The sequence below is a fragment of a genome, unplaced genomic scaffold (genome assembly GCF_019419815.1).
Source record: "Pyrus x bretschneideri cultivar Hongxiangsu unplaced genomic scaffold, Pyrus_bretschneideri_v1 Contig1, whole genome shotgun sequence".
Taxonomy (NCBI): Eukaryota; Viridiplantae; Streptophyta; class Magnoliopsida; order Rosales; family Rosaceae; genus Pyrus; species Pyrus x bretschneideri.
Genome location: NW_025999390.1, coordinates 11970583 through 12039694, shown reverse-complemented (window position 1 = coordinate 12039694; position 69112 = coordinate 11970583). Strand labels below are relative to the sequence as shown.

At 36.9% G+C, this 69112-nt stretch overlaps 8 protein-coding genes and 2 pseudogenes across 13 annotated transcripts; 6 read left to right on the top strand and 4 right to left on the bottom strand.

The window, feature by feature from the left end:
* Window positions 1–13135: 13135 nt before the first annotated feature.
* LOC103943882 (ninja-family protein mc410) lies at window positions 13136–16387 on the top strand. Its single transcript, XM_009354247.2, has 3 exons — window positions 13136–13296; window positions 14344–15418; window positions 15664–16387. The coding sequence occupies exons 2-3, from the start codon at window positions 14410–14412 to the stop codon at window positions 16161–16163; spliced, it is 1509 nt and encodes a 502-aa protein (XP_009352522.1). The 5' UTR covers window positions 13136–13296; window positions 14344–14409; the 3' UTR covers window positions 16164–16387.
* A 1984-nt stretch (window positions 16388–18371) lies between these two features.
* On the top strand, window positions 18372–20066 carry LOC125469948 (E3 ubiquitin-protein ligase ATL42-like). Its single transcript, XM_048568238.1, has one exon. It carries the CDS (start codon window positions 18531–18533, stop codon window positions 19842–19844), a length of 1314 nt encoding a protein of 437 aa, XP_048424195.1. The 5' UTR covers window positions 18372–18530; the 3' UTR covers window positions 19845–20066.
* A 308-nt stretch (window positions 20067–20374) lies between these two features.
* On the top strand, window positions 20375–21942 carry LOC125469927 (annotated as a pseudogene).
* A 1019-nt stretch (window positions 21943–22961) lies between these two features.
* Window positions 22962–30327, bottom strand: LOC103943878 (protein phosphatase 2C and cyclic nucleotide-binding/kinase domain-containing protein). 4 transcript variants are annotated; one of them, XM_048586400.1, is made up of 16 exons: window positions 29735–30320; window positions 28561–29636; window positions 28215–28346; window positions 27864–28094; window positions 27617–27742; window positions 26996–27058; window positions 26818–26900; window positions 26262–26493; window positions 25873–26189; window positions 25596–25683; window positions 25421–25487; window positions 24883–25160; window positions 24712–24777; window positions 24455–24576; window positions 23804–23960; window positions 22962–23712 (listed from the first exon to the last, which is right to left on the bottom strand). In XM_048586400.1, the coding sequence occupies exons 2-16, from the start codon at window positions 29590–29592 to the stop codon at window positions 23467–23469; spliced, it is 3240 nt and encodes a 1079-aa protein (XP_048442357.1). In that variant the 5' UTR covers window positions 29593–29636; window positions 29735–30320; the 3' UTR covers window positions 22962–23466. The 4 variants fall into 4 exon arrangements, 3 of the variants coding, with proteins under 3 accessions (XP_048442357.1, XP_009352519.2, XP_009352518.2); XM_009354244.3 differs by having other exon boundaries at window positions 29831–30320; XM_009354243.3 differs by having other exon boundaries at window positions 28561–30320.
* Window positions 30328–33094: 2767 nt separating this feature from the next.
* Window positions 33095–36120, top strand: LOC103943877 (probable lactoylglutathione lyase, chloroplastic). Of its 2 annotated transcripts, none has more exons than XM_009354241.3 (9): window positions 33095–33362; window positions 33666–33918; window positions 34038–34162; window positions 34296–34360; window positions 34514–34726; window positions 34849–34896; window positions 35282–35389; window positions 35593–35733; window positions 35850–36120. In XM_009354241.3, the coding sequence occupies exons 1-9, from the start codon at window positions 33224–33226 to the stop codon at window positions 35889–35891; spliced, it is 1134 nt and encodes a 377-aa protein (XP_009352516.1). In that variant the 5' UTR covers window positions 33095–33223; the 3' UTR covers window positions 35892–36120. The 2 variants fall into 2 exon arrangements, with proteins under 2 accessions (XP_009352516.1, XP_009352517.1); XM_009354242.3 differs by having other exon boundaries at window positions 33099–33362; window positions 33714–33918.
* A 1117-nt stretch (window positions 36121–37237) lies between these two features.
* LOC103943876 (probable RNA methyltransferase At5g51130) lies at window positions 37238–40923 on the top strand. Its single transcript, XM_009354240.3, has 8 exons — window positions 37238–37455; window positions 38006–38120; window positions 38399–38446; window positions 39078–39279; window positions 39854–39941; window positions 40112–40177; window positions 40337–40405; window positions 40500–40923. Exons 1-8 carry the CDS (start codon window positions 37330–37332, stop codon window positions 40587–40589), a joined length of 804 nt encoding a protein of 267 aa, XP_009352515.1. The 5' UTR covers window positions 37238–37329; the 3' UTR covers window positions 40590–40923.
* A 591-nt stretch (window positions 40924–41514) lies between these two features.
* Window positions 41515–45219, bottom strand: LOC103943874 (casein kinase 1-like protein 3). 2 transcript variants are annotated; one of them, XM_009354235.3, is made up of 15 exons: window positions 44961–45219; window positions 44838–44878; window positions 44557–44626; window positions 44298–44446; window positions 43949–44044; window positions 43786–43856; window positions 43582–43643; window positions 43444–43507; window positions 43205–43289; window positions 43005–43131; window positions 42696–42763; window positions 42535–42592; window positions 42255–42400; window positions 41953–42137; window positions 41515–41831 (listed from the first exon to the last, which is right to left on the bottom strand). In XM_009354235.3, exons 1-14 carry the CDS (start codon window positions 45034–45036, stop codon window positions 41961–41963), a joined length of 1290 nt encoding a protein of 429 aa, XP_009352510.2. In that variant the 5' UTR covers window positions 45037–45219; the 3' UTR covers window positions 41515–41831; window positions 41953–41960. The 2 variants fall into 2 exon arrangements, with proteins under 2 accessions (XP_009352510.2, XP_009352511.2); XM_009354236.3 differs by having other exon boundaries at window positions 41515–41825.
* Window positions 45220–47403: 2184 nt separating this feature from the next.
* LOC103943873 (transmembrane protein 234 homolog) lies at window positions 47404–48122 on the top strand. Its single transcript, XM_018646643.2, has one exon. The coding sequence runs from the start codon at window positions 47473–47475 to the stop codon at window positions 47878–47880; it is 408 nt and encodes a 135-aa protein (XP_018502159.2). The 5' UTR covers window positions 47404–47472; the 3' UTR covers window positions 47881–48122.
* Window positions 48033–50295, bottom strand: LOC103944023 (probable xyloglucan endotransglucosylase/hydrolase protein 26). The gene is made up of 4 exons (XM_009354415.3): window positions 50046–50295; window positions 49718–49818; window positions 49423–49616; window positions 48033–49312 (listed from the first exon to the last, which is right to left on the bottom strand). The coding sequence occupies exons 1-4, from the start codon at window positions 50206–50208 to the stop codon at window positions 48904–48906; spliced, it is 867 nt and encodes a 288-aa protein (XP_009352690.2). The 5' UTR covers window positions 50209–50295; the 3' UTR covers window positions 48033–48903.
* A 2297-nt stretch (window positions 50296–52592) lies between these two features.
* On the bottom strand, window positions 52593–56074 carry LOC103943872 (annotated as a pseudogene).
* Window positions 56075–69112: the final 13038 nt, after the last annotated feature.

Below are 69112 nucleotides of genomic sequence, written 5' to 3'. Positions count from 1 at the left end.
AAAACAAAACTGGATAGAAAATTGGAAAAGGACCTTCATCTGCATGGACCAGTTGTTTATATATCTTCCCCCATTTACATAAAACTTTAACGAAAAATTTACAGTACTATTTGCTTTAATGAAAGTCATATTTTTACATTAAAAAGTCAATCTTGATATCATTTACTCTACTATTTATTTTATCTTTATCGTTAAAACTCACAGTTTTCAAATTATTTTCATTAGTTTTCCTTAATTTATAATCTCACTAATTTTTTATAATTTTTTTGACGTGCAATCTTGAATTTAAGCATCCAAGAATTCAACTCTAGTGGCTGGCTTTTTCCTCCATGCCGGAAACCCAACCAGATCACGTACTCATCATGCTTTTTGTCAAGTTGACCCAAACTTAAGCTTAAATTAGGGTCTCACTCCCCAGATGATTAAATTAAGAAATGTGATATCTACATACCTCATTTTACTTCTCACATATTTTTTTAATTTTCGATCGTCAGATCGGATGAATTAAAGAATACCAACGGACATAAATTATCAAAAGATGTGTGAGAAGTAAATTGAGATGTGTGGATATCTTACCTCTTAAATTAATTGTCAATTTTATTTTAATTGGATACAAATAAAAAATAAATAAAATTGTAAAATATATGATGGGAAAGTTGATAAAAATAGTAAACAGCGGTAGAATATTTGTTATGGAAGACAATATCATATATGGAAGATTTCCATAACTGAATGTTTCTGTGTGAAGCCCCGCATGACAGGGAGGAGTGAGTTTCGGATATTATCCAGGTTTGGATGAAACTTGAAAGCAGGAGTAACATGCACAATTAGTGTTGCTATCGTTCACAAGTCCAACCATTCGGATAAGGGATAAGGAAGAAGATGAAGCAGTACGACAAAAAGTCTGAGTGTATACTTTTCATTGACTGGCACAAGCCATTTTATCCAATCTGGTAATACATGCACTTAGAAAGGAATATTACTATAATTTTCTCCGTAAGAAATTACATTGAATTTTGATTCTTTGAGAGAAACAGGCAGTGTACTCGTCTCCTTACACTTGAGAGTGACGATGAAGAACAAATAACATCATAATTTAACAAAATAATACGCAATATCAAAATTAAAATTAAAAACTACAAACTGATATAGACCTTGATTGAATCAAATAGAAAAAAAAAAGCCTTGCTCCTCTCTTGACTACAAATTCAATGAGCAGATATAATAATTTTTAAGAGTTCAGTCTCAAACTACGCAAATCATAACCAAGAAACCAAAAGTTGGCAATTGTCACAAGATGATGGTGAGAGATGACGTCTCATGTTACTTTTATTCCTTATGCGGTTGGCAACTTCTGATTTGTGCTCTCAAAACATCAAAACCCAACTGTAAACACGAAAAATTCCTGAAACAAGAAACAAGAATACGTGTACAAAATAATATTTTTTGTGTTTAATGATTTTGGGGTTACGATCTCTCAAATTTGGTCCTCTGATTCGATCTCTGTAAGATGTAGATTTGTTGATCCAAGAGCCGTCGAGGCTTGATCTTGGATGAACAGTTGTAAGTTTCTTCAAGGGCCTTCGTGGCTTTGATCTTGAAGGTTGATGGAAGTTTCTTCAAGGGCCTTCGGGGCTTGATCTTGAAGGTTGATGGATGAGCGGATCTTCAAGGGCTTTTGGGCTTGATCTTGAAGAACGGTTGGTTTTCTTCAAGGCAGTCGAGGCTTGATCTTGAATGAACAGTTGGTTTTCTTCAAGGGCTTTTGGGCTTGATCTTGAAGAATAGATGTGTGGATTTGTTTGTTGATCCAAGGGCCGTCGGGGCTTGATCTTGGATGAACGGATCTTCAAGGGGGGGTTGGGCTTGTTCTTGAAGAATGGGTGTATAGGTTTGTTGAGGTCGTTGATCCAAAGGGCCGTTGGGGCTTGATCTTAGGATGAACGGATGATGAATGAATCTTCAAAGGGCGTTGGGCTTGATCTTGAAGAATGGGTGTATGGGTTTGTTGAGGTTGTTGATCCAAAGGGCCGTTGGGGCTTGATCTTAGGATGAACGGATGATGAATGATGAACACTTTCTTCAAGGGGCCGTCGGGGCTTGATATTGAGTTGGTGGGAGTTCTTCAAGGGTCGTTGGGGCTTGATCTTGAAGGAGGATTTGATGAAGAACGAAGAGTGCTTTCTTGATCATTCGGGATTTTCTTGAGAGCTTTAGAACTTTAAGGCTTCAAGGTTTTGGTGTGTGTGTGAGGAGTATTCTCTTCCATTTTGGGAGTAGAACTTTAAGGCTTCAAGGTTTTGGTGTGTGGGTTTGTTGAGGTTGTTGATCCAAAGGGCCGTTGAGGCTTGATCTTAGATGAACGGATGATGAATGATGAACACTTTCTTCAAGGGCCGTCGGGGCTTGATCTTGAATAATGGTTGTGTGGATTTCTTCAAGGGCTTTTGGGCTTGATCTTGAAGGTTGATGGATGAGCGGATCTTCAAGGGCTTTTGGGCTTAATCTTGAAGAACGATTGGATGTGTGGATTTGTTTGTGCTGTTGATCCAAAGGGCCGTTGGGGCTTGATCTTGGGATGAACGATGAACACTTTCTTCAAGGGTCGTCGGGGCTTGATCTTGAGTTGGTGGAAGTTCTTCAAGGGCCGTCGGGGCTTGATCTTGAAGGAGGATTTGACGAAGAATGAAGAGTGCTTTCTCCATTCTTCGGGATTCTTAGGAATTTGGGGGTTGGATGCTTGAGAGCTTTAGAGTTTCAAAGCTTCAAGGATTTTGGATGTGTGGGGAGTATTCTCTTCCATTTTGGGAGTAGAGAAATGTATTTGTGAATTGGTGTCCCTTCCTCTTGATGGAGAAGCCTATTTATAGGCTTTGAGAGTGAATCACCGCCATTCATTTTTTTGGTGAAGTGAGTGGATGATGTAGGTGAAGTAAGTGGATGTTTGTAGGTGAAGTAAGTGGATGTTGTAGGTGAAGTAAGTGGATGATGTAGGTGAAATGAGTGGAGGTTGTAGGTAAAGTAAATGGATGATGTAGGTGAAATGAGTGGAGGTTGTTGGTGAAGTGAGGGAATGATATAGGTGAAATAAGTGTTGTAATTTTAATACATTGGTTAACATTTACTTCACTGAAATTTCGATGTCTACACCAACCTTTGAGTTTTGTCAATTGGTGAACGATAGCAACACCAAGTATACATCAAAGCCCCATAAAATCTTAGATGAAAAATTGTTGAACGATGTCAAGTACTATCCCATGATGTAGCCGACTTACGTATCATAATATGGATGAACAACGGATTTATATTTTACGGTAACTAGTAACCAATTCGTATGTTATAACATTTGTAGATTGGTTGTATCACATTACTTACACAATAACTTTCTTAATAAAGTTCAATTTTACAAAAATTTAGAGAGTTTGTAGAGCTTTATTGTTTGGGCTTCGGCCTTTAATCGGTTCCTCTTTGGGCCTGGTAGCTTTTCAACTACATGGTCCTACAAAATGAGAAGTCACACTCCATATGAGGAATAAGAAAGGGATTCGAATCCCTAAACATATCTAAAACAGTAGCATGACTTTTGTAAGATAACACCTTCTGATTCACTCCCAACTATATAGTGATACGTGATGTACTACTGGTCACATCGAAAAATCTGTCTAAGATAACAGCATAAATACTCTAATTCCTTTTTAACTCTCTCTGTCTTTTCCTTCCCTCTTCCAAACATTAACAACTTGGGAGAGTCTTCACAAAATCAGCCAATAGAATTTTCCTTTCGCTCTCATGAATCCCAAGAGAAATATGCGATTGGGAGAGAGCTCTAGGCAAGACATGGCTGATAGAGACCATGAAGAAGATCCAGATTATAAAGACAAAGTGATGACGACGAAGGAAGGCGCTTTAATTCTTATGCATATGAAGCATAAGGTTTTGGATGTCGATACTGCGAGAGAATTGGAGGATATGAAATGCAGATTTCTTGGTTCAAAATATTGGAAGAAGAAATACTCACATGCAACCAAGAGAAAACGTATAATCCAAGAAACCGAAGCCCCAAAAACCCTAGAAGCCATTAACAATGTTGCTGCTGCACAAGGACAACAATCCTTGCATGGCGAATTACCAAAACCAAAAGAAGAGGAAGTAGAAGCAGAGGAAGGTTTGTTCTATGGGAACTATGCCCCTCCTGATGTGCCACATGTTCCTAGAATACAGCACTTAATTCAAGTGTGCAGCAAGCCCTTTGAAAAACAACTCACAAGAAGTGATGTGACAGATGACCAGTCCAGGCTCGCCATGAACAAAGAAGACGTCAAAAACCACATCTTTCCGTTGTTGAAGAAAGATGAAGACGCTAGCAAGGGCCATCCATGTCATAACTTATGATGTGGACGGTAACGAGTACCCGATGATGTTCAAAACCTGGGTGAACAAGATTCATGTCCTCATCGGAGGCTGGAAAGATTTCTATCATGACCATGGACTCATTGAGAAGCAAGATTTTGTGACGTTGTGGGTCTTCGGTAATGCCAAAAATGGAAGTCTTTGCTTTGTGATTAGTTCAAGAAGATTGCCGGTGTACGAAGCCATCAAGAAAAGAAGATTGAGGAAGAATTGAGATTGTGGACATTATTAAGTGTCCACACAGTTCTAATAAGGTTAGATTTAGGGTTTTTTTTTCTTCTCATATTTCTGATTTCTGGGCATAATGTCCATTTACGATTATCATGATTTTTAGGCATAATGTCCAGGACTTGATAATAGAAGAGTGGTATTATATATTGGAATATTTTGAGTTTTGAGAGATATAGTCCTTCCTGCAATTTTCTGCTTTTCCTTCATTAGTGTCTTTCTTTTTTTTTTTTTTTTTTTTTTATCAATATTGTTGTATTGGAAGGGGATGAAATTTGAGATAAACCGTTTACATAAAAGTTGTTTTTTATTTCATTAGTTTTGTCGAGTGACTGGTTACCAAGCGAATCCATAAATGTATACCAACATCTCAAAATTCAGGAAAATCTACAACATTTGAAAATATTTTATTAGTTGTCATATATCTTCTCAACTTTGACTGTAAAGACAAAGTGTTGAAATGCGATGGAGTCACAGGTTCTGTAAGTCGATCTGCTTGTTCTTCAATCAGTGAGTCAGTCTCATTTTCAATACAAATACAAACATGTGCATGATCAACAAATTTGACATTTTCAATCATGTTTGGTAGTTTAAATCAACTGCGAACACTTAATTATATATTTATAAAAGTCTTATTTGTAACTTACACAAACAAGCTAGCTTGAGAGTTTTAATTACTTCCCTTGTCACATCTCAGACTGACTTCGTCGTAACACGATATTGTCTATTTTGGGCTTACCATTCCCTCATGGTTGTCTCGCTTAACTTCGGAGTTCCGATTCGTCCTATCTCGCTTAACTTCGGAGTTCCGATGGAATCTGAAGCCAGTAAGTTCCTAAAAGGACCTCGTGCTATAGGAAGGGGAGCATGTACGTACAAGGCACATCATCCCCCTCTCCGTTGGGCGATGTGAGATCTTACATCTCTACCATCTCAATTCGAACAAGCATATTACAATTTTATTTTACTGCACCATCTCATGCAAAATAACAAATCGTTCTTTTATCAAGGTATAAAACACATGACTTGCATATAGTCCTTTTTTTTTAGTGTACATTATGTGTTTTTAAGACTAATTGAATAACATAAATTGAATGTAAAATAGGAGGTGAAATAATTAAGATGAAAAGAAAGTCATGTAAGATAACATGTTAAATTGTATCACAAAAAATTGTATATCTTGTATTCAACTCTAATGCTGGCTTTTACTCCATACCAAAAAGTCCAACCAGGTCATGGACTCATCATACTTTGTGTCCAGATGACCCAAACTTTTAAATTTTGATCACAATTTTATGGACTTGAGATTATCTGATTGCGATATTAATTCAATTTTATATTAAACTAAGATTCATTTAGCACCAAATGAAAATAGTAAATAGGTAGAATATATATACATATATATATATATATATATATTTTTTTTTAATGCCTACTTGAAGGGAGGAGTAACAGCTACTCCTGTTAATTAAATTTCAACCGAACCAAAAATTGGATATTACATATTAGGGAGGGATAAGGACCAAAAAAGGTCTGAGTATACTTTTAGCAGGCATGAATTAGAAGCACAATATGATCGGTTTTTTTCTTAATACAACTTAGTACTATTTATGATTTATCGCTCTTTCTTAATACCACGTAATACTATTTATGATTGATCGGTTTTTATTTTTACTTGTAAGTGAAAAGTTTTAAATTGAAATTTCTTAGATAACGAATTCGATACCAATTAAGTTACAATCTATCATTACGTAAAAAAATAAAAATAAAATAAATAAATAAAACAAACTTGTTGATACAATAGGAACAAACAAATGTGAAGCCAATGGTGTGATGCACCGACTTGTTCACTTGGCATCTTTTGTCTGGATAGAGTTGAATGGTTTGAGGAGCCTTGATATCATTCAGAAGGCTCTTTTGGAGCCTCTTTTGTGGGTGCCTATGCAAAAAAAATAATATGTAGGTTTATGTTTCATCTAGTCGTCCTACTAGTTATGCAAACTATCCATAACTAGGTAGCAACCAAATGTAGTTGGATTCTACAAAGTTGGTTTGTCGATCATTAGTTGTCGATGAACAATGCCAAACATGAAATAATAAGGGTAGCAGGGTTCAGTGACGGATCTAAAGAGAGATCTAGGAGGTCCTAGGACTCTTCGGAGAACCTAAATCGTGCTTTGAAATTTTCTGAGGACCCCTCGTACCCAAAGATGACAGCCAGTGCAGCTTCAGCGGCGGCGTCTTCTTGAGAAGACGATCGCTGCGAAGAAAAAATATATTTTTTTTCTTTTAAGACTTGGCCCATAAAGCTCGTTTAGGCCAATTGTATGGTTTTGTTCGATTTTTGTTGTTTCTTTGTGGGCCTAATATTTTGCTTAGGCTTTTAGTGAGATGGTTGGGGTGTTGCTTGTTTTCTTGTTTTCAAGGCCCACTTTTTCTTTGTGTTTGTTGGATCTTTATTTTGCAAAGTTTCTTAGTAACTAATGAATTTTACCTTTGTATCATTAAAAAAAAATTAAAAAATAAAAAAACAAATAAAAACCCCAAACCCCAATCATGTCCCCCGCAGTCCCACCCCTTCCCTTCCTCAACTTGATATTATATTCTCCCTTAAAAAAACTTGATATTTATATTTATTTTATGCATTCTGATAATGATGTTTCTCAATTAAGAGGGATTAGCAACCTTGCTAAAAAAATAGTGGAAGAAAGGGTTGTAGCAAATATTTGCATATGTATATTTGCTTTTTCAGTGGGTTTTGGTTTTATCGGTTGCAACTGCTTCAATGGAGATGACATGTTTCGCTATGAATATGATTGAGGGTCTACTTCGCAACAAAATGAGAGATCAATAGTTGTGTGGAGAGGACACTTTTCAACATAAATTTTTTTTATCTTTATTATTGGGACCCCTGAGTCTAAAATCCTGGATCCATCACTGAGCGCGTTCATATATGCCCCTTCTAGAATATATTAATAAAATAAATAAATTTACATGTCATAATTTGAATAAAATTAGAACGCTATGTTATGTGGTAGTGTTCTAGGTACATAAAAAAATTACTCCAATCCAACACAAACCCTTTTACAAGTTATAGAATCATATGCAAAACTCAAACGTCCATAAAAAACAATCCCTCTACAACGTATCCAATCCGTACACCCACAGTAGCATAGTTGTTGTGCGACTACAACACCTACTCTGCTCATCAAAAATTGCCAAAAAAATATTATAATTCCTATCCAATTGTTACTTTACAAATAAGAAAACAGCACATATTCTTCATTAAATCTTCCAATAAGATTTTCCTTTTGCTCTCGAGTATCATAAGAAAAGAATATGAAAGTGCGAGAGAGCTCTAGGCCAGACATGGCTAATCAAGACCATGATGAAGGCCCTGATTATAAACAAAAAACCAACGGCGCTTTAAATCTTAGACATATGAGGCATAAGAGGTTCTTGATTCCGAGACTGCGAGTGAATTGGAGGCCATAAACGCAATATTCTTGGCTCAAATGGGAAGAAAGACTCGTATTTAGGAACCCAGAGAAAACGAATAACGAAGAAGAAGGTTTACGCGCAGAATGAATAACCACACCTACAGGCTACAACAACAAACAAAAACCAGAAGAAGAAGGTTTGTTCTACGGAAACTATGCCCCTCCTGATGTGCCTCATGTCCCACATATTCTACACCTAATTCAAGAGTGCAGCAAGCCTTTAATTTGAAAAACAACTCACACGTAGTGATGTGAAAAATAACCAGTGCAGGATCACCATGAAAAAAGAGGATGTCGAAAATCACATCATCCCACTGTTGAATGCCAACGAAAAGCCTATCAACTGCATCCACGTCACGATTTATGACATGGACGGTAATGATTACCCGATGGGGTTCAAACTTTGGGCGGGTAAATTCATATCCTCACTGCAGGCTGGAACAACTTCGTTCATGATCATGGACTCTTTGGGAAGCAACATTTCGTGACGTTGTGGGCTTTTCGGAATGGTGAAGATGGAAGCCTCTGCTTCGTGATCAGTTCAAGAAGGCTGCCGGTGTATGAAACCATCAAAAGGAAAAGATTGAGGCATAATTGGTATTTTCCTTGCTTCCACTTTGACATGTTTGCATGCATGTTGATTTTAATTGTCAATAATCTACTGCATGCATGCTTGTTTTGAGTAATGTTACTACCACATTTGTATCATTTTTCTAATAAAGGTAAGGTTCATTAACACATGTGAGTGTGTGAGTTTGTTAGAGTTAATACAAATATGGTAAAAAAAACATGGTAAAAATAACGTTTGTGTGTTTTTTTTCCTCTCGCTTTTCCTTGGCTATTCAGAATTTAGGGATCTATACAGTTTTACACAAATAATAGATCTCATCTCCATTAAAGAACATGTCAGTAAGTGTGTCTAAATATTGAATGTGCCACTAAGGGGTTTGGGATTTGGATTAAGACACAAAATGAATCAACCATTTCAATTGATATCAAACTCGCAATTCATAAAATTCAATCCTAAAATTGTCTCTCTTACAAATGAAGAAAAATATAAGTACCTTGTAAAACAGAAAATAACCGATATATTAAAATCGGAAAAAATAAAGAAGGAAATAAACAATTTGACCAAGGGTAACGATTTGTATAAATTAAAAGACTCGAAACATTTCCACGGCCGCGTGTCCATCTTACTCATGTAGCCCTACTTAAACAGTAAAAGCCAGCAGACCCTAAGCCTAATCTTACTAAATTTTCCTCTTTCGTTTAGGTTTCCTCTTTTCCCTTCCCTTTCAGGAATAACCCAATCCCTTGTAGTTTTGGAAACTACACTATTCTATATATAACAAACAAAGACAAGCATAACTCATCTATCAAACTCTGCTCGGTAGTCGTGGATTCACTGGTTCATCCTTTTCTCCTTCTTCCTTCATCTCCATCCTCCGCACTGATGCAATTCACAGACATTCTGGGGAAACAAATACTCTTCGCTTATTCTTTTCATCATAATATTCATCGTCCTCTCCATCATCCCTACCTTCTACTTGAAGAAAATGTGGTTTGTCCTATCGGATGTTGTCTCGGCTTCATACCGTCCCCATCCTAATTAATGTGTTTCATGGCCGTATTCACGCCAGTCTTACTTTATTTGCTGATCTCACTCGCCGTCGTCCTATTACCCTTTCCCATCTTCATAATTCCTACACTCTGCACTCTCTCCTTCTCACTCGCAAAACACTCCGCACACCTTTCTTCCCTCCTGCCGCTGCACCTCTTCCTGCTCCTCCTTTTCCTTTCTCTCCATCGATCTCAGCGCCACACCGCCGTCGCCTTCCAGGTACCAGGTACTCGACTTGCTTTCAATTTTTGCTGTAATTAATTAATGAAACTTTCACAATCTCAGAAATACCCTCCTCCATTTCTCCTTCTTGCTGCGCAGAGCTTTTCATGAGTCTCTGTCTCTGTCTCTTCTTTCTTTCTCTAGAACCAGAAGCTCCGAGTCTTTAAGGTTCGTTTTGGCTTCGAATCGGGTCCTGCTTTTGTATAAATCGGAGCCGTTTGATCGGCGTTGGAAGGGATTCGGATTTCAACGATCAAATTCGCTTTTTGTCTGATTGGATGGTCTGATTGGGGTTGAAGATGAACCCGCTGTGCTGCATTGTGCCGGTTTCGGTCGATTGGGACCGGGGCACCTCGGTGGCGGCGAAAATGAAGAATTTTGATCTGGGTTTTTTCACAAAAAAATAAAAAAGGTGATTTGAGCTTTTTTGAGAGAGAGGATTTGGATGGAGTGTTTGCAGATGTACCATTGAAGAAAAAGATAAGAGGATAATGGAATGGAATAAAAAATGGCAGAGTGGATTAAAATATCTTAAGAATAATGGCTAGAATGAAATATAAAAAAAATAGAAATAGTGGATTAAAAATTGTAAAGAAAATTAACCTATATTTGTTAAGAAAATTAAATTAATAGCACATCTAGTATTATACTATTTTTGGTCATTTCACACAGAGACAGCTCTTTTACATAAAAGTTTACCAAACACTATCATACTGCTTTTTTTTTTTTTTTTTTTTTTCCAAAAGCACTTTTACAAAAAAGTTTACCAAATACTCTGCTGCTTTATTTCACAGCCGCTTATTCTCACAGCACAGCAGAAGTAGTTTTTTTCAAAACACAACAATACCAAACCAACCCTTTGTCCAATTTGTCGTCAGGAGGTTTAAACACCAATTAGGCAAGTGCATCAGAGAGAAAAGGCACATAAAAATGAGTAATACTAGAAGATTAAATTCGTAGACTAAATTTTTTAAACCAAACGATATGAAAGTTAATGATTAGATTATTACTTAAACATTAATAACCGTGCTCATTTCCTATTGGTGACACATCATTTAGTTTCCAAATTTAGTTTATAACTTTAATCTCTCTAACATTACTCCATGAAAATAGCTTTGGGAGCTGGTTATTAATGATATATTTGGTATTATTTTTTTTTTAATTTTGCACTAATTTCTACTAACTTGATTATAGTATGAGGAGACATATCACATGTCATATGCGTAGATCAAGAGACATATCTTTCTAAACTCGACGTTTGTATCTAATAATGTATTGTCATTTGTAAGTCTGGAGATATATTTATGTACTAGCATAAAGAAAGTGCAAACTTAGGGATGTTCACTTCCAAGTAATTTGAATTGCAATTGTTTTGATTCATTACTTTCATGCGTTTACTAATATATGAATATGAGAATCTTTTCACTACTTCACTTTTTTCATGTGTTTACTTGCACATATAGAACCGGCAAGAATGTAAGTTTTTTCTTTACATTCATAATCAAATACCTAAAAATAGAAAACATATAGAAACTCCTTTATGCACTTAAATAGTAAATGTTAAAATGGTCCATGTGTTTTAGTCATTGAGTCAATTTAGTCCATGTGTTTTCAATTTGGCCAATTTGGTCATTCTGTTTATCTTCGTTAGCCAATTAAGGACATTTCCATCTAATTTCCATAAATTTTTTTTATAAATTATTATAAAAAAAAATTATTTGATTTAAAATATTTAAAAATGAAATAAAATTAAAAATTAAAAGAAAATTTATTCCCCTCCCAACTCCCCGACCTCCTCCCTAACATTATCCCCTCTCTTTTCTATGTCACAACCTTAATCATTTTTCAGATTGGAAGCTTTATCTCTTCTATGTATTATTTCTCATTGATTTTGCATTTTTCTGTAAAAAGAAAGGGTAATTATATCTCATATTATTTTTCTTATGAATTTTTTGAAGGAAATTGGATGAAATATCTTTAATTGGCTAACAGAGACCAATACGAGGACAAAATTAGTAAAATAGAAAATACGGGAACTAAATTGGCCATATGGCTACAACACATGGACCATTTTAACATTTAAACCTATTTTTTAATATTACTTTGAATTAACTAAAGATCAAACTAGAGTGGATTTTACAAACTCAGCACATAAATTGTTCTAACAAATATTATTAACCATAACTTTCGGGGAAATGCTAACCACACATTTTATTTTCATTTATACACCCTTATTTGAAGCAGCTTAATGACGTCCGTTATGGATCAAGCGGGTGGGAGGATTTTATATAATTGGGCCTGCAGCCCATTTCCAAATCAATTATAATTAAAAAAAATAAGAAAACAACCCGAACCTACCTGCCAGAGCCTAAAAACTACTTTTGAGATGCCGAATTTTGGTTGGAGGCAGATTGTCTGCTCTTCTGTTATCTTACATTTTTTATCTATTTTTATTTGTGCGATCACGGTTAAATTATATTAATATTTTATATTAATTTTTTAATAGAGATAATAAAACAAAAAATAATAGAAATATAAAATGTTGACGTGACTTAACCATGATCGCAGAAATAAATGGGAAAGAGAGGGGCACGGTAAAAGGAGGGTAGACAATCTGCCTCCATTTTATTTCAGGGGTTGGTCTTTTGGACATTATCAATATCAACCAATCCGATATCTTATTTAGGGAATAGGATTCTCTCCGAAACCTTTTTGTGGAGATCCGGAAAATCAATTAATCGTATCCGTTTATGGTATATCGTACAGTTAAAAATTATTTTAAATTTAAAATTGAATATAAATAGTATATAATGAAAACTGACTACACAATATACAATAAACGGATACGATTAATTGATTTTCGGATCCTTATAAAAAGGATCTAGAGAGAATCCTTGTTCCTTATTTAGAATCATTTTTATATAAACGATATTTTTATAATAAATACAAATTATAAAAAGGAAAAAATATTTAAGTTCAGGACGCAATTGTTCGAGGAATACCGTAATAACTAAGACAGTACACCAACTTCGCAATTTAGATTTCTTATGGGTGCAAGTCATATCTAACGCCAATACAAAAATAAAATAAAACATTGTTTCAATGAAAATTGCATAAAATATTTTGCATAATAGTCACGTGCGGTCAGAAAATAGAAAAAAATGCAAAAGAAAAAAAAAAGAGTGACAAATGTGTTTTTGAACATCTTCTTCTTCCACTACGCTCTGTACCAAATTTTACTTCTTCTCTCTTGCCCCACTCTTCTCTGGACCAAGCAGCTCGATTTAGGGTTTCACCACTTCTCTTCCGATCAAGGTCTCTATTTCTCTCCCTATTTTGTGTTCGTCATTGCTTTTGGTATTTTTATGCAAAATTTTCAGCTGGGTTGATTAAATTAAATCGTTTTTTCGTGAAATATTTGAGAAACCGATCCAAATAAGGATCGAATCGCAATATTTAGCTAATTTTCCATCGTATCCGACTTTAAGTTCGTTTAATTGCACTTTAATTTAATTGCTCAAAGTTTCTAGCTTTTGATTTCGCGGAATTTTTTCTATTTAGTTGAAGATTAGGCATTCATGTCATGGATAATCTGGTGAGGAGCAGATCTGGGTTCCCTTGTTTGGTTGCCGAGAAAACGTAGGAAAATAAATCTTAATAAAATCCTGGGACTTTTTGCTTTTGTTGGTTTTGTTTCCAGCAAAATGGAAATCTTAGCAACTTATTACTAGATGGAGCCTAAGATCTTGGATCGAATTAATCGTGCACATCTCTCCGGATTTTTGTTCATATTGTAGACTAGATGTTTTGGATGATCGGTATTGTTTGTTCAAGGCATAACTTGCTGAGTGCTTTTGTAGTTTAGCTCTACTAATAAGAATTGTCTTTGCAAGTGTGAGATTGCTTTCTCTTTGTGATGGACTGATATCCTAAATTGTTGTTCAGTTATTTGTAACGGGTGATTATGGCTCTAATGTGACTGATACCGGGGTACCTCTTTAACTTTTTCCGCCATTCTGAAGTTTGGACCTAGTTGTATAGCTAATTATCAAGTCTAGGACGCTTGCAAAAGCCATTTTCTCGTTGGTAGTCCCACTATACCAGATGATGGAATGGCCGCCAATGTTACAATTGTAGTTAATGCTTAAGAGTTATGTCTATTCAAGAGACATTTAGTTATATGTTGATACTTAGCTTGCGTTGATCATTTCATATGTTTACTTTTTGTTATATTCTATTGCGATGCATTATTGCCATGTTGTGGTCTCATCTCTGTGTCGTGGTTATGTATGACAATGTGAGGCCTTCAGCGTCCTTTATTCTTGCATGGTTGCACCCAGTAATGAGATTGCTTTTGTGCAGGAATCACTTTTTGGAATGATTGCTCTTGATCTCTATTGACAGTTATTTTCTCTCCCAAAAAAAAAAATGGAGGATGACAATGGACTTGAACTTAGTTTGGGTCTCTCTTGGGGTGGATCATCTGCCAAAACCAAGGGTAAAAATGGTGCTTCCCCAAATGCTAGAGCAGAAGAAGGTGATAGAGGCAACAAACTAGCGGATGATTTTAAGGACTTTCTTCATGGTGCGGCTCAAAAACAAGAATCTAGTAGTAGCTCTCAAAGAAGTGATTCAGTGAAACCTAAGGAAAACTTCTTCAACGACCTTTCCAAGTCCAGTGTTGATGCAGATGCATCAATGAACTTGAACGGTATAGGAGTCTGGGTTCCAAACAATAACAAGTCTGATGAAACAGAGGAGGAAAAACGGACTGAGGCTAGTAATAAGCGCAAGAATTTGTTTGATGAGATGAACCATCAAAAGAAGCATGAGAGAGAAACTCATTACTCTGATATGCATGACAAGACGAGAGCATCACACATTTCCGTTACAGAAGATGGCTCAACTGCTGAAAATGAAGACGTGGCAGATTCTGAAGTGGAGGGTTCATCCTCAGTGCCGATTTCTCAACATGCTGAGGGCGTCAAGCGATTTGTTGGATCTGGTGACTCTTCTGATGCTCAGAAGGAAGTTCGAAGGTTTGCTGATTCCAATGTTGTCGACCTAAATGGGCAGAAGAGGTTTAATATCTCATCAGAAAATGAATATAAGCTTGGGAATATGGCGTATGGCAGTCCCTTCTCACTGCAATCAGTAAACATGATGAACATACCTTATTCTCTCCCGACGAAGGAATCTAATTCAGTTGGTGCAACCACCACATCAGGACATCCAATGCATGGGATGATGCAGGCGATGCCTACTGTTACTGGTGAACGAACAGGGACTCAACCTGTGAATCCTGGAAACTTGCCAGTTATGTTTGGCTATTCACCTGTCCAGCTCCCAATGTTGGATAAAGATAATTCCTGGGGTGCGATTCCTCATGCTCAACAATTCCATCCTGCCTATGCAGGCAGAAATCCACCAAACTCAGGTAACTATAATATGGATTGGAACTTATTTGTGCACGCTGGACTACAGAGCATGGAAACACCTTACTTTCGTGGTGATGGCACTTACTGAGCGCAACTCTTTATGTTGGATATGTTGATAAATATTTTCCATTTCCATCCATAAACAACAACTCCAGGGCGTTCTTTTGTCAAAAAATTAATAGTGATATTATCAGTGCTGCTTTGACCAAAATAACAGATTCTTATCCTTCTTGTGTTGATGCAGCTATAATGCAAGTCGTTTCACATAATTCACCTGATGTGGCACAATATGATGGGAGGATGTTAGAACGGGCGAGAGGTGATGGCAAACAGAATGTCACTGAAGAGGGTGCATCTTCTCAGGTAGAAGAAGACACAAAAGTAAGTAGCGCGAACCTCGGGATGAAAGATGCACCTGGCCGCCCAACGGCAGAGGACTTATCTCTTGATTTTTCAGCTATAAAGCCAGGTATTGCTGCAGACATAAAATTTGGGGGATCTGGTTCATGCCCGAACCTACCATGGGTTTCTACCAAAGGCCAAGGGCCAAATGGTAAGACAATTTCTGGTGTAACTTACCGATACAGCACAAACCAAATAAAGATAGTTTGTGCTTGCCACGGCTTGCACATGTCCCCTGAAGAGTTTGTTCGTCATGCAAGCGACGAGCCACCTAATCCCGAAAGTGGCACTGGTTTGGCAGCATTTCCTAATGGCAATCCTTCTGCCTCAGCTCATACCTAATTCTGTACCATGTCTGAAGTACGTTTAACAACTTTATACGCGGTCTGGAAATCCGGGGGATGTTTTTGTACGCTTAACTCGTCATTGTGCTTGTGTGGTAGTAACCTTCATCAGTTCTTCTCGGTTCCCTCATCTGCTACGATCGAGTATTGCAAGTGTATGTAATAATATTCTGTCATTATTCTGTTTGCGACATGAAGGCCAAATATTTCGGTTCCACTGTATTTTGTGATGCTAGTATGAAACGGGTCGATCAACCCTAGAAGACTCGACGGCTTAACAGCCCAGCGAATAACTGATTCAGAGAGATAACTCGGTCTTTAGACACTCACCCTACTTCTAAGAAATGCATACCGATTAGTAGACTGCCTCAGTATAATACCGGAAAATACAGATACAAAAAACCGAATACTTGTATACGTAAACCTGCAAAGGTGATTAGTTGATTAATGATTCTTATTAGTTTCAGATTAGCAATCTACAAACACTTGCAAATGGAGAATTCATGGATCAAGAGTCAAATATTTAGGTAACGATTGAGCTGCTCTGTGTCTTTTAACTTCTGGATTTTTCTGTTCACTCGTCATCCTCCACGTGCCATTATTGAAACACTGGCGGATTTGTTGCTTCTCTGGTCTGGAAAATGAGTCTCTGAATATTTTTACAGGAAATAAAATATTAATTAAGAATTGTTTAATTACTAGGACCGGCAAAGCATTTCCCTTGTTTATTGGCTAAGAAAAATGATTTCCGCACTTCCTTTTGTCTTTTCACACTTCTATGTTTTTTGGTATTTAAATTAAGGAAAACTAATGAAAATGACTTGAAAACTTTGAATTTTAACGATAAGGACAAAATAAAAGGTAAAGTGAATAGTACCATGTTTGATTTTTTAGTGTAAAAATATGGTTTTTCATTAAAGTAAACAGTACCGCGGACTTTTCGTTAAAACTCCCTTTAAATTATGTTATTCAAAAGATAATCAATATACTAAATAATGATACATTTTGTTTTCTCTGTCTGCGCACGCTATGTTTGTTTATCCCGAACTTTCAACTCAATAAAAATATCAAATTCAGACAGTTCAAGGTTGTCATTAGAAAACACAAAAGGCATTAGCTGAATTAATTCATGCCTAAAGATGTTCTATGCAATGAGGTCACCTCAGCTAAGATCCCACAACTCTACCCTTTTGACTTTCTGGGCCAAGCCATGCTAAGCAGCTAATTTGCAAGCACCATACGCAACTAACAACTTTGACTTTCGTATACCATTAATAAACCCTAATAATTTAGTCAAATCACAAATAAATTACCAAATTTCGAGGATAAATTAATCCAACAGAGGGAGCAAATTACATGTGAAAATCTCATAACGAAATTTCACCCTAACTCATATTGGATCGAAAACAAATTAGTAGGGCCATGTCGGTACGACTGAATATGCATTAGAAAGGCCAATCCCTTCCAAACCATAAAAAGGGAACATAATTTCTGTCAAATTAATTAGTATCAGTTGTTGATCACATGCACGTGGATGTAAGTCATTAATTCATAACCGTCTTTGAGATTTCGAGGGCTTTGTGCAAAGTTGATAAAAAGGTCCATTATTCAAGAAAGTTTTCTAAAAAAATTAGAACAATATATTAATACTAAAAAGCAATCAAAAGCGGTTCAATCTTAAACAACCATACAAGTAAAAAAGCTTTAGAAATTCTTGGGTTACAGTTTCACTTGAATATATAGTATTATCATATAATAAAATTGAAAATAAAAGTCGTTTTTATAATGTTATTATTGACACTCTAAATATCTCATTGTGAATATTAGATATCAAAACTTTTTGAAGGCCGTTCAAATTTGAAACCTTATACGACTACAACTTTCGCTCTCCTCCAATGTCGCCTTTGATCATTGATGAATTGTGAATACATTATAAGAAATCTATGTGTAAACAATTGGAGCTAGCAATTTTTTCTTTCTTTAATCGTAGTTTCACCGGTTGTGTATAAGAAATTAGTTTAATGATCTGTCTTAATAGTTAACATGATTGATGTCATGTTGCAGGTGGTGCTTAGATAATAATGCAGCCTACCATAAGAGGCAATATTTGTCTACATGCATTCATCCTCTCTCCCCACATTCGTCATCACTTCTCAACTCTTCAATTATCTTTGTTATTAATAAACTCCAATAATATAAAAATGGTTTATCAAATTCGAAACACATGAAAACCCCAACAAGTAACACATAAAATTTCACCAGAATGATATAAACAGTTGTATGTATATATGTATATATAGTTCCTTTTCCCCTAAACTTCAACTCCTCCACAACCATATATCTGTATCTATACATACATATATATATGTATGTGTGTATATATAGTTCCTTTTTGCTTCCAAAGATGATTAGATTTTTGGGTCAGTCTCAAAATTTCAAATTTCCAATGTTCCATTCAAGTTTGATTGTTTTTTTGCTTCTGAATTTTGTGGTTTTCCATGTTGAAGCACAATCCAGTGGCCCAGATGATCCTTCCGATGAACAAAGCAATTTTCAACCAAGTGTTGCTGTGGTTATTGGAATTCTATCAGTCATGTTTGCACTGACTTTTGTCCTCCTTGTGTATGCAAAACTCTGCCACAGAAGAGCAGGTGCGGTTGGAAACAACAACAATCTCCAGCCAACAGGACTTATCAGTAGAAGCTCTCGGTTTTCGGGGATTGACAAGACAGTGATCGAGGCACTTCCTTTTTTCAGATTCTCTTCACTGAAAGGGTCGAAGGAGGGCCTCGAATGCTCAGTCTGCCTGTCGAAATTCGAAGGTGTTGAAATCCTCAGGCTGCTTCCCAAATGCAAGCATGCTTTTCACATCGGCTGCATTGATCACTGGCTCGAAAAGCACTCGAGCTGTCCTCTCTGCAGGCACAGGGTTAGTGCTGAGGAGTTGACTTCCATTACCTACTCAAACAGTATGAGGTGGATCAATCAATCAGAGCGCCGCCAGGACTCGAACATAGAGCTCTTTGTTCAGAGAGAGGAGGATCACCGCAGTTCTTCAAGATTCAGCCTAGGAAGCAGCTTTCGGAAAGTTGACAAGGCGATTGATAAGGAACTGTTGATCCAAGAAGCTGCTGATGTGACAGAGGAAGATCAGAAAGTTCTGCACAAGCACAAGCACACAATTGTTGTTTCGGATCTTGAGTTTAAGAACAGATGGAGCAATTTGAGTTCCTCTGACCTCATGTTCTTGAATTCCGAGATGCTTAACACGAAGTCAAGCGATAGATTCTCTTTCAGACATTTGAATGATGAGCAGTTTTCGCCGGTGAAAGCAACAGGGAATGAGGAGATTGTAAAGATTAGGGAGGACAAAGTTGGTACAATGAACAAAAATAGTTCAGCTTCGGTTCCTTCTGATTCAGACAGCATAGCAGCTTCAGCTCACGCCTCGAGTTCAGTGAAACGAGGAGAGAAAAGATCCATGTCCGAAATCACTGGTCTTTCGAGATTTGCGAATTTGGGTTTTAAGAACAGGACTAGAGGGCCTTCTCTGCTCGAAAACAATGCGGAGGAGGAAAGAAGGAGGCGGCTTTGGTTGCCGATTGCCAGTAGAACAGTCCAGTGGTTTGCCAATAGAGAAAATAGGCCTCCACAGCCTCAACAGCCTTTAGATGTATAATTTGGATCAATGGAAGATTCAAGTTTCATAGGATTTAGGTAGTTTTATTTCGAAGTTCTAGAGGAACACGCGCACTTTGAACGCTGTTTTATTTTTGGATTCCTTTGTACCAATGCATCATTCTAAATTTTTAAGGACTAGCACATATAGCCATATAGATGTCGATAGAATTCTTATACAAATACCAACTTCTTGAATCAATGAAATTATATATTGTTGTTTGCTTTTTGCTTAGAAAACATATTGCTTCTTTTCCAAGAAAGGAATTTGGATAACAGCAAGACATTACCAAAAATCTTACAAGACAAATAACTCAAACACCAAACTGAAACCGAAACGTAGAGGCCACAAGTTGCCTGCGAAAAGCTCATCGCCAAAAGTTCGATTGGTTTAACGGGTTCTCACCTGCCGGGCCATCGAGCTAATGACTGCATTAGCTTATAGGTAGATCTTAACATGACTGATGTCATGTGGTAGCTGGAGCTTATATTATAATGTAGGATGATTACACAATAAAATCCATGAGAGGGCATATTTGTAGAAACCCTAATATACAGCAATATAAAAATAATTAATCCAATTAGGACACACACGAACAACCGAAGAAGAAACCAAGAAACTGAAATATCACAAACCAGATTGATATTTCCCTTAAACTTCCAAGTTCTCCCACAAACATATATGTATATATAATTCGTTTTTTCTCCTGCAGAATGCTCCGAAAAGATGATTAAAATTTCGGGGTTTCAAAATCTCGACCTTCCAATGTTTCATTCAAGCTTGTTTGTTTTGCTTCTCAACTGTGTGGTCTTCCATGTTGAATCACAATCCTTAGGCTCAGATATGGCTTCTGATGAAGAAACTAAATATCAACAAAGTGTTCGTACGGTTATCGGTGTTCTATCTGTCATGTTTGCGTTCCTTTTTACTCTCCTAATTTATGCCAAATACTGCCATAGAAGAGTTCCTGTTCGAGAAAACAGTCTCCTGGAAACGGGACTTATCAGTAGAAGCTCCCGGTTTTCGGGGATTGACAAGACAGGTGATTGAGGCACTTCCGTTTTTCAGATTCTCTTCTCTCAAAGGGTCAAGGGAAGGTCTCGAATGCGCAGTCTGCCTATCGAAATTCGAAGATATTGAGATTCTCAGATTGCTTCCAAAATGCAAACATGCTTTTCACATCAACTGCATTGATCACTGGCTGGAAAAGCACTCAAGCTGTCCTCTCTGCCGGCACAAGGTTAGCTCTGAGGATCTTACGTTCGTTACCTTCTCGAATAGCATGAGGGTCTTGTCGAATAACCAATCAGAGTATCGACAGGACTCGAACATAGATCTCTTTGTTCAGAGAGAGCAAGATCGCTGCGGTTCTTCGAGATTCAGCATCGGAAGCAGCTTTCGAAAAAGCGAAAAGGTGATTGAGAAGGAAGCTGAACTGCTAATCAAGGCAGAAGCTGCTTGTGGTGATGTGACAAAAGAGGATGACAAAATCCTGCACAAGCACAAGCACAAAATTCTTTTTTCCGCTTTCGAGTTTAACAACAGATGGAGCAATCTGAGTTCGTCTGATCTTATGTTCTTGAATTCGGAAATGCTCAACACGGTGTCAAGCAATAGATTCTCTCCCATAAAACTAAACGATGAGCAGCTTTTGACCGCGAAAGCATCGGGAAATGAGGAGATTATGAAGATCAAGGAGGAGATGGAGATGAAGAGATTGTTCGAGAACAAAGTTAGTACAATGAACAAAAACAGTTCAGCTACAAACTCAATTGTTCCCTCTACATCAGACAGTATAGCAACTTCAGCTCATGCCTCGAGTTCAACGAATCGAGGAGAGAAAAGATCAATGTCCGAAATCACTGCTCTTTCGAGATTTGGAAACTTGGGTTTCACCAACAGGACTAGAGAGCCTTCTCTACTCGAAAACAACCCGAAAGAGGATAGGATGAGGCGGCTTTGGATGCCGATTGCCAGAAGAACAGTCCAGTCGTTTGCCATTAGAGAGAAAAGGTCTCCACAGCATTTAGATGTATGATTTGTTTTAGTTCAAGCTTTCAGTTTCCATAGATTTTAGGTACTTTATTCATAAGTTCAATCTAATTCCTATCAAATTTGAAGTACCAAATTCTTGAATCCGTTTTTTTTTTTCTTTGACAAACTACTCTAATCTAGATGGAGGGAGGATTCGAACTTGGGTTTGGAAGGACGATGGGCACACTGTCTTAAGCAACTAATTTAACTCGCGTTCGCAACTTCTTGAATCCATCAAATGACATATTTTTTTTTGTTGCTTTTCTTTAGTAAAACGTATCCCTTCTTTCCCTAGTAAACCACCCTCGTTCCATGAACGAGAATCATGCTATTTCCATCATTTTCAACAATTAAATAGTTAGCCACCTAAATTTACACCAAACCAACATAATTTATTTGCAGTTGACTTAAAAAACTTATAAAACTAAAGCTCCCAGACTTTTAAGCCAAATACATTCATCTAATTAGTCCTTAATCGTAAAATTGTCATGGCTAATTGTGTCTAATGATGATCGCGTCTGAAAACGACTTAATGAAAAGATTTAAGAAGAAGAAGAAGAAGAAGAAGAAGAAGATGCTCCTTGAAACCATCGGACCAAATCATTTTATTATCTATTTGGTTGGGAAAATTCAACTTTCATCAGTCACTTGTTGTCCTCTCATGAAATTTAAAATCCTCTGAAAATGCTGTCGTTTATTATTTATAAGGCAATAAAATTGTACTTTTGTCACAGTTGTGGTATTGGTGTCAGAGCTGAGTCTGCTTCATTTGTCCTCGAGGAAAGCAGCCACGAATCGACTTTGCATGTTGATCTTAATTAAGTGTTAAATCTTAATTTTACGTTTCTGTCCTTGTCGGCTTGATACCTCTATTATGTTTTTCTGCAGTTCTTATATTGTATTTGTTATTCGTTTACTTTAGTGGTGTTGTCGTCTAATCGGAAGAGGACCAATAAGTGCTCTCTTTTTTCGGTTTTGAAAGTGTTTTTCGAATGGCTAAACGAGGTTTCTGATAACTAAAATGCTTTTAACCATTTTTGAAGAAGAAAAAAAAAGTGGTTCTTGATTCTAAAAGCCGTTTTGGAAGAAGAAAAAATTAATTCCATAGTAATTAATAAGAAGAATGGATAGTTGGGGACTCGAGAGCTTCGTGGCTAAGTCGATCAAATTTGTATCAGCTGCTATTACAGAAGTAGAACTTGAAGAAATGAGCCCCTCATTCATCTACACATATATGCATTTACAGAGGGGAGAAATTCGCCGAAAAGAAAAAGAGAATGATGGGAACAGAAAATCTATCAACCGGCCTCTCCATGAAATAGTCAAATGGCTATCAGCAGCGGCCTATGGTCCCAGAAGATATTTACTCTTCTAATGCTACTATGCAATCACGTAAAATATAACGGGACCACAAGCAAGGTGAATCTCAGGATTGTAACTTCGACGTTTCCTCCGTTGGTTTTGTATGTCTCGGTGGTTTCTCATTGTTCAGCCAAGCTGTGAGTCAAATCTCACAGCAGAGAGGATTCAGAAGAACCCCACCTGGAATTTTTTACAAATGTGGAAAGTCCTGTAATTTTTTATCCTTCTACCAGTCGTCAAACCATTCAGGGGTATCGAGTTCTTCTCCATTTCGAGATGGAGAAGCTAGAGGAACAGAACAGTCCTCGGAGTGACTTCCCAAATGTTGAGTTATACGAGATGTGATCTCATGAGGAACAGGCAAACTACTGTCTTTGATCCCTTCCCAATCAATGCCATCAAACCAGGGATGCCTTTTGACAGATTCATAACCTTGGCTTCCTAGTCTGGTGTTTTCATCAACCTCGAGTAACTGAACATATTATTATAAACAGAAGCATGTGAAAATTCCTTTTGTGAGAGAGAGAGAGAGAGAGAGATGACTAAAAAGATTCCTACAATACCTTAGTGATGAGATCAACAACTTCAGGACTAAAAGTTTGCGGTAGAGTTAGCTGTCCCTTTGCGATCTTTGCAAATGTATCAAGCTCACTTTGTCTCCATGAGCCGAATGGCATTTCACCCTGTAGCATGAAGTATATCAACACTCCTAATGCCCACCTGCAAATTTTCAAACAAATTCAGAACTGCAGGAGGTCTCAGAAGGATACTGTCAAGACAAAAAAATAATAAAATAATATGAAATGTAATTATATGTACAACTCAGATCTCAATGCCTAAAACTTCAATCATTCCACCGTTACCAACACAGGAAGGGACCTGTTTCCATCTTAAAACTTTTTCCAGAGATCTTAAACAAATCTCACCAGGTGTCCTAGTGGAAGCATATCTTCTCGCAATTACCCTCAAGTCCACTAGCATATATTCTTACTGTACCACTAATGCTAATGCTGATTTTGTAAATTTATGAATATTTCTGTCAAGCACTTGCCTCTAAATTCTCCCAATTTCACTAAGCCTCTATACCGCCTAGTCCTGAATAATTTACTTCTTATACAATGTGTTTCACATTTTCATGAAAAACTACGTATAGTATTCAGTGATGTATAGAATAGCTAAGCTTAGGATGAACGAGGCATAATTCACCATATTACCAGTCAGCTGGGAAACCATGGCCTTTTCCCTGGACTACCTCTGGAGCTAAAAAGTCCACCATTCCACAAATTGTATATGTCCTTTCACCAGATAACTTCTTGCCAAACCTGAAGTCTACTAGCTACATTACCGAAAAAAAAAAAAAATTAGTAATTAAGCATAATTTCATCAACTTCTCCCTTCTTCGATTATTCAGCGTCAATCCAGATACCATGAATAAACATGATTCAGAATGGAAAAACAAAACATTACCAACCTGCAAATATCCTGTTTGGTCCAACATTAAAACATCAGGAGACAAGCCTCTGTAGAGAACGTCATTCTGAAAGTCAAATTACAAAGAAAAGAAAATGAGAGATGTTGAAAAAGAAAGATGTCACTTAAACAGTCACGGCAGGAGCTAATAAGCTAATTCCAGACAATGGACCTTATGGAGATCTGCCAAACCAGCAACTAGAGAGGCTGCACAAAATTTGGCAGATGGTTCATCAAGGGGAGTGCGAAGTATCGAAGCCAACGGACAAGCAAGGCAAGTATTATACAGTATGCCAGCATGTGTCTGATCAACACATGTGCACAGAAACTGTGGCACACACGCTGAAGAACTCATACTCTTGATTAGATCCTTCTCTCTTAACACTTGTGCTTCCTTTCCCATCCTTCTGACCTTTTGCTTTGAAAACCTTTTCAAACTAAGCAATTTTTCTGATAGGCAATCAGATTTAACAAGAATAATTCCTGTCAGCTTATGTATTGTTTTAAACAAAAATAAATTCTTCTCAAAATATTGAATCTACTATTAGATCTGTCCCATTCATTGCAGTATATATTATCGACTTCTTTCTTTGTCTAACAAATGATATATCATATATTACTTCAACATGAATCCGGTATCGTGTAGAAGTCCAATCTAACCAAATAAAACCACAGCTGAAAAGAAAAACCCTAAATGACAACCAACCAACCTGAATCTCTTAAACATACAAGTCCAATCTCACTGCAGTCAGTGCTATATAAAATTGTTCTCCAATCCTAAAATGGAAACATATGTAGCATCAATAAATTATACGATAACTCAATTAAGCATTTATCCTTAGAAACTTAGAAACCTACAGACAAGCAGGGCACTGAATTCCATACCAGATCAGACAACTGGACTTTAGTAAGAGCAGAAATATCAACGTTCTTGGCAGATCCCTTTGGAACGTCAGAAGAATAATCCCTTGACCTACACAGTGACATCAACAAACAGCATCCGAAATATGAAAGAAACAGTCATGAGATATCCTGTATAATATAAAAAAGAGTTCTACGACATTGTCACATGTCATTAGAAAGCTCCAAAATTAACCATGGATTTCCAATTGGTAGATTGATTAAAATTTAAGAACTGAGACTTCAAGAGAATACCACATACTTCCGATCATCCTGAGAAAGCTTTGTCAAAGGGCCAATGACTGAATCAAAATTCTCCTTTGTTAAAACAGCACAGGTGACATCTCCCACAGAAACTGCAGTAAACAAATCAATATGTTCTCCAAGAAGTGCCCATTCACCAAAGCAGCTTCCCTCCGTCTTCTCCACTGAGAGCTCTTTACTGCTCTGAGGATGATCATCTTTTTGTTGATAGTCAGACTTCAGACTCCGGACAACTGGACTACTAACTGCATTTGCATCAAAAGTAATCCTCACTTTTCCCTTCTGGATAATGTATAATCCAACTAGGCGTTCACTCTGCAGATACATGTGAAATACACATTAGATATAGGCAAAGAGTAAATGATACCCTTAGGGAAAGTAAAGTACCTCACTGACTATCGTCTGCCCTTCTGAGAAGGAAACTTCAGACAGAGAATCGGCAATATGGCTCAGCTGTAAGATTGTCAGCCTTGATAGAAGATCCACCGATCGAAGCAACTTCAAATATGACAAATTAGAAAACTCTGACGTTAAAATTCCACGGAAGTCTTCTCTTTTCAAAGCCCAAAGAGTTCCACTGGTCACAGCACGAACAGAGGCCTGGAGTGGTTTGTTATGCCTGTAGTATCACATATCGCAAGATCAAGTAAACAGGAATTAGAAAACACATGATGCACTATTACAAAAGGAAACAAACAGATCAAGGAAAGCCGAAACAAATTGGATCTAACTTGTCCCAGGAATATGCTTCCCATTTCCCCTGGCTCCGCAATGGCAAATCATTAATATTTTCTAATGCATAGATGTACAGGTGTAAGAAAATCTAATGTTCAATTTGTGCATGAAATTTCCAAGAGTAAATCATAAAGTCAGCTCACAGAAACTCTATGATAGCACAACCATTTTTGGAACCAACAGATGAAAAAATGGTAGATTAACTCACATTAGCGCTAGTTCTCCAAAGGATGACAATTTATCAGCTGTATAGTGCTGCAGAACCCTTGGAACCTCTCCATTCTTTTCTTCCTGCCAAGATCGTATCCAGTCAACAAAAAATCTGTGGGGCCTCATGAAGTAATTATCCAAATGAATTTCAAGTAGAAAAAGGATATATTTAAAACCTGGGTCGCCAACACCTCAAATTCTCCACTACCAACAACATAAAAGCAGTCACCTTCACCACCCTACAAAATATGGTAATGTTAATAGTAAGATAACCACACAAAATTGTAACATTTTAACTTCTCTATTTTTTGAACATGGAGTCTTTAGGCTGTTTTGGCAATGGATCAGCATTGCGAATGTAACTTCAAAAATTAAACCAATAATGCTTTGTGCATCGGCAACTGCTTTGTGTATTATTAAATTGACTTTTAAAAATCAAACTTACTGGGCAGGGGGTCCCCAGGTCACTTAACAAACTGCTTTGTGTATTATTAAATTGTAAATAATTCTACTTTAGTTACATAAATTTCTTGGCCATAGGGACAAGCATGAGTTTGTGTATACTATTTCCGTAGAAATTCACGAACCTGAATCCTGCAGTTGTAAGAGCATTTCAAGTAAATTAGAACTACACCAGAATTAATAGTCTATTACAAATATTAATCCTTTTCAGATTGTTGATGTCATAAGTCCATGTATGCCACTCATAACTGTGCCCAAAGCAAGACAATTATGTGCAAGAGCTATGAAAAGCTATTACTGTAAACAAGAAAAGCAAAAAAATAAAGAAAAGGAACCTGTCTAACAACAACATCTCCAGGCTGGAACTCAACCCTTTCCATGCAGTCCAATAACACCTGACACTGAGAATCAGTAAGCTTTCTGAAGAGGAAATGGTCGTGCAAAGCCCGCTCAATGTGTGCCTATTTACCACAAACAAATGTTCGAAGTAAGAACTCGCGATAGAGAAATTGACATCATTTCTGGTCTTTCATACAAAATCATGACGAACGGAAATAAAAAAGGATATGAAATAAAGCATACTTCTTCCTCCCAAGTCTTTCTGTGGGATGGAGATGGAGGAACCCAAATTTGCCCATTTTCTAGAGAACTCTCAATTGCACGAAGGCGTGCCTTTGACAAATCATGTCTGGTGCGCTGGTTCCTAGAGTTCCACCCAGATGGTGAAGGAGATTCACATCCTGTAACCTCTACAACTTGAGGAACAGGTGGTCGTAAAGCACCAGCAGGGCTTACTGATTGACCAATGGACATCTATAAGAAAAAGACATTATTAATTGACTACATTTGAGCAAACCATATTTATGTAGAAGACAATGGACTTTGAATATTAAATGCACAGAACGTCATAGTTTGGACAGCAAGTCCTCTTACATCAGTCAGCCCATTTACATGCACAACGATCACCGTAATATCATCTGTACGAGTTTCATACTGCAGCCAGAGTTTATACGATTCAGCTACAATTGCAGCACAAGCATCACGGGGATCTTTAAATTTTGCAACCTGTAAATATAGTAACAGAATCAAGAAAAGTGGAAAACAGAAAAACAAATAAGACGTACTCAACTTAACTAAACGCACTATGCCCAACAATAAGAAAGCAAACAACCAATCATAACCTTTCACAATTAACTTATAAAAGGTCAATGAATCAGAGATAAATAACTCTAACAGATTCCACACTTGATTGCAACAAAGAGAGAGCAGGATACCTTACCATATCCACCACAGCTTGGCTAGAAAGGAACTCAAAAACTCCATCACTAGCAAGAACAAAGAAAGGATTATTCTGTGTAAGCTCTAAAACCACGATTTCAGGGTTCGCAACAACCCCAATTGTCTCAGCAATTGAATCACCAAGACTCCTTGTAAAAGCTGTCCCAGGATACATTCCATTTGGCACCCACAATCTAGGCGGATCACCATCATCGCTTTCTTCGGTTCCCCAACACTGTACATCTGGATTCTTCAGCCCTTCAATTTGATCCAATGTAAGAACTCTTGCACCACAAAGCTTAACCCTTTCGAGCTCGTCCACTCTAAATGGGGTTTGATCAATTGAAAGGTCCACAGCTACAATGTCATCCCCTTTCCTCTCTGCTATAACAGCCCTTGAATCACCCGAATTCGCAATGCATATCGTCCTGCCTCGAACCAAAACCGTAATTGCAGTTGTCCCGCTCATGCTATCATCCAAAATATCAGCGTGCAACTGAGAATTGGTCGCGATAAATGCAGAATGGCATGCTTCGACAGCATCCACTTGAAATTTATTATTCCTAAGCAAATTCTCACACAACTTTCTTTTCACAAACTGCGAACACTGAGCTCCGAATTCTCCATGACCATCAAAGACCCCGAAGAAATGATCATCCGGGTTTGTCCCAAATGGTGTGTGGATGCAAAAGCTATCTTGGTTAGCCTTATCAAGAGCATCAGGGTAATAACCTCTCTGAGACAAATACGAATACCGCATTTCAAAGTTTCCTGAAGGGACCTTGACAGTTCTTGACCCATTGGGGGGCAGAAACTGTGATGAAACCCTACGGAGCCTAGTTATACCCATCTCAGCATCCCCAGTTAAGCCAGTCTGGTTGAATTGGTCTCTGAGCTCACCTACTTCTCCATTGGAGGAAGTAGGAGAGAACACTGGGATCTCAGTGCTCCTCACATCCTGACTCTCTTTCAATTTCGGAACTCTTGGAGTACAAAGCTCTCCAATGCAAACTCTCGAATACACACAACCCATCACTCAAAAACACAAATTGAATCGAACCCAGATGCCAAATTTACCTGAAAATTCATCAGTTTCAAGTTTGAACAAGCTCAATCATCCCTGCAACCCATCACTCAAAAAAGAAAATTGAAACGAACCCAAATGCCGAATTTACCTAATAATTCATCAGCTTCGAGTTCGGTCGAGCTCAATCACTATACTACCCAACACTCAAAAATGCAAATCGAATAGAACCCAGCTGCCAAATTACCTGAAAATTCATCAGTTCGAGCTTTCGAGTTCGAACAAGCTCAATGACTCTGCTTCTTCGAGCAAAATAAATGAGATTTTGTTGGATTTTTCTCCAGACTTATCTTCCACAGCTGCCCACAAAACTACTTTCAGAGAATGAAAGGAAACCGACTACAAAAAAAACTATTAAATTGCAAATCTTTTATGAGATATTCAAACTGTTAGATATTAGCAAATTGGAAAGCGACGTTGTTGATCTACAGTGCCTCTCACAACCGTTACGATAAAATACAACAAAAATAGAAGCAAATAAAAGCACTTCTGAATCGTGCAAAAATTGGAAAGCAGACAGTTGGGTTTTGCAGAGGAAGCCGAGAAATCTGCTTGCTTGAGTGAGTCACTCAGCAGGTGCTTTGCTTTTGCTTTGGGGAATAGTTCGGGATAGGGAGAAGAGGGAAGGGGAAGGCGCGTGGGGACAGGGAGTGGTCGGGGTGCAGATTGCGGATTAGGCCGTATCAGTGCACTGCATCTATTTTTGTGGACACTGCTACTCCCACGCGCCGTGACGGGAAGTGTTTTCACCTTCATATTTTTATGGAATAGGTATATATTGTCAAACAAGTTAGGTTTTGAGATTAAATTCTATCCGTTGTTTACGGTAAAATTTAGCATTGTCTTGAATTTGCATAATCATCGTTTAATGGGATTTTAGCTTACTCGTCATCCACGAAAGTCAACTTAAAATCGTCAACTTAAATGAAGAAAATACGATCAAATCTGTTAATCTTAGTACTACGACAAGAAACACTATTTTATTAGTAAATATTATAGTTTTTTCAAAACAACGAAAAAAGTTGACATTTTCAAACCTTAATAATAATTCTGGTAATGTGTATCTGATATTTTTCAAATCTCGTCTTTGTAATTCAATGTTGTCTTGTAAAAAGATTACTAATTTATTTTTCTCATCATAATTCTCAAGGATTCTTTTCTATATATAATTAAAATAATAGAGGAAAGATGATGCGACTATTCTCTAGTTTTTGTTGCATTAGACTAGAGAATATTTGAAGTTAAAAATCTCATAACCAAACAAGAACAAGAAAACAAAATATAAACTAAAAAAAATTAGTTTGTAGAATGCAAACCTTATCAGTTATCACACACTTTGCTTTATTGTTTCATTGAATAATTGAATTATGCCTTTACCAAAGTGCGTGTGCGCAGAGGACTATCTTCCATACTCGAATGAGAAAACCGCCCCACGTTCGTTCATAATCACATAAACTTTCCCAAGTGATCCTTCACTTCAAAAAGATAGGAATGGCCCCTTGAATTCAATTTGATTAACTTCTTTTTTGTTTATCCATTCTTTTGTCTAAATGTGAATTCAATATAAAGTAAATAAAAAATTTATAAAACTTTTGGGAGGATGTGTGCTAATTATCTCTGGTCATGGGATGTGGCCTTTTTGAGCCCCATTGGGTAGGGATGGGACTTTAGTAGCCGACCAACTTGACCAACCCAACTGAAATTGGGTTGAGTTGTAAGCTTCAAATTTATTTTTGAGTAAAAACTTGTTACCTGTCCAATAGGTGAGTTGGGTTGATGTATTATTAACCAAATTGAAATCGACCCACCCAAATACCAACAATTCTTAATCAAGCATGTATATTACATAGATATACACATAAAATCTAATCGTTATTAAACACACTTGTTTATTTATAGTTTAGTTAAATCATAAAATTTAAATATATAAATACAAATAGTGATTCTACAATATCAAATTCACACGATTTAACCCTAATATGACATGTATTTTGAATTATTTGTCACTGATTCTCACTTTACAAATAGGAAAGAAAGTAAACTCAATTCGTAAAATCCTTCCAACCCAACTTGCCTTAGAATGGTTTGGGAGGTTGAAGTCCAACGACCAACCCACCCAATTGGCCCACCCCTACCATTGGAGATTAGCCTCTTCATGCCCCACTGAAATTTAGTCCTATAAATTGATCTAAACTATTGGGAATTTGAACTTGTGCATAAGATGACACAATATCCGAACCAACTTGAATACGTGTTATTTACATTTTCTTTCCTTTTTAAAACTTTGCTAGCAAGCAAGTGATAAAGAAGTAAATTCTTTGCTTTGGTTACATCGTGATTCTTCATGAAATGTTCAAACAAACCAAGAGAATGTTTTTCTGTGAGCTTATAAATTACGTGCACCTTTTAGGGTTTATACTTTTTAAGACTAGAACATGGATCGCATTCTTTTACTTGACTTTTTGTGGAACCAAAAAATATAAAGAATGGACAAGTACAAATGAATGAATGAATGAACACTCAACAGCTTACAAATTAAATAGGTTTAGTAATAAAGTTGTCATCATGATTTTCAATTAGTTGAAATAATACCAGTCAGTTCTTCTTGAACATGGTTTATATGCGTTACAGAAAAACCACAAATTTTCAGTGTATTTATTGATCATGCATCAATAATATTTATAACTAACTGAATTGAAACTGAACTACCATCGACATATCTTTTCTCCACTAATTAATAAAACACTCGTTGTCAACCAAAATCCTATGAAATTATCAGTTTAACCCTTTAATTAAAACAGAACATGAATAAGAAATATGAGCAATAAATGTAATTTCACACAACCAAATTTTGCTATTTTTTTTCTTCATCTACATGAGATCCTAACATATCTCTAATTAAAAAAAAAAAAAAAAAATCCCACTCCCACATTCTCTATCACTCCCTTCCTATCTCCTTCTATTTTAAAAACAAAAATAAAAAATTTTCTCACACACTTTGTATGGGCCCATATGCTAGTATATATGATACCAATTACCATATGATTTAGTCGCCTTCAAATTAGTCAAGCTCTAATCTCACCAACAACGCAAGTGATCTTCTACCACAGTGGTTGTTAATGACTAATCTAACTTCTAATCTAATAAAATATATTGTTTGACAAAAAAATAAAAAAAAAATCTCACCAACGACAAAGAAACTAATCTTACAGGTATTAAACGTCAAATACTCTCGCGTTAAGGCCCCAACAGTACCAACCCCTAAATTGGGCCTTGGGCCAGGCCCAACTGGAAAACAAACCAGAGGTCCAGAAGTCTACCCCACAGGGGACACACACACACACACCAGTACACGATATCAAAGACAAACTCGTCCTCCACCGTTGGATCTTAATAAAAATGGCAATCGAATCGAATACGACGCAGCAATAGCTGCTTGTCCTCTCACTTCACTCCACCAGTCACCACACCACACCACACCACACCACCAGGCCTTCCCATTTCTTTATTCTCTCTCCTTTTCTTCCCAAAAAATAAACAATATAAGTTCTTCAAGTTCACAGAGGGGAGAGAGAGAGAGATGGTGCGGATAATTCCCATGGCGTCTTCAATCAGACCCTCGCTATCCACGCTGAGGTTCGCCGGAGCTTCTCGCCTGGGCTTTTCCTTCGCTTCCTTCACTCCTTCCCGGCGACTCGCTTGCTTCCAACTCGCTAGTGGTAATATATATATACAAATTCTCCGCCTTTCGCTGCTTACCCTTTTGTGTTGAACCCTGAATTTCCCATCTTTTTCGCTGAATTCCTCGATTTTCGGTTGAATTGGGATGTTAATTTTGTTGTATGTATGCACAATTTGATTTGATTAGTGTGGGAGTGTTTGATTGGAAAATTTGATTAGTGTGGAAGTAATCGATTGGGAATTTTATATAAAGTATTGTGAATTTAACTGTTGGGATTGTATTTGTTCTTCACAATCAAGTTACGGCATTGACAATGTGATTGGATTTGTGAATTGATAAGGTTTTGTGATCATTTCGACCTGCTTGATGATTTTGAGTTGTATACCAGCTGTGCCACAGTCACCGTCTTTCGGTCTGAAAGCTTCTAAGCTGTTGAGAGGAGATGGTAAAACCACGGGGGTGGCTGCTGCTGGAAATGCCGCGCAAGCTAGCACAACGGCTTCCCCTGAAAATGTCCTAGAGTGGGTCAAACAGGACAAGCGGAGGATGCTCCATGTGGTTTACCGCGTTGGAGATTTGGACAGGACCATAAAGTATGTCCGCTCAATGCAACGTGAACTATCCTTTTGATTTCATATGTAATGCCCTGTTTTCTTATGATTATAATGAAACAACGCAGAATTCAAACATAGAGTTGTGTTGTGCCTTGCAGATTCTACACAGAATGCTTAGGAATGAAATTGTTGCGAAAGCGTGACATACCCGAGGAAAGATACACCAATGCTTTCCTTGGGTACGGGCCAGAGGATTCCCACTTTGTTATTGAACTCACTTACAGTATGGCATCCAACTAGTTTTCATCTTTTCCAAAATCTGAAGCATTACCTGTTTTGAACTACTTCCATAAGCACTTGTCCTGCGAATTGAATTTCATATGATTGATGTTCATTTCATTTAATGGCACTTCCAGATTATGGAGTTGACAAGTATGATATTGGAACTGCATTTGGTCATTTTGGTATTGCCGTTGAGGATGTAAGTCGCTATTTTTTTGTTAAATTTTGTTCTCTAAGATGCAGGATGCAGATTTTTTTTAATGCAATTTGGTATTATCCTGTTGTTACTACTATCTAGACTATTGGGGATTTTCTGTTCTTAAAGGACATCTATATATGTTCTTGTGGTTAGGTTGCCAAGACTGTGGAGCTCGTAAAAGCTAAGGGTGGCAAGGTAACTCGTGAACCTGGTCCGGTCAAAGGGGGAAAAACAGTAATCGCATTTATTGAAGATCCAGATGGTTATAAGTTCGAACTATTGGAAAGAGGGCCTACCCCTGAGCCCTTGTGTCAAGTTATGCTTCGTGTGGGTGATCTTGATCGATCCATAACTTTTTATGAAAAGGTAAAGGTTGTTTTGGACAGAAATATGCTGTTGGCCTTTCATGTTTTTACTCGTCACTGCTTATTTGTTTTGGAACTCATTTACTTTTGGTTCTCAATTCTTAATTCCTTTCCACTCACTAGGCTTTTGGCATGGAGCTCCTTCGCAAAAGAGATAATCCGGAATACAAGGTAATTTTGCATTTTGTCTACACCAATAGCCTTTTATAGTTGTACACTGAATTATTGGAAATGATTGGTCATTTTGATGCCTCTTTTACCCCCAAAGATGGAATAAGTATGATGAGATAGTAAATGAGACTCTAGATTGAAGCATGATTACAAAAAACATAATCGCCATGCCTTACCAATAGTTTTAGAGCTTTGCGCTTTTCATCATGTCACAATGGTCATTACTTGCAGGAATAGTGTATAGAGTGTTTCTACCTGAATGACATAACCTTTTGCTTGTTGCTCCCATACCTATTACTTCTAGTAGTACTCTAGTAACGCAAAAATGCCTTTTCTCTTCAAGTGCACTATACGTTATTGACATAATTGTGCTCATTACTTCTAGTATACTATAGCAATGATGGGTTATGGCCCCGAAGACAAAAGTGCTGTTCTGGAGTTGACATACAATTACGGGGTCACTGAATATGACAAGGGAAATGCTTATGCTCAGGTAGAACCCGTACCTCTCCCCAGCTTCTCTTCTTTTGATAGCATTCCCTCTGTCCATTGCAAAATGGTTTTCTTATTCATGCATGCATAATTTCCTGTGGTTCGTCATGTTATTGTGAGAATACCACATGAAAATTGATATATTTTCTTGCCAACATTTTTTCGGACTAATTTTGAAGAATGGTTTCTTTTTTCTCTCAACAGATAGCAATAGGCACTGATGATGTCTATAAAACTGCTGAAGCAATTAAACTCTCTGGGGGCAAGATTACTCGGGAGCCTGGGCCATTACCTGGTCTAAACACAAAGATCACTGCTTGCTTGGACCCTGACGGATGGAAATCGGTATGGCTCATTCTTTTATGCTTTACTCATATATGTACCTACCCTGACGGCTGAAAGTTGTTTGGTGGCTCATTGCCCCAGGATTACAAGGTCTCACTCCTCATTTTGTTTTGCAGGTTTTTGTGGATAATGTTGATTTCCTCAAGGAATTGGAGTGAGTTATGAGAGGCTTACGCGTACCCAAGCTTGTGATATTGAAACTGAAATCTCGGGCCAAGATGATTCTATGAAGCTGTTCTCTTGAACGAATGCATTAAATCCCCGTTTTGTAGATAAAATTATAATTAGCTTTGAATAACCATTGTAACAAATATTTATCTCACGATAGCGTTGCAGTCATTGTAAGAAAAAGGAAAAACAACAATTAGTTTTGCAGTGTTACTGTTAGTTCGAGATGTTGTTATTATTTTTTTGGTGATTCATCTGCCACTGTTTTTGTGGGAAGTTCTCTCTCAAGATTTCTGGTACTCATCCTCTTGCTTCCGGCTCCCCGGAGACCTTTCCAGGGTTCAGCCGTCTGCGGTTAGGCATATTTACAGGGAGATGAATATGGTTGTGTATATAGGTATGGTCGCCTTCGGTCTTTCCTTGGACGCGGATTCGATGAGAAGTGAGAAGTGAGAAGTGAGAAGTGATAACCCTAAGCCCTAATTTTGTTTAATCTGGGTTGGTGAGAAGTGAGCAGGGCCTGTATTTCTTTTGGTGAGAAAGTAATTTGTTTCAATCGTGCCATGAAGTCGCTTGTTTTGTCATAATATTTCTTCAATCACCATTGGACCTAATTATTTCCTTGTAGTTGGCCGGTAACATTTTTTTTATTTTTTATTTTTTGGAGTTGGAGTTTGAGGTTAAAAAAAAGACGAGTTGAGTCTGACGAATTTGGAACTTCTTTGGACTTTGGAAATTCGGGTCCTTACTTTGTGTGAAAGATAAATAGGAGTTCTTGATTTGTGTAAGGTGGTCTTGCAAAATGAATTAATGGGGACCATTAAATATAATTTGAGTGGTCTGAATTACATGGTCCTTGAGCTCTAAATAGTGAGATTCAAAGAGAATATCTGTCACGAATTTGATCACGACATTTGTAAGACACTTTTACAACCCTTATTTTGATTTTATCAACCTCACGCCAAGCCAACTTGTCAAGACACATAAATAAGAAAAGTAGAAAATACCACATAAATAAGAGAAGTAGAAAATACCAAAAGTAAAAATCAAAATTAGTGTTGATGTTTTTTTGTTTTTACTTTTTAGTACATCGATATAATTACATGAAAAGGAAAAAGAGTTTAGCTAAGCCACATAATATACAATTTATTTGGCATCGAATTCACCATACATGAAATTCGAACATAAAAACTTTCGAATGAATAGAAGTGCTGTTAAATTACCGTTATTATTTTGCGGTTCTTTCACGTTACTTTCCCGTTTCCTAAATAAATTATTGAAAATTAAACAAGGTGTTCAAATAAAACCCTAAACAATCATATAAAAGCAATTAAACTCTTCATTCCCATTCTCTCCCCCCCCGGCCCTAAGAAGCTCTGAAAGACTGCAATTTTATTGAGCTTCTGGTACGAAATTCCGTTTTCCGCCATGTCCAGCTCACGGAAAGGGAAGGAGGGCGCAGAGGAAGGTGAACAGCAACATGGGCAGATCAGTAATAAGAAACGCAAAGAGATTTTCCCCTACGGAAACTACAAAAGTTACTACGGCTATCGGGTAATTAAAATCTCCTCCATTCCCCACAATTTTAACTTTTGAATGTTGTTATTGCTCTGATTGGTTGTCAGGGAAAGCTAAAACAAGTGAGAAAAAAAACAACTGAAGATTCGATTTGGTTGGGAGTTTCTCGGTTTTTTGTTATTTGGTTGTTTGAAGTAAATATTGAAGTGGGGTTTGTGTTTGATTGAGTTTAAGGGTGCCCAATTGGGTGTTTTGTCAAATTTGATTGAAATTATGGTATTATTTCGTTTGAAGTTTCTCGGGAATTGGTGTTCTTGGGTTTTGAATGCAGTGCATTTGTGAAGCTCTTGAGTGGTTGGATTGGTTTTATGGATACTGCTAGGATTTATTTCGAAAAATAGCGTAAGCTAAACTTCACCCATGATTCATTGTGGCCCAATTTTAAGTATTTGGGAGAGTTTAACTTAAAAAATTAACGGACAAGTTAAAATTTTGGGCATTGCATTGGTCTGTAATTGTTTAAACGTCTTGAAACTCGTTCTGTCGATAACAATGTGGAATCTCATTGCCTTGTATGGTGTTTTAGATTGGCCAAGAAATGGAGGAAGATGCTAGGTTGAAGGTTTTCAAGAAGGAATGGTTCGAAGGAAAGGATTGTCTTGACATTGGCTGCAATTCTGGAATCATGACCATTCAAATTGGTACTTTTCTCTCAGTTAAAATCATAATTGAAATTTATTTATGAGTTTGTTGATTATACTGTATTGTATCTATTCATCTTTCTAAACAAATGGTATTATTAAATCTTATATGGATAGAACTTGATAGTCTGAGTCGGGGAAAAATGTAGTGAATTTCTTGGTTTTGTCAAGTTTAGGGTGTTTTATAGTCGCGGGTTGATATGCTTTCTTTATGTATGTGGCTCTTGAATGTGTTTGTTCTCGCAGTGACATAGACATCTTTATGTGCTTATCTACAGCCAAAAAGTTTTGCTGCCAGAGCATTCTTGGTGTTGACATCGACGCCAGTAAGATTCTAATCATATCTCAGATTCTTATCGTCTCACTGAAGTTCAAATGTTTTTACGTTGTTCTCTAAATGTAGTCAGCATTTTATGTCAAATCTATTATGTTTCATAAGCTCTTGTTTGCATGGGATCTAGGATGCATAATTCTGTTATTATCTGAATGCAAACCATCACACTCAAACATATGCCTGCATGCACCGTGTTCACACACACACATGCGCATGAACATCCACAAATTTGTAAATGTATTCTATTCATTAGACATATCTCTACAAGCTCTTCTTAGTTTACTAGTGCAATATTCCCTTGATGCTAAATTTGTGTTCGACCATGCAGTAGCATGTATTGTAGGTGCCTACCACCTTGATCTTGAACTTGAAGGACATGGTTCAATGATGTGTCTTTATATGTGACATGACATCAGGCATAGTTTGACCTCATAGTTTGTCAAGACCTGATAAGATACCCATTTAAAAAAAATGAAAACTTCACTGGGTTGGGATGCAGTTTGGTGTCCAGCTTTGTGTTTGATCAGACAGATTTAATACTAGTTTTTATCTAATTATCCCATATCCTAGTCAATTCTGCAACTTTCTTTGTAGTTAATTAATGCAATTTTGTTTTCTTTCAGATCGAATTCAGGATGCATACTGGCACGCCAGAAAAATATTGAGATCGGAGAATGCTAGAAAGACACTTGGAAAGGCTTCTAAATTGGAGGGTGCAAGTGGCTCTTCTGAGGAGAAAGATCTGCTTGACACAGTATCTTTCCGAAAAGAAGATTTTGTTAACAGTCGGGATCCACACAAGAATCATTATGATACCATTATATGGTGAGCTTCGCCGCCTCTTTTTCTCAGTTATTCTAATATATTATGTTTGTTTCAGTCCTATTAAGGATATCAGTAATACGTGCAAACTTGCTATGATATGTGTAGGCCTTCAACTATATACATAAGAAAAGAAAATTTATGGTTATGCTCATTAATATGACTTAAAACTGCTCATCAAAATTTGTGACTAAAACTTTTGGGTAAACAGGTTTACCAAATATAACGTAGACCATCAAAGAAGTCGAAACTGGGTATGTCTATCCATAGGCCATCAAAGAGTTGTACTCTAAGGACAAGTACCTATCATGAGACAACCAGTGGAATCCACACTGGCCCGACAAATATCTAGAAAAAGCCATTATAGTTTCCCGGGTTTTTTTGTTTATGAACTCTAGCGAATGTGATTCCCATATCTGATAGCTGCATTGGGTTTCTATCTGTTTATTTTATGCAGATATTGCATCTTGATGCGTGCTTTTTTATATGCAGTTACATCCTCTCATTTGCAAGTTTAAACGTCACATTACTTATTGTGTTGCTTTGTTGTTAAATTTGTTTTTCTCCTCTAATACAGTTTGAGCGTGTCAAAATGGATTCATCTGAATTGGGGTGACGATGGATTGATTACATTATTTACAAGGGTTTGGAGTCTACTTCGCCCGGTAATTCTTATAACCATTGCTATTCCATCCTCATTTCATTTCATTATTCTTTTCTCCCCTGCTGTCAACTAAGCATGGAATTTTAGTTCAAAATAATCTTGATTTATAACTTTCCCTAGTTACATGATATCTTGGGGAAAAGTATGACGAATTTTTCTTCTTGTGAGCAGGGTGGAATTTTTGTGTTGGAACCTCAACCTTGGAAGTCCTACGAAAAGAATTATAGAGTTTCTGAGGTGATCGTTTCTCTTTTCAACATTTCTGAGTTTGTACCTAGTTAGTCACTACTAAATCATATACGAGTCAGAGACTTTTCTACATTGGTTATGTTTCTGACTTAAGTTTCATTGCTTAACTGGAATTGGGTCTAAAGAATTATTTGTTCCATTCTGCAGACAACTAGAGAAAATTATAGAAATCTTATGTTCTATCCGAAAGATTTTCAAGACTTACTTCTGGATAAGGTATGTTTAATCTTCTTAAAGTTCGACTTCAGATAGCTGTTTTACTGACTATCAGTCGAGATCTGGAAATATCTGATATCTAACATGATTACAGATAGGATTCAGAAAAGTGGAGGACATCGCTTCAAGCGTGTCGGGCAGCAAAACCGGATTCAACAGGCCAATTTTAGTGTTCCACAAATGAGTAATGCAGTTCCGGGAGCAGGATTGTTTGTTTCGTTTGAAAAGCCGTAATTTATGTACCAATTTTGACTGGGGTTTTTGTGTGCATGTGCTGCACAAGTTTTTGGTTGGGTTAATGTAAGATTCATACGACCAAATAGATGGAACATCTCCTGTCCCAATTTTGTATCTGCTCCTAGTATTTTGTACATACATTATAATGTATAAGTGCTCCCCAATTTTGAAGAATATTTTGTAGAATCCGATTGGACGGACAATTCTAGAAGTTTGTAGAATCCGATTGAATGGTACAATTCTAGAAGTTTATAAAATCCGATTGAATTTTATTTAGAGAATATTTTCTCATCCTTTCATGCTTTTGCCTTCGTAGTATAGAGACGATTGAAAGTTGACTAAATTCTTGAATCTGATCACTATCATGTTGCTTGCTGAAAAGCGCAACAATGCCCCTGACAAAAGTTCGTCAAGTGCACCCTACCGGCTTGAAGACACTTCGAAGTAAAACGTTGAGTGCTTCACGAAGCCCAAATCGTCGAAATTGGCATATCGGCAGCGGCATGGGTAGGAAGCCTATCCTGCGAACAATGGTAAAATCAGGACCCACCAAGTGGGAAAAATCACAGCCATGAGCGTGATTCCTTAGCTCCTAAGACATAAAACTTCAAGAACTAGGGACAGTATCCCTAAACTAAAAATCTCGTTAGCGTGTACGATTTCTTAGTCAACTTGGGAGATTGATTTTGCCCCACGTAATTGATCTTAAGGACACCACCCTGGTCCCTGACCCGAGGCAGCTACAAATTAAGCAGTCGGCCCTCAATAAGTTTTGAGCACCTAAAGAGAGTTGGAGACTGAGGATCAAACAATTCATTTTTCCTCCTATGAATATTTAATTAGCTTAGTTATTATGTACTTACGCAGTCACGTTGAAGATTTAAGTACGACGATCATATCATATTTCTTTTCACTTGTAAGTGAGATGTCTTAAGTTTGAATCTCACACTTGTAAGCGAGAACTATGTACAACATAGAATCCAAGCTTTGGGTTTTCTGTATCTTGTAACCAACACATTTTTAGTCACCATATGGAAAAACACTTGCACAAACCAAGGAACTAACTCAATGTTTCCGGAGATGCGTCCCCAAGATCTTCCTGCATACATACATTGCATATTTGACAATTTAATCGCCGTACATCGGCAACTTCAAAGATGTGCTAGAATCTTGCAGAACAAACCTGTTGCTAAAACACAACGGAGAGCACCCGGTTAACAATAATGCTTAAGACGATAGACGAGAGCATTAGCTGCAATTACAAAAGCAGCCAACCAAATGATGACTCAAGTATGAACCAATTGAATTACCATAAAGGTCACTTGGCTGAAGAGATGCGCTGGAGTGATTGAATCCAGCTACTCGAAGGACCTACTTTGTTGCCATGTCTATGGCCAGTGTTTGTAGCTTCAGTGGGCATATGAGGTTTCGTGGGGTTCCTTCTTGAGGCGCCGGAAAATGAAGTAGACGGAGGAGGGTATGCTTCATTCGCAATCTAAAAGGGGAAATTTTTATCCATGAGTTATATTCGGAACTAAATTTTGAACAATGTAACAGAGTAATGATAAATTCCATTTTATCTCAGTTTTTATTTGACAGTAATATGACTTACGCTCTTTTCAAGAGGATTGCTATAACTTAAATTCCTGCCTGTTGTTGGAGATTTAAATTGCATGCGGACACCAGAACCAGTGGGATTGCTTGATCTAATTCGATCTGTGGCCTCAGCTGGGTATGGAGCACTAGCACCACTTGCCACTGACAATTAACAAGGAAAATGTAATTTATTTAAAGCAACTGATATTGTATAGTTACATTAACCTCATATCTCCCATATATTGTCACGAGCAGTCAGTTATAAGATATGCAAAAGTCTATATGGAAGATCTAACCTTGATGACTATCTACACGTGCTGGCATTGCATGACTGCTGCTTCCTCCAGGAACCGGCTGAACATGTGGAGTTTCAGATTAGAAGTGCAGCAGTAACCCAATGTTCAAAGAGTCATACAACTAAAAAAATCTGAAAAGACTGAACAGCAATTGCACTTACGGAACCAGTCTTTTGTGACTGCTGGTACTTTATGATGGTCCAATCAAATACATAATCAAATTCATATCCTGCCATTTGGCAAACATCCAGACTATTGAATCCACATCAAAATAAAGCTCTAAAATGCTCAGAGAAGCATATGACATACATAGTTCATACATAACATACTTTATCATATGGGAATTTTAGGTAAATGGGAGATCAGATCAAACATATGTAAGTACATTGACTTCAAGCTAAGAGGGCCTATACAATGTGAAGAACTTATTTAGAACAAATGAAAGCACAAGAAAGTTTGAACACCACTACCTTCACGAGAAAACAAATCACGGAATAGGCGTTTCAAGAATCCGTAATCAGGTCGCTGATCAAATGTCAGTGAATGGCAGTAATGGAAATACGACGCGAACTCCACCGGGTGAGATTTGCATAGAACCTTTAGAAGACAGCAGTCAGACCAGTTGACACCAGATACAAATTTCAAAGTGCACATAGTACTTGACACACACCTCAATAGGGGTTGATAACTTCTTCTCACAAATTTTATCATATTTCTGCTTTTTTGTGTCAGCTTTTAAACCCTGCCACGGAAGGCTATAAGCAGGAAAAAGAAAATCATCAGGGGACAAGGCGGAAGAAAAATAAGATGGCATGAGCAATATATTATCGGGTCCTTTCTGACTGTATAAGTTTTTCAATTCCCTTCTACAAATTAAAAGTAAAAAATGGGTGTAAACAGACTATGTACCTTCCTCTGAGAAAATACAAAAGAACATATCCAAGAGACTCCAAATCATCCCGCCGACTTTGCTCTAAGAACAAAACAATAAATAAGGTTAATGAGTTGTGCCAACAGATTACAAGGTTCTAACACCGAGTAGCTTACCAATTCCAAGATGAGTATTGCAGCTTGCATAACGTGCAGTTCCTGTTAAGTTCTTATTCTCCCTGTATGAGGCAAGTGTTAACAATAGGAATATAAACCAGTACAATACTAAAAAGGTTGCATTTTATATTTCAATTGTTCCTCGAGCGTTTCAGCAGACAGAGAAGAAAATGAGAGATTGTCTTGATACGAAACTGGAAATACCTGTATGGGATGTGACGATTTGTTGTCGCGTCTCGATATCTTTTTGCAAGACCAAAATCAATTATGTAAACCTAATGAGATAAATGAAAAGAAGAGATTGATGACAATATAAACTGAAATACATCTTAAATGAAAAAAAAAGAAGACAGAGAAGATGCATCACCTGATTTGCTTTTCGACCAAGACCCATGAGGAAATTATCAGGTTTTATGTCTCTGTGTAGAAAACCTTTCGAGTGCGCAAACTCTATCCTCGTAATCTTGAATTAAAGAATCAAAAGAAAGAAATAATTATCAATTGATACGAGCACACATAAACATCGTATCATTCAGCGATACGAAGAATACAAATTACAAAAGTGAAAATAAATTTCATCACGAAAAATTGAAACTTTCAAAAGGAAAATAAGCTGAAAATAGTAAGGTGGCAACGCAGATTAATGATATGCCAATGAATGTAACGCATGAGCTGCGCTGTGTAAGCTCTACTTAAAATCCGTCACAATGTATTACCATTTGATCGGCTAGCATTAAGGCAGTCTTGAGTGAAAACTTTCTCCCACAATACACAAACAAATCCTCAAGACTCGGTCCCAGCAAATCGAGAACCAGCACATTGTCCTCGCCGTTAATTCCCGACCATTTTATGTTCGGAATACCGCCTAAACATTTACACACACACTCAATTAACAAAACAGTAATGCTCACAGAACACTAAACCAACATGTACTAAGAAAAAGTATACGTATTCGGAAACGTATACACCACGTACTTCCTCCTTGAAGGATTTTGTATAATTTCGCCTCGTAAAGCAGCTGCGGATGCTTTGTTTTACTGTTCTCCTGCATTTACCAGAAATTAAAATAAACTTAATCGCTTAAATTAACTAGTAATTAAACTAAAAAAATGCTTCTTCACTAATTAAGTACGTAAAAACTTCAAATTTGCTGACAATTGAACTGCATAAACATAAATCAAGTTTTAAAAAATCGGTAATTCCTACTGAAAATTGAAAAAAAAAAAAAAAACAGAGAGAGATAATAAGGAGCTTACAATCTTAACGGCGACGATCTCGAACGTATCGGTGTGGGTAGCTGCAGACGAAATTCAAATAATTTACAGAGATCAGCCACTGTTACTACGATCAACGGCTCAGATTCAAACCACAGCACTCACCTAGGAAGATTTCGCCGAACGATCCGCTGCCGATCTTGCGGCCGAGCTTGTACTTTCCGCCGATGACCCGCTCCATGCCCGATTCCCCCGGATCGGATCAGTCAACTCATAGAACTTCGGATTTTGGATCCGATTCGAAAACCCGAGAAATCGAGAAAAATCGAAAATTCAATATTCGAAAAATGGATTTTTATACGTTGGAACTGAGAAACTCAAGCCACACAGAGGCGAAGGCCCGACCAACAAGAGACAGATAGGTTCAGTCGTGGGGAGGATAAAGAGCGAAAGTAGAAGGGTAGTTTCGGAACTTTGAATTGTGGAGCCGTTGACTTGTTGACTTTGTACAGATTTATGTCGTAACGGATGAGGGTTCGGGGATTTGGTTTTTTGATTAAGGGTATTCTTGTCAACTAAGTTGCTTTACCGCCAAATGCGTCGGTGTCAGTTCCGTAAATAACGTGGTGGATGGCGGGTAAATGTGGGATTGAGGCCACGTGATACCCGCGCAGGTTTTGTTCCTCTGCTAGCGTTTAGTACGCTTTTGAAATGCGCGCTTTTCGGATGTACTTTTTCATGCCGGTTTGGGGCTTTGTTGTGATGGAAGCGTGGGTTTATGGGAGAAACACAGAAAGCGTCTGCAGGGGATTGCAGTTCAGCGCCGTCAAGGTCTTGTTTTACTGCCGAGTAGATTTGTTCACGTCAAAATCCGGCTCCACAACATGCAATAATAGTTGAGTTGGATTACAATGCTACCCTTGATTATGATTGGGGATACGAAGTGTGATGTAATCAGGGGAATAAAATTGTTTTGGTCAGCAAAAAATCTTTGAAACTAAAGTGCTTTGATTTGCGTTCACCTTTAATTTTAATTTAACAGAAAATTAAAATTTCTCATTTTTAAATAGCTAAATAAACTTAAGACAATGTTTGTTAACAAAAGTAAAGTATTTATGAGTAAAAATGTTTCCGATAGGATTAATTAGTTCTAAGTGGTATTTTTCTTTTACTATACGTAGTGTTCTCAAGTTCGACTCACATAAATAGTATTAAAATATTACGTTTATACTAAGTTCGATACTTAATTAGTGACTGATCATTGTGTAGTGCAATCTAATACTTATTATATTTTAACGGTAAAATATAATATCCTTGTATTAAAAATAGGAAACTTTAATGAAAAACTCCTGGTATTGTTCACTTTAATGAAAAACTATATTTTTACACTAAAAAGTCAATCATGATACTATTCACTTTACCCTTTATTTTGTCCTTATCGTTAAAACTCAAAGTTTTCTAGCATTTTTCATTAGTTTTTCTTTAAAAATAAGGACGGATTCATGACACTACTTTTCTTAAATATTTACATAGGTTTTCGTGGAGCTTAACTTCATAATGTATTTTAATGATCCGAACTGTCTATCTTTTAGGTATTTCCTCAAATATCATATCTACCAAAAATTAGCCAAATCTGAAAATCATATAATTAGATTAAGGGTTGGGTTTCTTTGTAGAAACATATTCGTCTATTTTTTTCACTATAAAAAAATGTCTATGGTTTTAGATCACCCAAATTTGAAATCATATGATTAGATTAAGGGTTGGTTTCTCTATAGAAATGTATTCATCTATTTTCTTTACTATAAATGAATGTCTGAATGGTTTTAGATTTGCCTAATTTTGTGTAAGAATGATATATGATAATGTTCTAAAAGATAGATGATTTGAATCATTAAAATATATTACAGAATAGGTTTTACAAAAATATGTGTAAAAAGTTATGTAAAAAAAAAAAAGTAATGCCACAAATTCACCTCATTAAAAATAAAATGCTTGATAGAGGTGCTTAGTAAAAATTGTTACATGTATAAGTTCTAAAACAACCGAAAGACCGAATTATTCAATACGCCATGGTTTTGCTCTATTTAGTACCGAATCTTACATCTCGTTTGATAAGCGGGATGATATTATGGGCTGGTTTGATATTGTTGTACTTTGAAAAAAAACTGTTTTCGTTGTTCTGTGAGAATAAGCAGCAGAGTGTTTGATAAACTTTTTTGTAAAAGTTTTTTTGAAAAAAAAAAAAAAAAGCAGTATTATAGTGTTTGGTAAACTTTTATGTAAAATAGATGTGAAAAAAGCCGATTTTTCAAAATTGGGTTTTACAGCTTCTTGTTTTTGGTTATTTTTCACCCAAAACTGTGAAAAAAAGCTAAAACTGAATGTTTACCAAACACAAAAACAGCTCCCAACTTTTTTCAGAATTATCTCAATACCAAGCCAAACCTATGTCTTAGGGATATAATTAGCTTGACATGGGCATACAAGACATAATTTCTAACTCATGATTATATATTAGATAATTCACTCTATTATGAATTCAAAATTTTCATTATTTTTTTTTTAATCAATTTTAATTAATTACAACTTATCTCATGGTCCTGTAAAACAGGGGCTGGATGTCATGTAGCTGCAACACAAAGCACAGACACACAGACAGATCAGATCAACGCCGATGATCGGAGAGGTCGAGAAGATGGTCGGAGTTGGCCTCGTTTGGGGCGCCACCAACGCCCTAATGCGCCGCGGCGCTCTCCTCTGGCACCAAGCCCTCAAATCCTCCTCTGCCCAGGCCCAGCCCGGCCCAATCCACCACAAGCTTCTTGCCTCCTTGATGAGCTGGCTCAAGCTCCTCGCAATCTGGCAGTACACAGTCCCCTTCTTCGTCAACCTCTCCGCCTCCGCCACTTTCTTCGCCATACTCAGCCACACTCCGATCTCGCTTGCGGTACCCGTCACCAATGCGACTACCTTCGCCGCCACCGCCGTGTTTGGCTTGCTCTTGGGGGAGCAGACCCACCTCGGTCTCGCTATGTTCGGTACGGCTTTGATTGTTTTGGGCATTTGGCTTTGTATCAATTAATCGGATTTTCAAGTTTTGTATAAATTCTATGCGTAGATCAGCTTGTTTCGTTCGATTACTGAATGCTTGAGTGTTTGGCTGCTGAGAAAATGATGGAAAATCCAGAGGAAAATTGTCATTTTAGTAATACTTGATTTTTCTCTGAAATTTTATTGATCAGAGGAACTGAAAAAGTAAGAGAATGAGACAAATGTGAATGATTGATTAACAATTTGAATTGCAAATTTTACTTATTGGGTTCATTTACTCTATGTTTCGGTTTGTATACATTTTAGGCTTATTTTTTTATATACCCGTATAACTCGATTTTAATCTCACTTTTCCTCTTGTAACTCAAGCTTCGTGTTGCCGGAATTGTCTATCTGTTAAATATCCGTTAAAATTACTTACGTTGCATTAGCATGCTTGATTTGTTTGATTAAAATCGAGTTCCGGGGCATAGTTAGCTTGATTTGTTTGGTTATTGATGTTTGAGTGTTTGGCTTCTGAGAAAAGAACGGAAAATCAAGAGGGCTTGATTTGTTTGGTTATTGATGTTTGAGTGTTTGGCTGCTGAGAAAAGAATGGAAAATCGAGAGGGCTTGATTTGTTTGGTTATTGATGTTTGAGTGTTTGGCTGCTGAGAAAAGAATGGAAAATCAATAGGGCTTGCTTTGTTTGGTTATTGATGTTTTGAGTGTTTGGCTGCTGAGAAAAGAATGGAAGATCAAGAGCAATTTGGTCATTTAATTGATACTTCTTTGTCTCAGAAAGTTGATCGCTTTATAGATCAGTGTAGCTGGAACACAAGTAAAAGAATGATACAAATGTGAGTGAATCATTAAAAAATAACAAAAATGGTAAATCTGTTTGAATTACAGCAGAATACAACATAATTGAAAAATCGAAACACAAAAAAACCACAACGAAATTTAATTGGCAGTCGTGAACGGGAAGAGGAAAGCCAATTAAGGCTGCAGAATCAGTCGTCTGGTTGAAACGGGATTCGGGTTTCTTTCTGTAGCTTGATTGCTTAGCCTTAAATCAGAATTGTTGTTTAGAACATTCAGATGGCATCTTTCCATTGAATCGTTTTGTGTCTTTGCAGTAGTCATAGATCATGTGGTTATGCCTGACCCACTGCAGCTGGCCGAGCTTACTGCTGTTCAGCTGGCTGTATATAGGGGAGGTCCACCAGTTAGCCCGGGAAGTGGCGGCACATGCACTAATGCTGGCGGCTCCATCCCACTTGCAGGCTCTTGCCCTGAAGTTTTTGAACCCGGCTGTGAAGGGTGCACCGGTCCAGTTTATCTTCTCTAGCCCACCTCTAGTTGCCCAGTTATCAGCATTCCATAAGCTGGAGTAAACCCTCATCCCTTGCTTGTTGGGGTAGGCAATCCCCTGGTTCTCGTAGTTTCGGAAAACACGAATGGGCAAACTATCGACGTACCACCTGAAATCATAAAAGTGGATTGAAGTTTACAAGTTGTTTGGTTGCACGACTCGTAGAACAAAAGATGATTCCTTTTCACCCTGTTAAGATTGAAAGCAAAGTTAGCTTACACAATTTCAGTAGGGTTCCAATGTATGGTGTAGTTGTGGAAATCAGCGGTCGGGTCAAACCAGAGGTAAAATTGCTGCTCTTTGGTTCCATTTCCTTGTGTATATATGTTTGTGTGGACAATGTAAGGTTGTCCAGAAACGTTCCCTAGGAATTCAAAATCTATCTCATCGTGTTTGGGTCCTGTTGACGATAGCTGCACAAATTCGAGTATGAACAAATTAGCACGCGTTAGTTTACTATGTATCTCGCTCGGGTTTTTTCCGTGTTTTTAGCTTGCTTCAGGTAGTGACTTACATAGTAGGCGGTCACTATCCCGGCGGAATTCCCAGGTACCAACTTAATCAGCATCTCGATGCTTCCGAATAAGAAACCTCTCTTTGACATTGCAGCAGACCCTGCAAAGCAAAGGCAGTATTGACGTAGTCTGGTTAGAGGAGACATTTCATCGATGGATACTATTCTACGAACATATTAGTTAGAATTCTAGTGCAAAACATGATTAATGCCACATCAGGGATGGACTAACGCGTTATAAACAAACTAATTAATCGTCTAATCCAAGTTCTTACAGATGCACACACGTAGATCACAAGAAATCGAAAGAGTTAGAAGTAGTTGTAACCTGAAGTTTGATCGAGCACGAGCTTAAGATTCTCGCCTTGAATCGTAGCGTGTTGGGTACCCCAGGTGAGGTACATGCTCTTCGAAGCTTTTGCATCGGCTAAATTTCGATGGAACGCAGTGATGCACAGAGCTACCAGAAATGCTTGCAAAACTAGTGCCATTTCAACTTCTTCAGTCCCAACTAAATTTTCCTCTTTTTCTAGGACAACAATTTGTTTGTCGAAACGGGATGCGTCTTGCTCAATTTGGATTGTTGATGGCTTTATATAACTTTCTATTTTGCAGTGTGCAAAATATTCTCTCCTACCACTACGGCATAGCTTTTGACATTCCTATTTTAGAAAAAAAAAAAGCGCGTTGAAGCATGCTCCTCAAAACTTACAAATTATACTGCAAATAATTTATTTATTTATTTTTATTCAAGCGATGTTCTAATATAATTTTACCAAAGAGGGGAATTCGAACTTGGATATAGAGGAGAGCACATTGTTGAACTATTTTAGCAGGATGTACAAAGTTCAAGATTTTGAAAAAGAAAGTAGATGTGGTGGTAGAGTTTGATGGAAGAATGAACAATGTTTTTTTTGTTTATGTCGTATGTTTGAATTTAATGTTTAGTGGAAAGAGGAGAAGAAGTTTTAGACACAATTAATACTTAGATATATTTAGGTGTAAAATTAGTCCACAAGGCATCCATTGAATGGAAAAGGCAAGTGAGAAAAGGCAAATGGGGAAGGTAACTAACATTCCTCTTTCTCATATATCTATAATGTAAAAATTAACATAAAATTAAAGACTCAATGATTACAAACGCTAAAATTATTGATTAATAAGTTGAATGCTAATTTTTTTTTTTGAACAAACTATACAATCTACATTAAAATGGAGGAGAGTGGGCTTAGTTTCACAATGAGCTAGCAATAATGCGGTTCAAATTCGTTTTTGGCGAGAAAATCGAATCTAAGATCTCTCATTTACAAATAAAAATAAATACCATTAAACCGTAATACTGAGTGAGAACTTGAATGCTAATTATTTGTTCATTGCCAATATGTTCGTGGGGTCGTGGTGCAAATGTCATAGATGTTGTAAGGGTAGGAGAGAACGGGTGTCATTAGCTGGGACGCGGTGCGATTATGAATTTACGGGAAAATAGTGCCTGGACTTATGCAAGTATAGCTACTAGCTAGTGTGGACTGCTGGGCTGGCCAGCTGTGAAATGACGAGTTCATGATTTGCTTGGCCGGACGTGCACCCCTGCAGAGAGGTTTTCGTACAAAGTTCTCAACTATATATATGTATGGTGCTTCCAAGGTTGGTTCAAAGAGTTCAATCAAATAGTTCCCTCTAGTCGGGTTGAGCCTGCATTAACCTAACGGCTTTGGCGCCCGTTGTGAGCGGCAAAAGAAAGATGATTCGAATGTGAAACCTCTTTCAGCATTTTAATTGCCATATCCATTTTCTCAAACTATTATGTCAAATGTCATCAACTCTTTTTTTCTTTTCGGTTATAATCTAAGGGTAATCTATATTTTAGTTTCCACGCAATCGAATTAATCATTCACATTAATCAGGGATGAGCAAAATAAATGTAGATACTAGCAGTAATGCGACCCATTAAAATTGATAGTTAAGAATACATGTTTATCAGTTAGGGTTATATGTACCCGTTTAACCTTAATAGACAAAAGTGCTACTCTTACCACATAGTTGTACCATTATTTGTACTATCTCTCTAATAAAGATGAGGCCCACATGCATTGACTTGTTTTACCTCTATTAAAGAGATTATACAAATAGGTGGTGACTGGTGAGTGTAGCACTACCTATTTGGGAGCGGAACTTCCCGAAGTAGTTTTTGATATTTTGTTTGAGGATAGCTGTACTATTTAACTTTTTTGGTGTGAAACACTCTTTTTCCCTTTATCTGGGTTGAAATTTCTAACAATTTTTATTTATTTATCAAGGTCCATTGTTAGCACCTATCCTTTTTTTTCTGTACGTATTCCCTCTTATTCAGTGAGATATCGTACTTGAACTAAAAAAAATAGATGATGAATGTAACAATATTCCTTAATATATAAATGGACGGTCACGAGTAATATTCACTAACACCCGTGGGCTGCGGGCAAACAAAACTTACCATGCATTTTTGTTTTGGTGACCAAAAGGGTTCGAAGAAAATAGAGATAAAAGATTTGAAATCGCTTTTTGTTTTACATTTTCAAAGGTGATGTATAAGGAAAATGGTGATTAAACTAGGAATAAAAATGGTGAATATGTTGCGCTAATCGACAGGTTTAACTCAGTCTAGTAAATACCAAGAACTATAAAAATAACACCAATTTGTCCCCTTCAAATAAAATTTTTTGTTGGACTAGAATGCATCATATTGAGTCATTCAAAAGTTCACATCATTGTTCGGGTCAATACTGTCTTTATCCCAAATGAATCTGTACATACTTCAAGGTTTGTTTATGTTCAACGCACATCAATCAAAGTTAAAATAACAAAGAAAAGAAAAGAGAAAGATATCATGGTATAATTAAATTATTAATTAATTATTTAATTGATTTTGATTTAATTAAACATGAATGAACGGCGGGTGAACATGAAGCTAGCTAATTAAGCCAGACCAAATTAATTACCTAATCTGCACCCACATTCCCACGCTAGGCACACCACGATAGACCACAAAAACCAGGTAGTACCCTGGAGGAGCGAACACGCTCGAAGGCGGCGCCACCGCTTGAAGCATGTAAACATCCGGTGCCACATCCTTCAGGTCATTCTTTCCCAGAATAAGCAACCTCTGATTCATCGAGTACCCGTGAGTCGTGAAAGGCGGCGCGTACATTGTCAACTTGATGTCTGCCTTGGTCACGGGTTTGTCTTGGAGCTGAAACTGGACGTTGAATGGCTGGCCGTACTTCAACTTGATGCCGGAGTTCTGGACCATGATGGCAGGGCGGTGGACAGCCAATGCCGGGTCCAGGTAAGGTGGCGAGAAGTGCTCGACTCTCAGCTCGGTTGGGTACTTGGCCTTGAAGTCATAGCCTGGGTTGGTGTTGCTGCCTGCTACAAGGATTTTTCCATTAGGGAGGAGTGCGGAGGTTGAGTGGTACATTCTTGCAATCTGGGTCGGTTGCAGGTTCCTGAATCGGGTTCCTGGTTTGTTGTTGGGACTGTAGAGCACAGGAGTGAAGTTGGGCTGCTCTGCCAGAAACCATGCTGACGCACCTGTTGAAAAAAATTAGGGTTACAAATTGCTGTATTTTTTGCACCACTAATTATTATCGTTCTTTTGTCATTTATGTTACTTGACACAATAGAAATTTTAGAATATCTTCCTTAGTTTTGGATTAGATTTTGATGATCGCTCTTAGGGTACAAGTAAATTGGTATAAGGACTACATGTATGTTTAGGGTTTTTTGAGACTGCTTCTGGAAAAATGAAAGGATCTTTAGCTCATACAAGCAGTCTCCTCAATTGCGATTTCAAAAAACACTTAAATTTTAATAAATTTTGAAAATGATTCTAAGATCATCTCCAACCCTTGGGAATAAAGTTTAAAAATTTAAGTTAAAAATTTTTAAATCATAACCCAGAAACTGTTTTTCTCCTCCAATTCTTACGGCTTTAAAATTTTAGCACGAGATTATTAAATAATGATTTTAGTCTCTTTTTTTTTGTCGGTAACTTTTTTAAAAATAAAATTATGTAGATTATCCTAATTTATTTTTACGAACATTTTAATCTAAAAATATTTAAATTCTTATAAGTAATAAAAATCATACAAATGCATAGGTATTTATAAAGTTTCAAGTTAAATTTGATTAAGACGTTAGATTTAATTTTGGGCCGTCATTTTTTTTTTTTTTACCATTAAATTTGAACTCATCTGATCATAACCGTTAGATTAGAAGTAAAAAACAAAAAAAAAATTTTAAATATGACAGTTTGGTGGGTTCAAAATAATTTAAATCAAACTTAAATCCTAAGGAGAATTTAGAAGTGATTCCAGAATCCAAACAAGCCAATATTATCAGAATAACTTACCGCTAATCAAATAGACATAAATCAAAATCTAATTTAACATCCGAACTTAATCAAGAAAACCATTTTAATTACCAAGCCTAGGGAAAATAAAGTTCAGAAAAACCTTTACGAGATTGAGGCAAGGCAAGCATATACCTTGTTGGGCACCGTTAATAATCAAGAGGTCTCCGGTGGGGAGAATAAGCATATCTCCCATGACACGGCGAGAGGGCATGTTTTCCTTAACCCACTTAGGATTAGGGTCTGTAATCCTAAGCCTGGCACAATCTTGCAAGGCTGGAAGGAACTTCTGCTTGCCGGCAAGCCCATAAGCCTCGGGTTTCGCACCACCGCAAACAATGACCTCAGCCGGGATGAGCTGAGGGTTGGGGACACTGAGGTCAATCGGCAGCAGGGCTGACATCCCTGATGCTGGGTAGTTTCGCGATCCACCACCCAACACCTGGAACTCTTTGATGACTTCGTTGGTCTGAGGGTTGAGCAGGACGGAGCGGCGGTTGGCGAGGATGAAGAGGTTGCCATCTGTCGAAACGTGGACGAAAGGGTAGAGGTTGTTTTCGTCTAGGTCGGTGGTTTCGTCGAGCAGTGGGAAGAAGATGGCTTGCTTGTTGACTTGTCCTTCCGGTGGAACGTACTCAAAGCTGTATGACTTGCGGCCACCGGCTATAAAGAATCTACCGTCAGGTAGGGTTACTTGTGTTGCATACCTATGATTTAAACAACAAAAATCTTAATTAACACAAGTTTATAAATAAACGTTTGTTTGAAAATCTTTATTTAAATTAATGTATATGTACCATCTTGGTTCGGCCAACACGTTGGGGAGATCCCTAAAGTCACACGTGGGGCATGCGTCGAAGTATCTAACAGCTCTAGTTCCATCCATCCAACCACCGGTGCTTATAAAGTTACCGTCAGCCGTCAGCCCTCCTGATGAGCACCATGGGTCTGTAACGACCTGTTTATAGATCACCACCGTCACTGTAGCCCGTAATTGGAAATAGATTCGTAAAACATGAAAAACTCAACCGTATTTTTGAACATTCGCATGCAAATGTGCATGGACTGTATATCAACGTAAGCATGCGAACAGTCATGGAATGTATAGCAACATAAGCATGCAAACATTCATGGACGGTATAGCAACATAAAATGCTTATACATGATCAAGATTCACAATTAACAAACGTAAACATTTATATGACACCGACATAAGTTTGATAAGAGCGTTATTCATGTTGTAATATATGCATAAATTTGAACAACATATGATCCGAACCTTGAGTGGCCTGACTGCATTAGTTTCAACGTCATATTCAACTGCATGAGACCAACAATCTGTTAGCTCCACGCCCTTGTCATTCTTGTAGGGCACGCATTGTCCATTAGGCAATTTGAGGTTGGAAATATGGAAGGCAGAGGCGTCGTACATCATGATCTTGTTGTTGGGGAGCAAATTCAAATGCATGGCCGATACGCCTGAGTCCAATTGAACAACTTCCCACGCCCCTGTGAACTGGGTTGGGAAGTCGGGCTGTGTAGGTGCATCCGCTGCTGGCTTGCCAGGCTGAGGATCACCGCCCACTGGCTTGCCAGGCTTGGGATCACCGCCCACTGGCTTGCCAGGCTTGGGATCACCACCCACTGGCTTGCCGAGCTTCGGAATACCGCGGAGCTCTTGTCTATCTTTAAGATCAGCAGCAGGCTCTCCCCTACCGGCAGTAGGACCATCACGGCGCTCTGGCCTATCAGCCCTTGGATCGAAGCCTTCAATAGTAGCAAAAGCCGGGCCCTCACCTATGTTGCCGCCATTGCCACTATGTCGACCGAAACCCAAGGGGTTGAAGAAAGGGATTTGAGGAAAACGAGGAAATGAGGAAATGAGGAAAATGAATTTGTGCATCAATCCCATTAATTATGAAGAGGAGAGGGAGAAAAAAGAAAAGCTTGTTGTCCAAGGCAGCCATTGAAGAGCTCAAAATTTCTCCAATGGCTCTTTATATGCTTGCTTTGTGCTTCTTTGTTTTGCTTCCCTGCTTTAACTCTCCATCTCTCCTTTTTATACATTGTAAGTATCGCCACCAATACGTTATGGCCTTATGCAAAAATAGCAATGTAGTTGTTAAATCTTGTTTGCAAGAACGCCTAATCGTACGTAGCTAGCTACTAATCATTTTTATCGGCTGTCACTATTTCCTCATTTTGTATCATCGCTTAATTTTGAATTTAATTCAAATGCACCAGTTCATTAATTTAGGGGTGTTAATGGCTGTGGTGATCCTATTTCTAGCAGTTCCACCGACAGACAGGCAACAAGCAATTGATGTTTTTGCAGTGACTGTTAAATTTTGGTAATCACCCCTTAAACCCATCGTAAAGCAATTTCCGAAACATATTAGTTGCCTTTGAATATCTCGCATCTTTTTTCCTGTTACATAACTTTCATTACATGTACACTTTTTTATCAAGTAACGATATTCATTCATTAAACTTCAACCGTACAACAAATTTATCTTTGATAGAAAACGACATGTACATTTAATTATTAGGTGAGCCTAGAAAAATGGATCCCAATTTGTTTTTTGACAGCATTTTTTTTTCTGTTCTTTTTTAATCAGAGAGACCTTCATTAAACAGACGTTTAACTTGGAGAACCCTCCCCTCCACACATGAAAAGTATATATCTCACTCTTTCGAGCATAATTAATTAATGATGAATTTTGTTTTTTGAATTTATGTATAATATTTGTTTAGTGTATAATGGACCACCTCTATATCTCTCTCGCCTGTAAGTGTCATATTGAACCAATCTTTACCCACTACTAAGAGGAATTATTGACCCAAAAGAAAGTACTGACAGGAACATAATTAGTTTTTGTCTTATGATTAAACTTAATTTGTTTCTCTCTCTCTAAGAGTCAGCTAATTCCAATTAGTTAAAGCACGTAGTTTTGGGACAGTTTATGGTTACAATGACATTCCGTACATTTTAACAAAGGCATCAACAAATCAGAAGAGTTCTACTCGATCTTCAGTCTTCGCTTTCTTGTTTTACTTCGATGTTTTTGTTTATGAACGAACGGAGGGAGATTACCTATCAGACTTCTAGAAGCTGCTAATTTTTAGATATTGTTAGTAAGATTCAGTAAATAATTCTTAATTAATTCATTAGGAAGCTTCGCTTCTTGAACTCAATTAGCTATGTGTGTGTAGGAATTTTTTTGTGGGGGAGCAGAAACATGCTACTTGATACACACCCCACGTTTCCCTTCCCCTTTCTCTAATTCCAAAAATTCTCTTACTAGAGAATCAAATTCAAGACCTGCAAAACGAGGATGAAAAATAATCTTTTTTCATCAACATTTTGTTCTTTTAATGGTTAAGGTTTAGGTTTCATGTAGATTTTGTTCTGCAATGAAGGATGTGAGTGACTTTAAGAGTTTGAAGACAAACAATCTTAGAATACATGTCGAAAATAATTTGGGGTGTATTTTGAAAAGATTTTTTTTTTTCAAGTTTATCCGGCATAAATAGTCATTTTATATTAGGTATATATATAAGTCTCTTAATAATAAATTTTATGTGTAGTGTATTCAACAATATATGGGGTGCTAATAAAAAAACCCTTCAATTATAGGTTGCTAAATGTCTTTAAAAACTAACCAAAAGAATTAAAACAAGCACACGAAAATTTTGAATGTGAATTGAGAGTGAGAGAAAAGGGAAATTCCACATGTCCTTGCCTATGACTAACTCATGGCTTTTCCTTTGCTTCAGGTTCTTTCTTCCTCACTTGACTTGGTTTGTGGTGCGCTGTTTTGATATGCTGTAGTCATTTATACCTCAACATCGGCGTCCACCCCATGTCGAAAGCGATAGCGGCTCCTCATGGCAGCAAGAGTCGCTTTTGGTCTTAGAGGTGGGCTTTTATTTTGGTGAGTGCATTTGCTTAGAGGAAGGGCTATTAAGGATAGTAATCCAATGACTATAAAGTGTGCCACTTGTCAAAGATCAGTTGAGTTAGTTAGGAAATTTTGTTAGAGTTAGTTACTATGACTTGCTGTGTAAGAAACGAATATATTGTAGTTATATAAAAGCATGCTTGTACTATCATAACAGCTTAATGAAAATACAATCTTCTTAGCTAAATCTCTCTCTCTATCTCTTCTCTCTTCTGTCTCTCTTTAGCACCTGATACACAATGGTTTACATGGTATCAGAGCTTGCAAAGCTAAGCGCTTGAAGTTCGATCTTGGTTGCTTCTGCTCACAGCAAAGAGTTGTTGTTTCTTTCTCTACATTTCTTGGAGCTTTGTGATTTCTCCGTTTCTTTCTTCTTCAACTGGTTCTTGATTGCACACGAAGTGCTTGACACAAGTCTTTAGTTGGTTTTTCTATACATATTTTCTGGTTTCTTGCAACAATGGTGACTGCTGCACAACTATAAATTATTCAATCTCCTATTAGCTCTCTGATTTCAACTGTATTAACGTCAGTGACAGTGAAGCTTGATGATACAAACTACTTGACTTGGAATTTTCAGATGCAACTTTTTCTTGAAGGGCATGATCTTATGGGGTTTGTTGATGGTTCATCCCCTTGCCCTCCTCGACTGCTCACACTTGCATCTAGCAAATTTAGGCAATTCTTTTTCCTCGGTTGAAAGTGATGAATTTAAGATTTGGAAGATGCACGATAGTGCGTCAATGCAATTACCCACAACTACTTTCTTATCTCCAGTTATTTCTTGTGTGATTGGAAGTATCAGTGCTGGTGATATGTGGACAAGATTGAAGGAACAATTCTCTACTGTTACTCGTACAAGTATTTTTCATCTCAAATTCGATCTTTAGAATATCAAGAAAGGGTCTTATTCGATTACAACATACCTGCAACAAATTAAAGAGGCTTAGGACTACTTAGCTGCTGCTGGTGTGCTGTTTGAGTATGATGACATTGTTATCCTTACTCTCAATGGTCTTCCTTCTGATTGTAACACTATTAGGTCCATTATTCGAGGTAGGGACAATATGATTTCAAATAAGAATTTAAGGGCTCAATTACTTGCTGAAGAAGCAATGATTGACAATGCTTAAGCTCCAACATTCCAAACTACAAAGGTGGTTGGTGCAAATGGGGGTCAATCTAAAGGGTCTTCCAATTTTGGGTCTTAATCTCAAGGTTCATCTTCTGGGGGTTCTTATAATCATCAAGGGAGTTCATCTGCATATAAGCCTTTCTTTAACAAGAATAGAGGCAAGGGTGAATTTCAATATGGATCAAGATTTGGAAATAATCCATTCTACAACAATGCAGCTCCTAGAATTCTTGGTACTTCACCACTAAGACAACAATACATCAATGCCACCTTGTCAGATTTGTGGTAAATATGGTCATCTTGCAGATACTTGTAGATTCAGGAATGTTGATTCTTCTGTAAACGATGGTTATCACAGTGCTCAATTTTGTCATTTCAAAATAATACCAACATCCAAAATAACACTTCTTCAATGATTGCAATGTATGTTTCTGAATCTGCACCACCTATAGAGTCTCAATCACTACAAGTTTGGCTCACAAACTTTAGAGCAATGAGCCACATAACAGCTGATTTGAACAATTTGTCCCTAGCTACACATTTTCCATCAAATGAGATGATTCAAACAGCAAGTGGAGAAGGTTTGCATGTCTCTCACAAGGGTTCTTCCATATTGCAGACTCCATTTCACAGTCTAAAATTAAATCCTATTCTATATGTCTCTAAAATATCACAGAACTTGCTCTTAGTACATATAATTTGTCTTGATAACAACTGTTTACTGATATTTGATGCATTTTGCTTTTGGATTCAGGACAAAGCCACGTGGAGAATTTTGTTCAAAGGTCTCTGCAATAATGGATTATACCCTATCCCAATTCCATCTAGTCAATCAAAGCAAGCTTTACAACTTGCAACATATATTGGGAAATAAGTAACCTCCAGTCTTTGGCATCACAGATTAGGTTATCCTTCCAATCTTGTTGTGTCTCAAATGCTTAAAAAGTCTCATATTTTCATAGTTTCTGATACAATACCTAGTCTGTGCTCAACTTATTTGGGTCACCAAATTACCATTTCAAAATGTTAAAAATAGGTATGTTACACTATTTGAAGTAGTGCATAGTGATGTATAGGGCCTTCCTCCTTGTCTGTATATTGAAGGGTTTAAATTCTATGTAACCTTGATAGATGAATGTACTAGATTTTGTTGGATTTTTCCAATTGTTAATAAAGCTGATGTTTGTAACACATTCATTAAGTTCTATTAGTTTGTGTTAAATCAATTTTGAGTTTCAATAAAGACATTGCAGAGTGATGGTAGGGGTGAGTATATAGGAAAACAGTTTCAAGCCTTCTTGGCAAAAATGAAACATCGCCATATTATTGAGAAAACCAACCCGATTGCAAATAGCTCATTTATCTGCAAATTTTTGGTCTTTTGCAGTTCAAACCTCAATATACCTTATAAATAGAATGTCATCTCAAATATTGAATAAAAAATCATCATTTGAAGCATTATGTGAATTTGCACTTGATGTACATCACTTAAAGATCTTTGGATGTTCATGTTACCCTGTTTTAAGACCTTTAAACACATCAAAGCTACAACCTAGAACCACCAAATGCATTTTTCTGGGATATGCATCGAAATACAAAGGGTATATATGTTATGAGGTTGCTAAAAAGATGGCTCATATATCTAGGCATGTAATATTTGATGAAGGAGAGTTTCCATACCAAACACTGAGTTTTGCAAATTATCAACCTAGAGATTCATCATCACTTACAATGTCAAATACATTAGCTACAATACCAAATTTGGAAAATGTCTTGATTATACCTCAGCCTAATATCTCTATTACTTCAACCTCTAGTGAGTTTAGTCTATCAAACATTGAAGGTTCATCTTATGCTTCATCTGTTTCTGTGTCATCTTTCCAGTATCATCACTTATGTCAATGCCATCCCAATCCATTATTGCAAATGAACATAATGTCTCAGATTCAAATCATGTGGTTCTTGAATTCCAACTTGAGAGCCTTCAAGTCATCTTACTAATTCCTCTACTGAATCTGCATCTAATGCAAACTAGATCAAAGAGTGGTATCGTCAAGAGAATGACAGCGTTATTTACTGTTCATAAGAATTGAGGTATTGATTTGACTACTGTGGAACCTGAAACTTACAAGTCTGCACTGAAAAGTTCAGTTTAGGTTAAGGCAATGAAAGAAGAACTTTCTGCATTACACTCTCAAGGTACATGGAGCTTAGTGCCTCTATCACATCACAAAAATCTTGTTGGATGTAAATGGGTGTTTAAAATCAAGAAAAATGCAGATGACTCAATTGGGAGATACAAGGCTACACTTGTTGTAAAAAGGTTTAGTTAAGAGGAAATGATTGATTGTGGAGAGACTTTCTGTCTAGTTGTTAAACCAACAACTGTTTGATTTTGTATTAGCATTAGCAGCTCACTATGGACAGTTATTAAGGCAGCTAGATGTAAAGAATGTTTTGTTGCATGACATATTGCAAGAAGAAGTCTACATGTCACAGCTTCCTGGTTTTGTTGATTCTCATCACTTAGATTACGTGTGCAAGTTACTCAAATCATTATATAGTTTAAAGCAAGCCCCAAAGGCTTGGAACGAGAAATTTACAAGCATTCTCCCATCTTTTGGCTTCATCTTAACTTATGTAGACTCTTCATTATTTGTCAAACAAACTAGCAGTTTAATAGTCATATTACTTTTCTATGTTGATGATATTATCTTCACTGTAATGCATCTTCAGCGATTAATGCAGTAATTGGTGCTTTGACACAAGAGTTTGAACTTAAAGACTTGGGGCAACTTCATTATTTTATGGGAATACATGTTATATCTCAATTTGATGGCTTATTTATGTCTAAAGCAAAGTATGTAAGGGATCTTCTTGCCAAGATAGAAATGGAAGATTCAAAATCATGTGCTACGCCATGCTTGCCTTATAACATATTGGTTTTTGATAATGGGAAACCTTATAATAAGCCAAGATCATATAGAAGCATATTTGGGGCATTGCAGTACCTAACATTTACTAGACATGATATTGCATTTGCAGTGCATCATGTATGTCAATTCATGCAAAATCCAATGAAATCACATTTCATTGCAGTAAAAAGGATACTTCGATATTCGAAAGGTACAATTAACTTGGGAGTCAAGTATATCAAAGGTGAATTAGATGTGAAAGCCTTTTCTGATGCAGATTAGCTGGTGATCCCAATGATAGAATATCAATAATAGGATTTGTGGTGTTTTTAGGTTTCAATCTATTAACATGGTCATCTAAAAAGCAGCAAATAGTTTCAAGATCTTCAACAGAGGCCAAGTATCGAGCCTTGTCATCCACCACTGCTGAATTGGATTATATCAAACATTTACTATCATTTTTGCAAGTTTCGATTCCCTATCAAATAGTTCTCTATTGTGATAACATCTCAGCCATTGCCTTGACTTGTAATCCTGTATTACACCAAAGAACAAAGCATATTGAGGTGGGCATTCAATTTGTTAGAAAAGGAGTGGCTAAAAAGCTGTTACACGTTCAATTTATTCCTTCTATAGAACAATATGCATATATCTCAACAAAAGGATTATCTGCACCTCTCTACCAAACTCACTGTCACAATCTCAGTCTTAGACTTCCCATCACTGAGCTTGAGGAGGGATGTTGAAGATAGTAATCCAATGACTATAGAGTGTGCCACTTGTCAAAGATCATCTGAGTTAGTTAGGGAATGTTGTTAGAGTTAGTTACTATGACTTACTGTGTAAGAAATGAATATATTGTAGTTGTATAAAAGCATGTTTGTACTGTCATAATAGCTTAATGAAAATACAATCTTTTTGGCTAAATCTCTCTCTATCTTTTATCTCTTCTCTCTCTAGCACCTGATAGACAATGGTTTACAAGGCTTCCGTTTGAGTTTCCTTGTAGTCTTTCTATAGGCAAGTTGTCTTAGTATGTTTTTGGTATAGATCTTTCGTCTTAGAGGAATGCTAGCTACCTTTTTTTTATTGTCAAGCTTTTATGTTTATTTCAAGCAATAAATCTTTACCAATGAACACCACCATCACGCCACCCCAGCCCCCTTCCAAATCCACGATTTATGCTCTTCCCAGTTCGTCGCTCCTAACCTCTTTTTCCCAATCCTGTCACCATCCCACTTCCTGATTTTGGGGGTGGCAGACATGTGGAAGTGACGACCTTTCGTCACGATTCATCTGATTACGATTTTTTTTTTGTTATATTGGTTTGGTGTTAGTGATTTGGGTGGGAAGATGAGTTTTTCAATATTTGATTTGTGTTGACTTCATTTGGTATTATTTGAAATTTTTTATTTTTTTTTCTTCTGCAATTCGGTTGAATAACATTAACAAGAGAAGCAAGAAAAAATAGATGGGCAAGATGAAGGGATCCAGTGTGAGGGAGAGCTAACTTTTCAAGTTTAACCTTTAGTAGGTTCATAATGGTATATTAGTGAAGGGCAAAATGTAAGAATTAAATTGTTTCCAAAAAAAAAAAATGTAAGAATTAAATAATAAATATTTTAACACGTTAAATATTGAGTTTTAAATAGTAGCGGAGTCAAGGTGTCACTTAGTAAATGGGAAAGGCAAGCGGGAAAAGGAAAATGTAGTTAGTGTTGCAAACAGTGGGTATGTTTGCCCACATGTATACAGTAAAGATTCATATGCTAAATAGTGAAGTTTTTGTAAGTTTTCAAAGTAGTTACCTTATAAATAGAGCACTATGAGTGTTTAAAATATATGATACAAAAGCAATAAGAAAAGAAAGATAAGTTAGAATATTTTCAGTAACCTCGCTCATATCCATTTTCAGTAACCTCGCTCATATCCCTAGCAAAGGTTATTTCTTTAACTTTTGCCTATTTATAACACATTATCATCACGACTCTCTAACCCTAAAACATTGTCTCATTTCTCTTCGCCGAAAGAAAAAAAAATTGTTTCCTCTAAGGTTTTTACTGTTCTTCTTCTTCCTGTGCCTCAATTGCTAGATATACTGTGATATCCAGTCCCCAAAATTATTATTTTATTTTATTCTTGATGTATTTTGAAAGTTTGATTGGAACTAGTTCTTTATTTCTCCAAATTTAAGAAAAACGAAGTGAGGGGTACTTTAGTCATTTCCAATTTTCTCGACCTTTTCGGTCAACTCTTGAATTGGTTAGGTAGAGTTCGATTCCATGAGTGCATAGGCGTAAACATATCTTATTTTCGAGTCAGAACGGAGAAGTTAGAGTCGTTTGAAGTTGGTGGCATTTTGATAATTTTACCAAAATGCTATAAATGGGAGTGAAACCTCCAAAAAAGGGGGAGGTTTCTGAAAAATGGAAAAAAAAAGCTGTTACTAACCTGTTTTAGGGAGACTTTGACCCATAAACCCACCAAACTTGACCCGCTTGTATCTTCTTCATCCGAGCTCCGTTTTGGGTGATCTTGGTGTCCATGGAAAGATCTTGACAAGCCCTACATCTCTGTAATGTTAAATTTCCCCATTTCTTTTCCATATTTGCAGTTCAAGGTCGCAAAGCCCACGACTTTTCCGGCAATTCCGGCAACGATTTCCTTCGAGTGAGGTATGAAACTTCATCTACTCTTCATAATCTTCAAGTTGGTATGCTTAGTTTTTGCTTTCGTATTTATTTTAGAGTTGGGTGTTTAGAACCCTAGAAATCCGATTTTCTCCGATGAATTTGAATAGTTTCTGGTTAGAATTTATCGTTGGCCTAATTGTGAAAAATGTTTCCCTTGTTGAGATTTAGCTTCCACGTAAATTTGAGCTCATCTAGTTAATGTTGAAAATTCGGGGTTTCTAAACCCTCCATCTTGACCTTCCACCGCGTGTGGCGGTGCGTGGGATTGTTCACAAGTGTTGTCTAGGTTTCAAATACCTTCTAGTGACCAAGTGAACCTATGTCTATCTCAGTTTCCAAAGATTCAATTGTTTGGTGTGGTGATCAATTTGGACCGCCACTTGTTTGTGTGATTGACGACAATCCGACCGTTGAATCATAATGAAACTTTAGTATGTTATTCTCGAAGCATAATGTGGACTTTGGGAAGTTATGAATCATAAATCTGATTTGCGGATCGTTGTGGACCCCATCGTTGACCGAGAGTTGAATTGTGCAACATGTCTCGGAACATTATAAATAATAAAATTAGTACTATGGGAGACTTAAGTGAAGTCTAGTGGGCCTACATTGGTTAGAGAGTGACTTAAACATATGTGATATGGTTATTACCTTGATTTCTTATATTGGTATCATCTGTGAATTTGACTTGAACATATGTGATTTGACGTGCATATTCGATAGGTGGTTGATTTACATAGATGGTATGGTATGATGAAATGTGAGTGACTTTAATATATGTGAATATGAAATGGTTTTATAATCATTTTTCCTATAAATTGTTAATTTTTATATTTAGCCAATGATGTAGTTATATGAAGTGGGATTTGATGAGCATATTGGAAATATGGTTTGATTTGTATGATTGGCTTGATTTGATGAAGGTGAGGGCTAGTGGTGGACCATTAACCCATTGTCATAGGGTTTGTTGCTTCGAAACATATGTCAATGCTCGTTTCATTATTTCATTTCTTGTTTTGTTGAGCTTTTATAACTTGAGTAACTTGATTCATGTGTTGTTTCATTGATTGGTGGTTATGCAATGTACTTCGCGATTCCGTTGAGTGATGGTCCGGAATCGTATCCTGGTTTGGATTCCGTTGAGTGATGGTCCGGAATCCTTCCTACTCCACTCCGCGATTCCGTTGAGTGATTGTCAGGAATCGTATCTTGGTTTGGGTTCCGTTGAGTGATGGTCCGAATCCCTCTTACTCCGCTATCCCGTTGAGTGATGGTCCGGGATTGTATCCACCTTAGTTCATTGAGTTTAGTTTGAGATGGTTGCAAAGGTATAGGCTTTGGATGAACCTGTGTCGCCCTAATTCTACTTTCATTGTGTGTATGTGAATATGGGTGTGAGATGTTATGGTTGTTTGAAATGAACTTTTGGATGTCTGGGTGACTCATTCGGAGTTTTCAAAAGTTTGGTATTGATTTCTTATGAAAGATCTATTTTCAAGGTTTATAAATTGTGATTGATGGCTGATTTTATATTGTATCACATGCTTATTTTATTGTCCATCACCTGAGCCTCTCAGCTTATCTGAGTGCCTGATTTGCCAGTGCACCAATTCCATAATATTGGCATTGACTTTACATATGACAGGTTTGGGTAGATTATGAGAAACTGCTTGATATTTTGGTTTCGTTGAGTGGTCCGGAACCCAAAGTTGTTGGATTCCGTTGAGTGGTCCGGAATCCTTGCTCTTGTTCATTCCGTAAGGTGATCTTAGAATCCTAAATTGGAGTAGATGGGAATTACCCACAATAGATATTGTGAAAATAAATTAGAATTACCATGTTATTATTCATAACCCAAGTTGGGAATTATGTAGAGTTCTTTAATTAAATTCATGAAATGATATGCTATCTCACTGATTGATTAACGTAATTAAATATTAATAGTTGTGCTTCGTGATTCCTTGATATGTTACAAGCTATGTATTGAGATATAATGTTGGAAGCATAATGATTGGTATGATGAAGTGAAATGTGATTTGACTTGTGTATTGGAAATGGTTGTGACATGTGATTGAAATGCATATTGAATTGCTTGGGAGATGTGAGGTTTAGTAATTGACCGATAACCCATTGTATATTATGAATTTTCAACCCCAAAAAATATAATTAGTATCTTATAACAAAAAAATAATCTATTGACATAAATCTATTTGCAAATCATTCTACCCTAACTCAAGTAACAAATATATGAATGTATATCATACCTATAAGTAAGATATGAAACTTAACTAAAAGGTAGAAAAAAAAAACATAATATATCTACAAGCAAGACAAATGAATCTTACTTGATTATAAAAAAGAATCTATCATATAGGTAGATAAATATAATTAACCTGTGATATAGGTTGATTATAAAAATAAAAAATAAAATCTATAAGTGAGGTTTATAACAGGATAAAGAACAAGAAAGAACAAAAAAAAAAAAAAAAATCAAAGAGATAATTAGGAAGAAATTTGATTTTTATAATAAATCTTATCATTTAAGAGATAATTATTGATAATAAAATAATAAGATTTAAGGAATTTGACTTATTTTAATAAATTGGACTATTCCTACTATTGGCTCAAAAAATTGGACCTATATCAAGTTTCCCCTAATTTTTATTAGTAATTATAATAATTTGTGTTTTGTATTATAATTATGGATATTTGCAAATACTGAAGCGTTATGTTCGTAATAAGGGTCATCCTGAAGGTTCTATTGCTGAAGCATATTTGGTGGATGAGTGCTTGTCCTTTTGTTCCATGTATCTTAAAGATGTCGAGTCTCGTCGCACTCGTAGAGGTCGAAATGAAGATGGTATTAGACGTGGAGTATCTGGTGGGTTATCAATTTTTGACTCTAAAGGATGTTATATGAGTTCAGGAGAAAATATGGAGCTCGAGTTAAATGTTCTTAATCAGTGCCACAGATACATTCTAAATAATTATGATGAGGTCAACCCATTTAGAAGGTAAGACATCTAGTCATACGTCTTAATGTTTTATCAATTTTCTTTACTTTGAAAAATTAGTTAAGCATATTTGGACTTGATTGGCTAGGCAACATGAGGAAATCTTGAAAAATCAACATCATTGAGTAAGGCTAACTGTGCGACAAATCAAGGAGCTAAGCAAGAAGGAATTTCCAGAATGGTTCAAGCAACATGTGAGTTACTATAACAGTCACATTATTACTTTTTTTTTCTTCTACATTTTAATTATGACATGTTTATATTTGTCGTGTCAACTTTTATCCTTTTACTTATTATAGATTAATTCAAGATGTCATGCTAATGACATCTTGATATCTGAAGACTTGCATTGGCTAGCCAATTATCCTAGTAAGGTTGTGACGAAATATAAAAGTCACATTATTCATGGGTTCAGATTTCGTACAAAATATGTGGACGATAAGCATAAGAATCAAAATTGTGGTGTCTTTGTACCTGCAAATGTCCCTAGTGCAATTGGGCAAGTGAATTGTTATGGCAGAGTCATCAACATGTTTGAGGTTAGATATTGTGGCCCTACTGAAGAAGGAGAAGGGTTCGAACTGTGATGTTGTTTAAGTGCGAATAGGGTTAATAGTGAAAGTCCAAGAGGTATGAAAACCGATCAATATGGATTTACTTTAGTAAACTTCAATCGATTGGGATTTAAAGAGAATCCTTTCATATTAACTTCACAAGCATTACAAGCATTTTATGTGGTGGACACAATTGAAAAAGATTGGCATGTTGTTGTTTGAACGCAGCCGAGAGATTTGTTTGACGTATTGAAGGATCATGATGCACTTGATGATTATGCCATACCTGATTTGGATGATCGTGTACTTAACAATGAAAATTTGTATACAAGGGTTGGCATGGAAGACACTCCTTTTCACGAAGTATTACCGTTGCCTACCCAATTCCCTAATTTTGCCAATGCCGACGATGACCTAACAGAAGATGAAATGGAATAGTTTTATTATTTAGTTTATGCTTTTTAAGTATTAATTAGACTATATTTCAATTTGTGTGGTGACTTTTATTTAAAATATTTTAGTTTGTGTGGTAAAATTTAAAATGTTATTTAAAAACACATGGTTTAATTATTATTATTATTATTTTTTCACTCGTGGCCCTGTCGGATATAACCAACACAAACATAACAAAATTTTGGGCAAGATATTTCCCGCGACTTTGATTCAAAAAAATTAAAGGCGCACAAAAACCGACGGAGGAAAATTTTGTGCGATTTTTGGATATTTTTGTTG

Bases quoted from the DNA above. Each gene is read 5' to 3' on its own strand.
- LOC125469948 (XM_048568238.1), top strand. From the start codon at position 18,531: ATGTATGTGTGTATATATAGTTCCTTTTTGCTTCCAAAGATGATTAGA.
- LOC103943873 (XM_018646643.2), top strand. From the start codon at position 47,473: ATGATCGGAGAGGTCGAGAAGATGGTCGGAGTTGGCCTCGTTTGGGGC.
- LOC103944023 (XM_009354415.3), bottom strand. From the start codon at position 50,208: ATGGCACTAGTTTTGCAAGCATTTCTGGTAGCTCTGTGCATCACTGCG. The intron at 49,617-49,717 runs GTAAGTCACTAC...GAATTTGTGCAG, and splicing joins GGATAGTGACCGCCTACTAT to CTATCGTCAACAGGACCCAA. The intron at 49,313-49,422 runs GTAAGCTAACTT...TTATGATTTCAG, and splicing joins TGGAACCCTACTGAAATTGT to GTGGTACGTCGATAGTTTGC.
- LOC103943876 (XM_009354240.3), top strand. From the start codon at position 37,330: ATGTCCAGCTCACGGAAAGGGAAGGAGGGCGCAGAGGAAGGTGAACAG. The intron at 37,456-38,005 runs GTAATTAAAATC...ATGGTGTTTTAG, and splicing joins AAAGTTACTACGGCTATCGG to ATTGGCCAAGAAATGGAGGA. The intron at 38,447-39,077 runs GTAAGATTCTAA...GTTTTCTTTCAG, and splicing joins TGGTGTTGACATCGACGCCA to ATCGAATTCAGGATGCATAC.
- LOC103943877 (XM_009354241.3), top strand. From the start codon at position 33,224: ATGGTGCGGATAATTCCCATGGCGTCTTCAATCAGACCCTCGCTATCC. The intron at 34,163-34,295 runs GTATGGCATCCA...TGGCACTTCCAG, and splicing joins TGTTATTGAACTCACTTACA to ATTATGGAGTTGACAAGTAT. The intron at 35,734-35,849 runs GTATGGCTCATT...TTTGTTTTGCAG, and splicing joins ACCCTGACGGATGGAAATCG to GTTTTTGTGGATAATGTTGA.
- LOC103943882 (XM_009354247.2), top strand. From the start codon at position 14,410: ATGGAGGATGACAATGGACTTGAACTTAGTTTGGGTCTCTCTTGGGGT. The intron at 15,419-15,663 runs GTAACTATAATA...GTGTTGATGCAG, and splicing joins CAGAAATCCACCAAACTCAG to CTATAATGCAAGTCGTTTCA.
- LOC103943874 (XM_009354235.3), bottom strand. From the start codon at position 45,036: ATGGAGCGGGTCATCGGCGGAAAGTACAAGCTCGGCCGCAAGATCGGC. The intron at 43,132-43,204 runs GTGTGTGTCAAG...TGTCTTCTAAAG, and splicing joins AGTTATCAACCCCTATTGAG to GTTCTATGCAAATCTCACCC. The intron at 42,401-42,534 runs GTTAGATCTTCC...GTTAATTGTCAG, and splicing joins ACGTGTAGATAGTCATCAAG to TGGCAAGTGGTGCTAGTGCT.
- LOC103943878 (XM_009354243.3), bottom strand. From the start codon at position 29,592: ATGGGTTGTGTGTATTCGAGAGTTTGCATTGGAGAGCTTTGTACTCCA. The intron at 28,347-28,560 runs GTAAGGTATCCT...CTATATTTACAG, and splicing joins GCCAAGCTGTGGTGGATATG to GTTGCAAAATTTAAAGATCC. The intron at 24,577-24,711 runs GTTGGTAATGTT...TCGGTAATGTAG, and splicing joins ACCAAACAGGATATTTGCAG to CTAGTAGACTTCAGGTTTGG.